This window comes from Taudactylus pleione, unplaced genomic scaffold (genome assembly GCF_031769625.1).
Source record: "Taudactylus pleione unplaced genomic scaffold, aTauple2 ptg000306l, whole genome shotgun sequence".
NCBI lineage: Eukaryota > Metazoa > Chordata > Amphibia > Anura > Myobatrachidae > Taudactylus > Taudactylus pleione.
The window spans coordinates 8,880,786-8,952,874 of record NW_028284707.1 but is presented as its reverse complement, the minus strand read 5'-3'; positions in this window follow the sequence as shown (position 1 = coordinate 8,952,874).

The following is a 72,089-nucleotide window of genomic DNA, read 5'->3' as shown; positions in this document are numbered from 1 at the left end:
CGTTCAAGCACATGGCAAGGCCCTAACACAGAACACATGGCAAGGCCCTAACACAGAACACATGGCAAGGCCCTAACACAGAACACATGGCAAGGCCCTAACACAGAACACATGGCAAGGCCCTAACACAGAACACATTGCAAGGCCCTAACACAGAACACATGGCAAGGCCCTAACACAGAACACATGGCATCTCAATCAACCAGCATCAATCATTTACAAATATTACAACAACTCCATAATCAATCCCTTTCCTGCATGCTGATAACAGACTATTGTACCCTACAGTGTAGATGAAGAGTACAGATTAGATAACATATCATCCACTGTATGCTAACACAGACTCATGAATATCCTTAGAAAACTACAAACCACACACCATGCTAAGCTAATAACAGATTAACACTAAACATAGCTACAGACACCCAAATAGGCTAAATATTGCACATTTTATACTTAGCTATAACCCAGAGGAACTGAGACCCATTCTTCCGTTGTCATGTCAGGGAGTGAACCTCTCTCTTCCTTCCAAAATCTGCAAGTGTGTCTGCTAAGCTGTGTTTTCTCAGGATGTGCATGCTATGTTCCCACCCCCTTTTACCTGTGAGGTCATCAGAAAGGGAGTATCCTTTTGATTACCTGAAACTACGGTTAATTAGGTTCTACTCCCAGTTAGCTAGCTCTATTGATTAGACTGGAATAACCAGTCCTTTGGACAAAAATCTAAACAGGCCTACACCATGTTATTGTCTTTTGGTAAAGGTTAGAAATCTGTTACAGGGCATTTATTGGACAATTCCAAATGGATACAAAAGGTTTCCAACCTCCTTTTGTATCCCCCACATGCAAATCTAAGCTGCTATGGAAAACAACATTTCAAATAGATATTCTCTCTAACATTCATATTTCATAGCCGCATGTTCTGATCTTCATATTGAGGTCACCGGAATGCTGTGGAAACAGGGTAGATCAGTACGGCTCCACACACAGTCCAATTGCCATTTACTAAGCCATAGTTACAGAAAACATTCATTTCTTTATATACTGACATTGCGTTTAAACCAAGTAATAATTATCCTTTTTGCATTACGGGACCATTGCTTTTAAATGTATGTATGCGGGGAAAACAGCACTGAATTGCATTGTGCGTCTGATTGCAAACAGATTCTGTCTTCGCCAATTATCCGGTTTTGACAGTCCACCCTTTGATAGCCAATCAAGCGCCATCACAACCTGTTCTGAATCTGTTTAGCCATGCATGAGAATATACCGTTCAATGTTATTATGGTATGACACAGTATGGTCATTTGAACCATTCAGATAATGCGTCTCCGGGAGGGACATGAAACTGTCCTTATACGCACACCGCGGATCCTTAAGGGATCATGGGAAAGATGTTGGGATGCACCTATCCTACAAGGAGAGCCTTGGAAGGGGTTGGGACTGCATTACCTAAGATGACTTAAAACAACATAAGCGTTATATCCATGCATGACCACTCAAACTCAGCCTACATTATTATACACTACATATTGGACCGGCACTCCCCTGGTTTGGTATAGCACTCCTCCTTTCGACTCCTCTGCATCAATGCCGACATCAGCTCCCATTGTCTGTATCAGTACCCCATCACCGAAACCAGGAATCCCCGAGCAACCCAGGATGGTGAAAACTCTGAAAAAGAATACAAAAATGAACACAGCGGACTGGTCCATTGCTGCAACACTGATCTGCAATTTCTTTAGCTCAGATAGCTCACAGTCACCTTTTAATCTTCCCGGCACAAGCTCGCGATCGACAGGTCCATGCTATCGGCCTCGTCTCCGCCTTGTATCTCCTCTGGTAGATTAATCCTCCCTGTATTTGGTGGAATGGACTCTGGTATCTTAGTCGGCCACCCTTTGAGGATGTAGAATTTTGTTAACACGTCGGATATGGTTCTATCCCCCGATCAATCAGGCAATCTGAACACAAGAAATTATTAGATCAAATGAATTTTTCTCCAGGTTTAACATTATTACAGTTTGCTTCAGGCATGTTAGTAAATAACACTTCAATTCCTGTTGTTCTTACACATTGTCATGAGAACCTGCACAGTAACCTCATAATATTTTCACATGAGGCTACCTGGCAAACAGTATCTCAACGAGAGATAGACAGGTGGTCTGGGATGATCTTGATACTAGTACCTATCACCTTACACATGTTGTAAAAGATATTACTTGTGAAATGAGTATTCCTTCCATCACTAATTCTAAGGATACTGTATTGATACAAAAATTCCTGCAATAAAAAAAATTCTGTTATAAATGTCTACGGTTCTATTGTTTCCTTGTCCCCTGGGTAGGGCAGTACTTCAAGTATTTAACCTTAGCCGGGTATGGCTGTCGTATGTCTTTGGCAGCCTTGCGTCCTGTATGTGAAAGATAAAGCACAACAGTTTAATATCATTTAAACATACGGGCAGAAAAGATTTTAAACAGTTCTATAAAGCTTTGACAAACAATACTGGGTTAGTCCCTGGGACCCTGAGGCTTTCGTGTCTATGTGCCGTGTACCTCTCCCTTATATGGAAGCAAGAGGGCACTGGTAGTGGGGGTATGGGAGGGGGAAAATAAACAGTAGTTAAGCTACCTCACTCTGGATCTCTCTTTTTTTTTTAGCTGAAGAGAGGGTATAAGTGGTTAGTTACATTTTTATGGGTTTTCACATTGACTGTACCTACACCCCCATCCGCATATGACGGTGGTGGTGCGCGTGAACCATCTGTACTACCTTCCACAACGCTACCGTGCCGCACGTGCGTGCTATTTCGCAGCTCGCACGCATTGCAATTCAACGCTGCGGGTTTATTCTCTGGTAATGTGCTCACGACGCTAGTTTGCGTCGTTTGCACATTGTTAAGCCACGCATCCCCTTCATGCTGCCATATTTTTTTTAAACATTCAAAATACTTCATCTTTTTCTCTCGGGATCGCACCATACTGATGTGATCCTGGACATTATCTAACACATTTTTATCAAAACTACCAAGTCTGGGAAACGGTCTAACACTCTTTCTCGTCATATTAAACCATATATAGTATGCATAATACGACGGGCTGATCCACCTCCATTAGCAGCACATCATTGCCTAACATTTCTACTGTTTGCGTTACTCCCATTTTGAGACAACTCCTACCCTTTTCAATAAAGATTTAAGCCGGTGAAAGACAATCAAGATACTTTCACTTACCTACGGACGAAATTTCTAGATGCGCCACGCTCACCTACGGACGTTATTTCTAGATGCGCCACGCTCACCTACGGACGTTATTTCTAGATGTGCCACGCTCACCTACGGACGAAATTTCTAGATGCGCCACGCTCACCTACGGACGTTATTTCTAGATGCGCCACGCTCGCCTACGGACGTTATTTCTAGATGTGCCACGCTCACCTACGGACGTTATTTCTAGATGCGCCACGCTCACCTATTATCTCTCAGCTCACAATCACACCTAGTGCGGCTCAACTACAATGCTCAAATTTTATTGAACACTGCAGTCACACTGAGAGCCGGTCCCTAACAAAAATAACAAACCATACACCTGCTCTGTGTACTGAACGGCAAGCTGCTTACCGAGCGGCTAGGCTAACCCTTGCACCTAGCCCTTAAGGATCATATGATACCCTTAACTGTCCAACACATACTCACTGTTACACACTTTTTCTCTGCGCAGAAAATAAACGTTTAACCCAGATATTGGTAGATATAAAAAAAATGTAAACCTTAATGGCTTTGTTCAAACATGTGGCAGCAGAACCGGAAGTGCGTATACGCTATTGTGCCCAGCCGCATACACATGAATGCGACTACCACACAACCGTATAATGATTTATTTTTTTAACTGCGTACGCAAAAATGCATCTCAGCCGCATACTCAATACTGCGGCACCCCTCTAAACTAGGGATGTGCAGGCTCGGTTCTACTCGGTTCCGTTCGGTTCTTTTTACCGGATCTTATTGGCTATCCAAAACTCGTGACAGCTGAAACCCAATAAGATCTGGTAAAAAGAACCGAACGGAACCGAGTAGAACCGAGCCTGCACATCCCTACTCTAAACGTAAGGTTCTATCAACAGAGAAAAAAAACTTTTTTTTTTTTTTTTCCTCTCTTGTCCCTGGATTCTGATCAGCGCTTCCTCTACACAATAACCGGCAGTATGCTCTCAGCAACACTGTGGTAATGAGAGACTAATGCGTCTCTCAAAAGGCGCCTCCACCCTTTTGCTGAGAGAGAGACTGACGGAGTGTTACCGTGTATCAGATAGGTTTATCACACTATGAGCCCCCACTGTTAAATTCGTAAATAAACCTTTTAATACATTCCTGCCTATAAACCTCTAAGATTCACCTGCCTGTACCTTCTAAAACCACAAGATGTCGCTATTACACCATTAATGAAATACTGAGACAGTTGAATAGCGGTTCAAAGCGCTAAAGATTATTATTCAGGTAAAAGTACAGATGTTACAATGCTATGATCTAATAATGAGCGCAAATAAATTGTACAAAAATTAGGTCATAAGGTACAGTTAAAATACATGAAACGGTTATTAAAGATCAAAATACAATGAGCAAAATGAGACAGAGAGAGAGAAAAAGAGACACATTAAAATACAATGAGAGATATATCAATGTCTGCTGAGAGCACATGTTCAAGATGGCTGGTGATGGTGTGTGTGTGTGTTTGTGTGTGAGGGGGGGTTGGGAATGCTTCCTGCCCTATTGTCCAAACCGCATGGTCTACAAACAAACTCCATTATGAAGCTACCTCATTGAAATCTCCCATAATGCCATAGTTAATTAAATATGCACGCTGGATATCATATGCCAAAACATCAGGCAAACACTGCACCATTTAATATTCCAACATATACAACACAAGCTGATTCCAATATACAACAATACCATCCTACCACAGACCTCATCCAGTAGTCACTAGACCGTGGGGAGGGGGAAGGGCCGAAGCACATGTTTTTCCTTTGTTTGCAAGCCTCATGATCCCTAGGCAAACTTCACCCTGCACCAAGCTGCAACTCCGCAAATCATACATCCATCGATGACCACAACCACAACAAAGACAATATACCTATCTGGCCCACACAACACCACAACTGGGCAGAATCACAATTTCCCTTGTTCACCCCACATGGAGGCAAGCCATCTCCAACAAACCGCAGACAACATACCCATCTGACTCACACAACACCACACGGCAACCACCCATGACCATTCAAAGCTGCCATCAATTCAACCTCCGCGATACAACACTGACACCACCCTATGATCACATTCATGAGTATACAACACACACCAAGCCCATCTCTCCCAAGCAGAGATACCGTTCAAGCACATGGCAAGGCCCTAACACAGAACACATGGCAAGGCCCTAACACAGAACACATGGCAAGGCCCTAACACAGAACACATGGCAAGGCTCTAACACAGAACACATGGCAAGGCCCTAACACAGAACACATGGCAAGGCCCTAACACAGAACACATTGCAAGGCCCTAACACAGAACACATGGCAAGGCCCTAACACAGAACACATGGCATCTCAATCAACCAGCATCAATCATTTACAAATATTACAACAACTCCATAATCAATCCCTTTCCTGCATGCTGATAACAGACTATTGTACCCTGCAGTGTAGATGAAGAGTACAGATTAGATAACATATCATCCACTGTATGCTAACACAGACTCATGAATATCCTTAGAAAACTACAAACCACACACCATGCTAAGCTAATAACAGATTAACACTAAACATAGCTACAGACACCCAAATAGGCTAAATATTGCACATTTTATACTCAGCTATAACCCAGAGGAACTGAGACCCATTCTTCCGTTGTCTTGTCAGTGAGTGAACCTCTCTCTTCCTTCCAAAATCTGCAAGTGTGTCTGCTAAGCTGTGTTTTCTCAGGATGTGCATGCTATGTTCCTGCCCCCTTTTACCTGTGAGGTCATCAGAAAGGGAGTATCCTTTTGATTACCTGAAACTATGGTTAATTAGGTTCTACTCCCAGTTAGCTAGCTCAATTGATTAGACTGGAATAACCAGTCCTTTGGACAAAAATCTAAACAGGCCTACACCATGTTATTGTCTTTTGGTAAAGGTTAGAAATCTGTTACAGGGCATTTATTGGACAATTCCAAATGGATACAAAAGGTCTCCAACCTCCTTTTGTATCCCCCACATGCAAATCTAAGCTGCTATGGAAAACAACATTTCAAATAGATATTCTCTCTAACATTCATATTTCATAGCCGCATGTTCTGATCTTCATATTGAGGTCACCGGAACGCTGTGGAAACAGGATAGATCAGTACGGCTCCACACACAGTCCAATTGCCATTTACTAAGCCATAGTTACAGAAAACATTCATTTCTTTATATACTGACATTGCGTTTAAACCAAGTAATAGTTATCCTTTTTGCGTTATGGGACCATTGCTTTTAAATGTATGTATGCGGGGAAAACAGCACTGAATTGCATTGTGCGTCTGATTGCAAACAGATTCTGTCTTTGCCAATTATCCGGTTTTGACAACTATTAACTCGATATTCAAAACATATTACAAACACCTTTACGATATTTCTGAGCATTCCCCTCTACCCTCTCCAGCCGACACTTCAGTTACAGATTACCTAGCCTCTTGTAATCTTCCTTACATAACTACTACGACTTCCACTGCTCTTGACGACCCCATCTCCGTGGATGAAATCCTCTTGGCCCTTACAACGCAAAAACCCTCTAAAGCCCCAGGTCCCGATGGACTTCCAATGTCCTACTATAAAACCTTCCAATCCTCATTGATACCTCACTTAACTGCAGTCTTTAACCAAGTCCTAGAAGGAACTCCATTTCACCCAGATACGACCAGGGCTACTATTAACGTCATTCCAAAACCCAATAAGGACCCATTATTAACGTCTAATTACCGCCCCATTTCACTGCTCAATACCGACTTAAAACTTTTCGCCAAAGTACTCGCAAATAGGTTAAACCCACTACTTCCCACTCTGATTCACACGGATCAAGTGGGCTTTGTCCCGTCCAGGAAGGCGCTAAACAATACCAGACGCACCATTGATGTAATTCATTATATCAATGCCCACAAGCTTTCTTCTCTGGTGCTTGCCTTGGACACGGAGAAGGCCTTTAACAGGGTCTCTTGGCCGTTTATGTTCAAAACACTGCGCAGTTTTGGGTTTCACGGGAAGTTTTTGCAGGCCACCCAAGCCCTCTATTACAACCCATCCGCCTCAGTCTCTGCAGGTGGTTTATCATCAGACTCATTTTCTATCACCAATGGGACTAGACAGGGTTGTCCCTTATCACCCCTGACATTTGCCCTCATCATAGAACCACTCGCTACTCGTATAAGGGAAAACCCTAACATTGCAGGTGTCAAAATCAAACAATCCCAATATACCCTCTCCTTATTCGCTGATGATATACTCCTCACGCTCACAAGACTACTCACGTCACTTCCCAATCTGTTTCAGGAACTCTCTCTCTCTATGGATCGCTATCAGGCTACACAATCAATCATGACAAATCTGAGGCCCTTCCTCTCCATTTCCCTGGAGACACGAGAAGGCTGTTACAGTCAAATTTTAATTTCTTTTGGAAGAGGGATTTCCTGAAGTACCTTGGTGTCTCCATAACAAAATCCTATGACTCACTCTATAAAACCAATTATCCCCCCTTTATCAGATCAATCTATAACGACTTACAACAATGACGAACGTATTTTCTCTCATGGATAGGACATATTAATGCCGTGAAAATTAATATTCTTCCCAAACTGCTATATCTTTTTCAGACCCTCCCGGTACCTATCCCCTCCCACACCCTAGACTCTCTCCAAACCATGCTCGGCAAATTCATATGGGATAATAAAAAAAAAACATATTCGTCGAGATATTCTTTTCAAACGCACATGGGAGGGAGAGGTCTGGGTCTACCCAATCTACAACGTTATTATAATGCTACCCGAATGAATCAGTTGGTCTCATGGCATTCTCCTCAACATATCAAGCATTGGGTCGACCTGGAGAGTGACCTTGTGGATATCCACTCAATCTCATTCTTGTCGTGGCTGCCTAGTAAACACAGACCCAAGTCCTCATTTCTATCTCCCACTATCATCTTGACACTTAGTAACTTGGATTTTACTAACAAAAAACTAAATCTTTCCTCGCACCCTTCCCCTTTAACACCCATCTGGAATAACCCTGCATTTCCCTTAGGCCTCTCCAGTGGCATGGCTCACCCCTGGATCTCGGCGGGCATTACAAGGTTCCACCATATCATTGGGGCATTTTCCCTTCAGTCCTTCGCAGATATTCAACAAAAACACGGAATCCCTAATACCCTACACTACCAATATTTACAAATCTGTCATTTTGTGATTTCATCTTACTCTGCTCGCCCCACACTCAGGACCTCATTCAGAGTCGGTCATTGCAGCCGCATGGTCGTACGCCACTGATGTTCGCTAAACTGCGCTTGCGTAAAATTCGCAATGTGCATGCGCAAACTAGCTATTACGATCAGAAATTGCTCTCTCCTTCAACTTGGCCAGGTCGTTAGTTTGAGTGACAGGATGAGGCGTTTCTGGGTGGTAACAGGGGAAGGTGCTTGAGAACGGGGGAGTGGAGATCCGAACGCAGGCGTGCCTAACTATGCAAACAGCATTTTATGGGAGTGCATAATTAACTAAGTAGTGTCATGGCACATGTGACATAGGAGGTTTTTACACTGACTTGATCGTAGTGCTTAAGAGAGGGTATGGTCAACCTTAAGCTCTACGAACAGCTCCGATGGTTCCCAATGGTCTCGATTAATCCTTATATGCCCGGAGATGACATGTAATGGGAACGAGAAGGGGGTGTATTTTTAGTCTTACGGCCGCATCCTCCCCTCGCTCGTCCAGCCAACGATCCCATCTTAACAACGCAACTTGCGAGCGCTTCAGTTGCACATCCGGCCCCTTTTACCTTACGACCGTGCGGCCGCAACGACCGACTCTGAATGAGGTCCTTAATCCCTCACCCTTTGAAAGACTATGCATTTATAAATTTAACAACAAAGGAGCTATTTCATTTATATACCACTCTATTTTGGAGTTGGCGTCTCCGCCGCTTGAAGTACATGAACGGGCATGGGAATCAGATCTAGGTCTATCCCTAGGAGAGGAGACCTGGGTTAATATTCGCTTAGCTATCTCAAAGTGTTCCATCAGCGTAGCCATTAGAGAGAACTCATAAGGTGTTCACAAAGTGGCACTTAGTACCAGAACGTCTTCACCAGATGTATCCCAACTCTTCCAACTTATGTTGGAGAGGTTGCGGTCATATAGGTACATTTTTCCACACATGGTGGACCTGCCCCCTGATCGTCCCATTTTGGAACATGGCTCGCACCCTACTCGCTCAACTCCTCAGACCCCCTATTTCCCCCACTCCTGTTAATCTTCTACTTTGCGCCCCGATCGATAATGTTCCCAATACTTCCAATAAACTAGTTCTTCACATATTTTCAGCTGCCAGATATCAAATAGCCCATAATTGGAAGATTCCGAGCACTCCCAGCGACAAGAACTCATGAACAGAATTTGGTTTGTAGCAAAAATGGAATACACTACTAGTCTGAGGAAAAATACTGTCCAGAAATTCCAATCTACATGGAGTCCTTGGTACTCTTATCAAAATGTACCCCTTCCCGGTCTTGGCTAAAGCCGAAGTGATCACTACCACTGTAATGTGTAATTTTTTAAATACAAATTCCCCTCCAACTCGCTCCCCACCCTCACCTTCCCCTCCCACCTTTCTCACCCCTACTTTCAATTATTCCCACTCAGGTTAATTCTGCTAGCCATTTCCAATTATACTGTATACAATTGTTTACAGCTTCTTTTTTTGCTGATTTGGATTGTTTTATAACGATTTCATATTACCGCCTATTGTATTTTTTCAATGTATTCTCAATCTCATCCAATAAACAATTACAAAAAAACCCTTCCCTTATTACATGTATAAAAACAGGGATTTCTAATCAATGATAAAACTTATACGTAGTATATACATCCTCAAAAAAAAATCACATTTACAAACTTCTAAAAACATAAAAGGTAAATAAAAAATCGTGTCTGTACCAGAAGTGCGTCAGCACAGCTTCTGGTTGGTGTTTAAAATAGATATACGCTGTATCAGAGTCAACTTTGAGAGAGCTATTCATCAATTAGGGTCCTTTATAAACAGGATTAGTTTTTCTATATAGGGGGGACCCGACGATCAAATTTCCCCAATGAAAAAACAGGGCACTTCCTGTATTTGGAGCGCATCCACTTCTGGTTAAGGTGGCCATCTTGTAGAGGTGATTGCAACGTGGCTCAGGAATCTTGGCGGAAATATTGCGGAGGTTACAATGACTCATTTCCTGTATATGGAACGCATAATGCTGCGCATCTTCTTTCGGTTTTGATGGCCATCTTGGATAAGAGAATTATGCCATGGATCATAATTAAAGCGGCCATGTTGTTTAAGATTGTAATTAGTCCCTTTCTAAAGCGGCATGGCGGCCATCTTGAGGAGGTCATATTGCCATAAAACGAAGAATTTGATGACCATAATTCAAAGCTTTAAATTCATAATCTTTTCACCCCTTTTTTCTTCATAAGTCCCCAATAATTAATCCACTATCTCTCACAAAGTGGATTCAATTCCCGTAGGGACAAAAAGAGATAATATAAACAGTAGATGGTAATATTATAATCAAGAAAATGAAAAAGGTGACTATTACTACTAATATTCCAAACAGACTATAATGATATTAGGAATAGATAAAAAAAATCACAATAAAAATCATAAAAACCATTTGTTCAAAGTCTATATTAAAGGCCCCTTAGATGTAAGGTTTTCAAGTTAAAAATCCAATTCATCTCCCTTTTGGCCAGACGTGTCTCTGCATCTCTATTTTTCCAGGTGTTTCTCACATTTTTTATAGCCATGAAATGCAGAATATCTTTAGTCGAGCTATTGTGTACTTTTAAGAAGTGATTAGAAAGCGAATGTGTGGTAACTCCTTTCTTTATGTTTCGTAAATGCTCGCAAAGTCAGGTTTTCAAGGCTCTTCAGGTTCTTCCAATGTAGATCAAATTACAGCTGCATTCTATATAATACACTACATTGGTTGTATGGCAGGTCATGAAATTATGTAATTCGTACTTTTTTTTTAAAATTTATTTCAAACTCTGTATATTTAGTTTCTTAACATTAACCTCTTTGCAGGCCATACAACTTCCACATCTGTAGAAGCCTTTATTTCTAATGGGATGTGATGGTTTTAATGTAAGGGCACTCTTAGTGAGTTTGTTCTTCAAATTGGGCGCTCTTCTGTAGATGAATTTTGGTTGATCAGAAATGACATTTCTCAATGATGGATCTTTAAGGAGTAGATGCCATTTTGTTGTATTGACCTGTAAACTCAGTAATAAAAGCACTTTGGAATAATTTATTTTCATTGGATTTCTTTTCCTTTTCTTGAATCAGAATTTCCCTATTTTCTTCCAAAACTTTCAATTTACACTGGTTTAGCATTCCTTCATCATATCCTTTTTCTAAGAAACTTTTCTGCATATCCATGAATTGTTCAGTACAGATATCTTTTTTGCTACAATTACTCCTCAATCTAAGAAATTGGCTCTAAGGTACGCTTCTTAGCCAATTCTTTTGGTGCTTAATAGTACTTGAGATAAAATTATTGGCATCGGTGGGTTTTCTATAACATTTCGTTTCGATGCAATTATTCTCAATGTAAATAGTCAGGTCTAAAAAGTTAATTTGATTTTGACTTGACTGAAAACTCAAATGTATATTAAAATTGTTATTGTTCAGATAGAGATAAAAAGCTTCTAAATTTTCAAGTGTGTCCTCCCAAATAAAAATAATATCATCAATATAGCGGTACCACCATTTTAGCCCTTAATGATGGTTCTTTTCAATAAATAACTCCTCCCAGTATGCCATGAAAAGATTGACGTAACTGGGAGCAAATTTTGTGCCCATCGCGGTTCCAACGGATTGTAAAACATAATCACCATTAAAGTAAAAATAATTATTATGAAGAATATAGGTAATTCCTTTGATGATAAAAGCCTTTTTCACTTCTTCCATTTCTGTTCTATTCAAAAAACATTTTATAGCCTCTATCATGTGGAATGTTAGTATATAATGCTGTTACATAAGCCATGACTAGGGTCATATTGCTATTCCATTTTATTTCTTTAATTTTGTGAAGAGTGTCAGTCATGTCTTTCAGATTAAATTTTGTTTCACATACCAATGGTTGCAGATGAGCATTGATGAATTCAGACAAATTGGTAGTTAGTCCTCTCACTCCTGCAATGATTGGTCTCCCTGGGGGTTCAGAGCATCCTTATGTACCTTGGGTAAGGTATAAATGGTGGGTATCGTGGGATTCTCCACCATTAGAAATTCATATTCTTTTTAGAGATTGTATTATCACTTAGAGATTCCACTAGAAATTTTTGGTAATTAGTCTTGATTTTATAATGTGGGATCATTCTTTAGCTTTTGGTACATGACTCCATCTTTCAACTGTCTTTCTATTTCTAATATGTAGCCCTGTTTATTAAGAATTGCCACCCCCCCCCCTTTATCACATGGCTTGATTATGATCGTACCATCTTTATGAAGAGTTTTCAATGCCATATTTTCTATTCTGGTTAAATTCGATTTTCTCTTATGGATTTTTTCAAGTTTCTCCATATCATTCAGAACAGATTTCTGGAAACTGTCCAATAAACTACCTTTAAAGTGTTGGGGTAAAATGTGGATTTTTTTCTAAACTTATCAGCTTGGGCTTTATCTTCCTGATTTTCTTCATGTTCTTTTTCGTTAAAGAACTTTTTTATAGTAAATTTTCTGACAAACTTTTCCACATCTATAAAGGTGTTAAATTGGTCTATTTCCTTACTAGGTGCAAATTTAAGCCCTCTTAGTAAAAGATTCTCTTCTGACTTAGTTAGTGGTCTTGTATTTAAATTAAATATTTTTCCTTGGCTCTAATCTTCTTTGGAATTTTCTTTATTAGGTCCTTCGTTATCTTCTATTATTCCACAATCCTTTTCTTTTCCTCTTTTTTCTTCTTATTTCCCCCCTCTTTTCTACCTTGTTTTTTTCTTATTATTTAGTTCCTCCTTTTGAAGGTGTAGCCCCAATCTAAAAAAACAGGGGTTTCTTGAGTATGGGGTATACTCTCTCCTTCTTACATTGGACATCTCAAGGTCCTCTTGTCTGGGGTATATGGGTCCAGAGTGCACAGCGGAACTGATCTTGATGTTTTGCATCCTTGAATTTTTTCCGTAATACGGTTTTGTATTATATTTTCTGTTTTCTTCATCCCTTCTACTTGGGGTTCGTTGTTCTCTATAGTCATTCTGACCTCTAAAGTCATCTCTATAGTTTACGTGTCGGGTCCTTAATTTGATGTCTTGTGTCCTTTTTTTCTGAGAATCTTTGACTGTTTCTTTCTTTTTGATATCTATAAGGATTCCTATTTCTTTCATTCCGATTGTTCCTGAGTCAATCTTTTTTAATGGTGAAGTTCTTATTTCAGATAATTTCATATGTCTATGGCCAAATTTAATTTTCTCCTCTATAGGCTTAGTTTCTCTTGGGATTTCAGTTACATAGTCTTCTTCTATGGTGTTTTCCGTGGAATATATAAAACCGTCATTTATTGCTTCTTTGAAAAGGTCCCCTTTTCCTTCTTTATAATAAGTATGGTCTCTCTTCAGTTTCTTCTGTTTTTTCTTCATGATCTCTTTGGTGTTTTTAGTAATTTTATATTCGATATCTTTCTCCGCTTGGATATATTCAGAAAGTTCATGGAAAGGTTCAACTAAAGTTTGTAGAATGTCGATCTCATCTTTTATATCCTTAAGTCTCTCTCTCCTTTCTTTCAGAATCAGATCCATAAGGGAAAAGGAACATGTTTCCAATGTACGTATCAATTCGTCCCTAAAAGAATCACTTGTATCCTCAAAGGATGGGAGTTTTTTTTTATCTTAGGCCCTTTGGTATGATTTGGTCACTACCTCCCACCATAGACAATTTTCTTTTAATAACAGATATTCTAATTTTTTGATTGCTGTTTCAAGATCATCATCACTCAAAGATGATCTCTCTTCACAGAAATTTCTTTTACTCTTTCTTCTCTATTAGAAAAATGTTTAAACATTCTAAAGCAGAAATAACTTAATATATGTGCAGTCTGGGTGTATGTGCAAATGGGGTAGGTGAATCAAATGGGTTTAAAATTATGCCAACACCTGGGCACAATGGTCACTATAACAGCTGCAGCTGGGTGGTCTGATGTGTCACCCTATAACACCACAACAAAAACAAAAATATCAAATAGGTGACAACCCAATAGCGCTAGTGACACCACAATATAACAGTTCACAAATCAAAATAGAATAGAGAAAAGGGGATACTTCACTTCCCTTCGATAAATGAAGAACTGGCGATGGCTGTAAAACTTTTTCTTTAGGCAGAAACGTCACTTATGTCATATAAGAAAAATGATAAATGTCAACCATCCCTCAGACTCCACGGGGGAAGATGGAAGGGACTGGGAAAGATTATAGAGGGACCTACAGAATCCTTTAAATTCTTCTGCCATTATCTTGCCATTATCTCATTTTTTTAGAATACAGCATATCAATCATACCTAAGGCCCATTTTTGCCTAAGTTTATTCGCAAGCATAGTATAAATTTTATCAGCTTTGTCATAAAAGCGTGGGTGAAGTTTTTCAAGAGTGATCGCTGCCCTGCGAGAGAGGGGAGAGTTTTCAATTGCCCCCATATGCTCTCAATCTGAGAAAGGAGGGAGGTAGATGGAGATTGTTTATGCATAGCAAGGAGAGGAGATAATTGTGATTCTAGTGAAAGGATTTCTTGTGCCGCTTTCTTCTTATCAGCAGAAGCTGCACTGATGAGGCAGCCCCTAATGTTAGCCCAATGGGCTTCCCATAGGATGCCAGGAGAGATGTCGGGAGAGGCATTATCTGCGAAATAATGGTGAATAGCCCACTGAATATTAGAGAAAGTGGGAGGATGTATGAAAAGGGAATCATCTAATCGCCATCTACGTTCGCCACCCGGGGTCTTGTACAAATCTAAAAGGACGTATACACCTGCGTGGTCTGTCCAAGACAAAGGGGTACTGCCTGCATCAGTGACAACTGGGGCACGGGAGAGCAATATATGAATCATGTCAATAAGGGAATAACATTGGTGAGGAGCAGAATAATGATTGTAATCTCAGAAGAATGTCCTAAGCACCAGGAGCCATATTCAATTAGAGGCGAAGTTTTCGCCTGTCCGACTGTTCGCTTCATTCGCCTGTTTCAGAGGCGAATTTATTCCGTGCTCGTCCCCGCTTTTCGCCTAATTCAATTGCAAAACAGGCGAACACGGAAATAGGCGAATACGGAACAGGTGAAAAGTACTGAAAGAATTGGGGAAATCAGTCTGTACCCCAGAAAAAGATGCTCTAACATAGGGAATCAATATAGATGTGTACTAATAGCCCTAATAAAACTATTTTGCGTACTTAAGTTGTGTAAATTGCTTGCTATTAGCATTTTTGTAAAAGTGGTGAAGAATGGCATAAAGCTGTATTTTTTGGTGAAAATAAGTAGTCCTGTCAAATTTGGGGTGCTTGAAAATGGGTTCTAGCATATTTTTATGTCTCTAAAGTGAACTTTTAAAAACCGTGAAAAATCCACCTGCTGCATGCACCTGCAATCCCAAAAACACCTGACCCATACTTGTGGACCCCCAAGAAGTCTTTTTCGCTACTTTTAATGTTATCCCCCCACTTTTTAAATTTACACCCCAAAAATGACATGTCTTTTTTGGGGTGTTCTTAGGTTTTAGTTTCTGTTTTTTTTTGCGTATTTGTCCTTTGGGGGGCTGTCCCAAGGGGTCTGAGTTGTTTCCCCACGTTTGCACCCCAAAATAAAGCTTTTGCATTTCTTTTCACCAGCTATTGATTGGAGAATCATTTTTGGAGAATTGTTTCCACTTAGGCGAAATTGTCCTGGAATTGAATTTGGCGAATTTTTTTTAGGCAAATTTTTCACAAAAAAACAGGCGAATATGGCTAATTGAATTCCCCTCCAGGTGTCACCCAGGTTATGTTGTTTAAGAATATCAGAGAGAACCAGGGAGGCCTTGGAGGGGGCAGAGTCTTAAAGGAACCGATCTATCCAATGAAGGGTCAATAATCGTGTTGAAGTCCTCACCTAGGATTATGTGGCCTGGACAACTGGTGTTAGATGCTGAAATAATTATTTAAAGAACTGGGATTGGTTTTGTTTAGGTGCGTAGGCAGAGACCAGAGTAACAGTCTCAGAGCCGAGGGTGCCAATTACAATTAAATAGCATCCATCAGGGTCGGCCACAGTTCTAATATGAGAAAATGGAATGTTTCAACGAATCAGGATCGCAACGCTCCTTTTTGTTTTACAATTAGCTGAAGCAAAGAAGGATTGGGTGAATTGCTTACCTTGAAGTTGAGAGTGAACACCGGTGAAATTAGGTTCTCATTTAGGTAAACAATATCTGCCTTTTCCCTCCTACAGGCCTCCAGAACCACAGTACGCTTTTTAGGAGAATTCAATCCATTAACATTAATAAATAGAAGATTTAAAGCCATAGAAGAAACAAGGGGTGGTGGAAGCTATAATAAAATAGGATTGTCCTCCAGCTGCCTAAAAGAAAAAAAATTGGAAATCCATTTTAGAGAAAGGAGAAAAAAAGGAGTAAAGAGAAAGAAGCCACATGAAAAAGGAAAAGAGAAAGAAAGTAAGAGGAAAGAAAAGCCCAACAAGGCGATAATCCTGTAAAGGAGGGCCCTTAAATAGGACCGCTACAAATAAAACAAGACATATAACATTTAGCAGTCTATAAGGGAGGTCACTGTAAATGTAGGTAGACAGTGTACCTGGTTCCCAGTAGCACAGCCTAATCCGTGGTGAGTGAAAAGCCCACAGAGGGGGAAAAAATGTGTCATTCATGAGGAGCATGAGAGTGAATAGGGGAGACGGGGAGGGTAGAGGAAGCCGGGAGGGGAGCATGGGGGGGGGGGGGGGGGGGAGGGAATGAGAGAAGAGGGACAAGGGGGAAAGGGAAAGCAGCACATAATAAATCAAAGGCAAACATGACAAAAACAGAAAAAGAGAACAAGTACTGTGGTTTTTTTTTTTTTTTTAGCATGATTGTTGTTTGTTATCTTTAAAAATCAAATGTAAAGCACTATCAATTCTATCAGATTGTATTATTAACATTAATATTATTATCATTCTCCAACCACTCCTTTTTTCCCTTTAACAAAGTACCACACAAGAGCATAATATGCCAGGATACAATTTATAACTATACTAGCTGTTGTCCGCGGCTTCGCCCATGGTGAAATCACTTCTGCCAATATTTTCTAATTTATTTGTGGTGTTCTAGTTGTAATGCTTGGCATAAGGGCCCTGTCGCGGAAGTGGCCCACGTGACCAGCAGCGCTATACAGACTGGTGGCAGCAACACCTTCACCCACCAGTCGCACCAATGTCACTGTGTGCCCTGTGCACAGACTGCTATGTAACCTCTCCTATTCACCTACCACTCACACCAATGTCACTGTGTGCCCTGTGCACAGACTGCTATGTATCCTATCCTATTCCTCCACCTATCACACCAATCTCACTGTGTGCCCTGTGCACATACTACTATGTAACCTCTCCTATTCCCCCACCTCTCACACCAATGTCACTGTGTGCCCTGTGCATAGACTGCTATGTAACCTCTCCTATTCACCCACCACTCACACCAATATCACTGTGTGCACTGTGCACAGACTGCTATGTATCCTATCCTATTTACCCACCGCTCACACCTATGTCACTGTGTGCCCTGTGCACAGACTGCTATGTAACCTATCCTATTCACCCATCGCTCACACCAATGTCACTGTGTGACCTGTGCACAGACTGCTGTGTAACCTCTCCTATTCACCCAGCACTCACACCAATATCAATGTGTGCCCTGTGCACAGATTGCTATGTAGCCTCTCCTATTCACCCACCTCTCACACCAATGTCACTGTGTGCCCTGTGCACAGACTGCTATGTAACCTATCCTATTCACCCACCGCTCACACCAATGTCACTGTGTGCACTGTGCACAGACTGCTATGTATCCTATCCTATTTACCCACCACTCACACCTATGTCACTGTGTGCCCTGTGCACAGACTGCTATGTAACCTATCCTATTCACCCACCGCTCACACCAATGTCACTGTGTGCACTGTGCACAGACTGCTATGTATCCTATCCTATTTACCCACCACTCACACCTATGTCACTGTGTGCCCTGTGCACAGACTGCTATGTAACCTATCCTATTCACCCACCGCTCACACCAATGTCACTGTGTGCCCTGTGCACAGACTGCTATGTAACCTCTCCTATTCACCTACCACTCACACCAATGTCACTGTGTGCCCTGTGCACAGACTGCTATGTATCCTATCCTATTTACCCACCACTCACACCAATGTCACTGTGTGCCCTGTGCACAGACTGCTATGTATCCTATCCTATTCCTCCACCTATCACACCAATCTCACTGTGTGCCCTGTGCACATACTACTATGTAACCTCTCCTATTCCCCCACCTCTCACACCAATGTCACTGTATGCCCTGTGCATAGACTGCTATGTAACCTCTCCTATTCACCCACCACTCACACCAATATCACTGTGTGCACTGTGCACAGACTGCTATGTATCCTATCCTATTTACCCACCGCTCACACCTATGTCACTGTGTGCCCTGTGCACAGACTGCTATGTAAACTATCCTATTCACCCACCACTCACAACAATGTCACTGTGTGCCCTGTGCACAGACTGCTATGTAACCTATCCTATTCACCCACCGCTCACACCAATGTCACTGTGTGCCCTGTGCACAGACTGCTATGTAACCTCTCCTATTCACCCACCACTCACACCAATGTCACTGTGTTCCCTGTACACAGACTGCTATGTAACCTTATCCTATTCACCCACCACTCACACCTATGTCACTGTGTGCCCTATGCACAGACTGCTATGTATTCTCTCCTATTCACCCACCACTAACACCTATGTCACTGTGTGCCCTGTGCACAGACTGCTATGTTACCTCTCCTATTCATCCACCACTCACACCAATGTCACTGTGTGCCCTGTGCACAAACTGCTATGTAACCTCTCCTATTCACCCACCCCTCACACCAATGTCACTGTGTGCCCTGTGCACAGACTGCTTTGTAACCTCTCCTATTCATCCACCACTCACACCAATGTCATTGTGTGCTCTGTGCACAGACTGTTATGTAACCTATCCTATTCACCCACCTCACACCAATGTCACTGTGTGCCCTGTGCACAGACTGCTATGTAGCCTATCCTATTCACCCAGCACTCACACCAATGTCACTGTGTGCCCTGTGCACAGACTGCTATGTAACCTCTCCTATTCACCCACCTCTCACACCAATGTCACTGTGTACCCTGTGCACAGACTGCAATGTAACCTCTCCTATTCATCCACCACTCACACCTATGTCACTGTGTGCCCTGTGCACAGACTGCTATGTAGCATATCCTATTCACCCACCTCTCACACCAATGTCACTGTGTACCCTGTGCACAGACTGCTATGTAGCCTATCCTATTCACCCACCTCTCACACCAATGTTACTGTGTACCCTGTGCACAGAATGCTATGTAGCCTCTCCTATTCACCCACCTCTCACACCAATGTCACTGTGTACCCTGTGCACAGACTGCTATGTAACCTATCCTATTCACCCACCTCTCACACTAATGTCACTGTGTACCCTGTGCACATACTGCTATGTAGCCTCTCCTATTCACCCACCTATCACACTAATGTCACTGTGTGACCTGTGCACAGACTATGTAACCTCTTGTATTCACCCTCCACTCACACCAATGTCACTGTGTGCCCTGTGCACAGGCTGCTATGTAACCTCTGCTATTCACCCACCCCTCACACCAATGTCACTGTGTGCCCTGTGCACAGACTGCTATGTATCTTATCCTATTTGCCCACCACCCACACCTATGTCACTATGTGCCCTGTGCATAGACTGCTATGTATTCTCTCCTATTCACCCACCACTAACACCTATGTCACTGTGTGCCCTGTGCACAGACTGCTATGTAGCCTCTCCTATTCACCCACCACTCACACCAATGTCACTGTGTGCCCTGTGCACAGACTGCTATGTAACCTATCCTATTCACCCACGTCTCACACCAATGTCACTGTGTGCTCTCTGCACAGACTGTTATGTAACCTATCCTATTCACCCACCTCACACCAATGTCACTGTGTGCCCTGTGCACAGACTGCTATTTAGCCTATCCTATTCACCCAGCACTCACACTAATGTCACTGTGTGCCCTGTGCACAGACTGCTATGTAACCTATCCTATTCACCCACCACTCACACCAATGTCACTGTGTTCCCTGTGCACAGACTGCTATGTAACCTTATCCTATTCACCCACCACTCACACCTATGTCACTGTGAGCCCTATGCACAGACTGCTATGTATTCTCTCCTATTCACCCACCACTAACACCTATGTCACTGTGTGCCCTGTCCACAGACTGCTATGTAACCTCTACTATTCATCCACCACTCACACCTATGTCACTGTGTGCCCTGTGCACAGACTGCTATGTAACCTCTCCTATTAATCCACCACTCACACCAATGTCACTGTGTGCCCTGTGCACAGACTGCTATGTAACCGCTCCTATTCACCCACCCCTCACACCAATGTCACTGTGTGCCCTGTGCACAGACTGCTTTGTAACCTCTCCTATTCATCCACCACTCACACTAATGTCACTGTGTGCTCTGTGCACAGACTGTTATGTAACCTATCCTATTCACCCACCTCACACCAATGTCACTGTGTGCCCTGTGCACAGACTGCTATGTAGCCTATCCTATTCACCCAGCACTCACACCAATGTCACTGTGTGCCCTGTGCACAGACTGCTATGTAGCATATCCTATTCACCCACCTCTCACACCAATGTCACTGTGTACCCTGTGCACAGACTGCTATGTAGCCTATCCTATTCACCCACCTCTCACACCAATGTTACTGTGTGCCCTGTGCACAGACTGCTATGTAGCCTCTCCTATTCACCCACCTCTCACACTAATGTCACTGTGTGCCCTGTGCACAGACTGCTATGTAACCTCTCCTATTCACCCACCCCTCACACCAATGTCACTGTGTGCCCTGTGCACAGACTGCTTTGTAACCTCTCCTATTCATCCACCACTCACACCAATGTCACTGTGTGCTCTCTGCACAGACTGTTATGTAACCTATCCTATTCACCCACCTCACACCAATGTCACTGTGTGCCCTGTGCACAGACTGCTATGTAGCCTATCCTATTCACCAAGCACTCACACCAATTTCACTGTGTGCCCTGTGCACAGACTGCTATGTAACCTCTCCTATTCACCCACCTCTCACACCAATGTCACTGTGTACCCTGTGCACAGACTGCTATGTAGCCTCTCCTATTCATCCACCACTCACACCTATGTCACTGTGTGCCCTGTGCACAGACTGCTATGTAGCATATCCTATTCACCCACCTCTCACACCAATGTCACTGTGTACCCTGTGCACAGACTGCTATGTAGCCTATCCTTTTCACCCACCTCTCACACCAATGTTACTGTGTACCCTGTGCACAGACTGCTATGTAGCCTCTCCTATTCACCCACCTCTCACACTAATGTCACTGTGTGCCCTGTGCACAGATTGCTATGTAACCTCTTGTATTCACCCACCACTCACACCAATGTCACTGTGTGCCCTGTGCACAGGCTGATATGTAACCTCTCCTATTCACCCACCCCCTCACACCAATGTCACTGTGTGCCCTGTGCACAGACTGCTATGTATCTTATCCTATTTACCCACCTCTCACACCTATGTCACTGTGTGCCCTGTGCATAGACTGCTATGTAGCCTCTCCTATTCACCCACCACTCACACCAATGTCACTGTGTGCCCTGTGCACAGACTGCTATGTAACCTATCCTATTCACCCACGTCTCACACCAATGTCACTGTGTGCTCTCTGCACAGACTGTTATGTAACCTATCCTATTCACACACCTCACACCAATGTCACTGTGTGCCATGTGCACAGACTGCTATGTAGCCTATCCTATTCACCAAGCACTCACACCAATTTCACTGTGTGCCCTGTGCACAGACTGCTATGTAACCTCTCCTATTCACCCACCTCTCACACCAATGTCACTGTGTACCCTGTGCACAGACTGCTATGTAGCCTCTCCTATTCATCCACCACTCACACCTATGTCACTGTGTGCCCTGTGCACAGACTGCTATGTAGCATATCCTATTCACCCACCTCTCACACCAATGTCACTGTGTACCCTGTGCACAGACTGCTATGTAGCCTATCCTTTTCACCCACCTCTCACACCAATGTTACTGTGTACCCTGTGCACAGACTGCTATGTAGCCTCTCCTATTCACCCACCTCTCACACCAATGTCACTGTGTACCCTGTGCACAGACTGCTATGTAACCTATCCTATTCACCCACCTCTCACACCAATGTCACTGTGTACCCTGTGCACAGACTGCTATGTAGCCTCTCCTATTCACCCACCTCTCACACTAATGTCACTGTGTGCCCTGTGCACAGATTGCTATGTAACCTCTTGTATTCACCCACCACTCACACCAATGTCACTGTGTGCCCTGTGCACAGGCTGATATGTAACCTCTCCTATTCACCCACCCCCTCACACCAATGTCACTGTGTGCCCTGTGCACAGACTGCTATGTATCTTATCCTATTTACCCACCTCTCACACCTATGTCACTGTGTGCCCTGTGCATAGACTGCTATGTAGCCTCTCCTATTCACCCACCACTCACACCAATGTCACTGTGTGCCCTGTGCACAGACTGCTATGTAACCTATCCTATTCACCCACGTCTCACACCAATGTCACTGTGTGCTCTCTGCACAGACTGTTATGTAACCTATCCTATTCACACACCTCACACCAATGTCACTGTGTGCCATGTGCACAGACTGCTATGTAGCCTATCCTATTCACCCAGCACTCACACCAATGTCACTGTGTGCCCTGTGCACAGACTGCTATGTAACCTATCCTATTCACCCACCACTCACACCAATGTCACTGTGTTCCCTGTGCACAGACTGCTATGTAACCTTATCCTATTCACCCACCACTCACACCTATGTCACTGTGTGCCCTATGCACAGACTGCTATGTATTCTCTCCTATTCACCCACCACTAACACCTATGTCACTGTGTGCCCTGTCCACAGACTGCTATGTAACCTCTACTATTCATCCACCACTCACACCTATGTCACTGTGTGCCCTGTGCACAGACTGCTATGTAACCTCTCCTATTCATTCCCCACTCACACATATGTGACTGTGTGCCCTGTGCACAGACTGCTATGTAACCTCTCCTATTCACCCACCCCTCACACCAATGTCACTGTGTGCCCTGTGCACAGACTGCTATGTAGCCTCTCCTATTCACCCACCTCTCACACCAATGTCACTGTGTACCCTGTGCACAGACTGCTATGTAACCTATCCTATTCACCCACCTCTCACACCAATGTCACTGTGTACCCTGTGCACAGACTGCTTTGTAGCCTCACCTATTCACCCACCTCTCACACTAATGTCACTGTGTGCCCTGTGCACAGACTGCTATGTGACCTCTTGTATTCACCCACCACTCACACCAATGTCACTGTGTGCCCTGTGCACAGGCTGCTATGTAACCTCTCCTATTCACCCACCCCTCACACCAATGTCACTGTGTGCCCTGTGCACAGACTGCTATGTAACCTTTCCTATTCACCTACCACTCACACCAATGTCACTGTGTGCCCTGTGCACAGACTGCTATGTATCCTATCCTATTTACCCACCACTCACACCAATGTCACTGTGTGCCCTGTGCACAGACTGCTATGTATCCTATCCTATTCCTCCACCTATCACACCAATCTCACTGTGTGCCCTGTGCACATACTACTATGTAACCTCTCCTATTCCCCCACCTCTCACACCAATGTCACTGTATGCCCTGTGCATAGACTGCTATGTAACCTCTCCTATTCACCCACCACTCACACCAATATCACTGTGTGCACTGTGCACAGACTGCTATGTATCCTATCCTATTTACCCACCGCTCACACCTATGTCACTGTGTGCCCTGTGCACAGACTGCTATGTAACCTATCCTATTCACCCACCGCTCACAACAATGTCACTGTGTGCCCTGTGCACAGACTGCTATGTAACCTATCCTATTCACCCACCGCTCACACCAATGTCACTGTGTGCCCTGTGCACAGACTGCTATGTAACCTCTCCTATTCACCCACCACTCACACCAATGTCACTGTGTTCCCTGTACACAGACTGCTATGTAACCTTATCCTATTCACCCACCACTCACACCTATGTCACTGTGTGCCCTATGCACAGACTGCTATGTATTCTCTCCTATTCACCCACCACTAACACCTATGTCACTGTGTGCCCTGTGCACAGACTGCTATGTTACCTCTCCTATTCATCCACCACTCACACCAATGTCACTGTGTGCCCTGTGCACAAACTGCTATGTAACCTCTCCTATTCACCCACCCCTCACACCAATGTCACTGTGTGCCCTGTGCACAGACTGCTTTGTAACCTCTCCTATTCATCCACCACTCACACCAATGTCATTGTGTGCTCTGTGCACAGACTGTTATGTAACCTATCCTATTCACCCACCTCACACCAATGTCACTGTGTGCCCTGTGCACAGACTGCTATGTAGCCTATCCTATTCACCCAGCACTCACACCAATGTCACTGTGTGCCCTGTGCACAGACTGCTATGTAACCTCTCCTATTCACCCACCTCTCACACCAATGTCACTGTGTACCCTGTGCACAGACTGCAATGTAACCTCTCCTATTCATCCACCACTCACACCTATGTCACTGTGTGCCCTGTGCACAGACTGCTATGTAGCATATCCTATTCACCCACCTCTCACACCAATGTCACTGTGTACCCTGTGCACAGACTGCTATGTAGCCTATCCTATTCACCCACCTCTCACACCAATGTTACTGTGTACCCTGTGCACAGAATGCTATGTAGCCTCTCCTATTCACCCACCTCTCACACCAATGTCACTGTGTACCCTGTGCACAGACTGCTATGTAACCTATCCTATTCACCCACCTCTCACACTAATGTCACTGTGTACCCTGTGCACATACTGCTATGTAGCCTCTCCTATTCACCCACCTATCACACTAATGTCACTGTGTGACCTGTGCACAGACTATGTAACCTCTTGTATTCACCCTCCACTCACACCAATGTCACTGTGTGCCCTGTGCACAGGCTGCTATGTAACCTCTGCTATTCACCCACCCCTCACACCAATGTCACTGTGTGCCCTGTGCACAGACTGCTATGTATCTTATCCTATTTGCCCACCACCCACACCTATGTCACTATGTGCCCTGTGCATAGACTGCTATGTATTCTCTCCTATTCACCCACCACTAACACCTATGTCACTGTGTGCCCTGTGCACAGACTGCTATGTAGCCTCTCCTATTCACCCACCACTCACACCAATGTCACTGTGTGCCCTGTGCACAGACTGCTATGTAACCTATCCTATTCACCCACGTCTCACACCAATGTCACTGTGTGCTCTCTGCACAGACTGTTATGTAACCTAGCCTATTCACCCACCTCACACCAATGTCACTGTGTGCCCTGTGCACAGACTGCTATTTAGCCTATCCTATTCACCCAGCACTCACACCAATGTCACTGTGTGCCCTGTGCACAGACTGCTATGTAACCTATCCTATTCACCCACCACTCACACCAATGTCACTGTGTTCCCTGTGCACAGACTGCTATGTAACCTTATCCTATTCACCCACCACTCACACCTATGTCACTGTGTGCCCTATGCACAGACTGCTATGTATTCTCTCCTATTCACCCACCACTAACACCTATGTCACTGTGTGCCCTGTCCACAGACTGCTATGTAACCTCTACTATTCATCCACCACTCACACCTATGTCACTGTGTGCCCTGTGCACAGACTGCTATGTAACCTCTCCTATTAATCCACCACTCACACCAATGTCACTGTGTGCCCTGTGCACAGACTGCTATGTAACCGCTCCTATTCACCCACCCCTCACACCAATGTCACTGTGTGCCCTGTGCACAGACTGCTTTGTAACCTCTCCTATTCATCCACCACTCACACTAATGTCACTGTGTGCTCTGTGCACAGACTGTTATGTAACCTATCCTATTCACCCACCTCACACCAATGTCACTGTGTGCCCTGTGCACAGACTGCTATGTAGCCTATCCTATTCACCCAGCACTCACACCAATGTCACTGTGTGCCCTGTGCACAGACTGCTATGTAGCATATCCTATTCACCCACCTCTCACACCAATGTCACTGTGTACCCTGTGCACAGACTGCTATGTAGCCTATCCTATTCACCCACCTCTCACACCAATGTTACTGTGTGCCCTGTGCACAGACTGCTATGTAGCCTCTCCTATTCACCCACCTCTCACACTAATGTCACTGTGTGCCCTGTGCACAGACTGCTATGTAACCTCTCCTATTCACCCACCCCTCACACCAATGTCACTGTGTGCCCTGTGCAGAGACTGCTTTGTAACCTCTCCTATTCATCCACCACTCACACCAATGTCACTGTGTGCTCTCTGCACAGACTGTTATGTAACCTATCCTATTCACCCACCTCACACCAATGTCACTGTGTGCCCTGTGCACAGACTGCTATGTAGCCTATCCTATTCACCAAGCACTCACACCAATTTCACTGTGTGCCCTGTGCACAGACTGCTATGTAACCTCTCCTATTCACCCACCTCTCACACCAATGTCACTGTGTACCCTGTGCACAGACTGCTATGTAGCCTCTCCTATTCATCCACCACTCACACCTATGTCACTGTGTGCCCTGTGCACAGACTGCTATGTAGCATATCCTATTCACCCACCTCTCACACCAATGTCACTGTGTACCCTGTGCACAGACTGCTATGTAGCCTATCCTTTTCACCCACCTCTCACACCAATGTTACTGTGTACCCTGTGCACAGACTGCTATGTAGCCTCTCCTATTCACCCACCTCTCACACCAATGTCACTGTGTACCCTGTGCACAGACTGCTATGTAACCTATCCTATTCACCCACCTCTCACACCAATGTCACTGTGTACCCTGTGCACAGACTGCTATGTAGCCTCTCCTATTCACCCACCTCTCACACTAATGTCACTGTGTGCCCTGTGCACAGACTGCTATGTAACCTCTTGTATTCACCAACCACTCACACCAATGTCACTGTGTGCCCTGTGCACAGGCTGATATGTAACCTCTCCTATTCACCCACCCCTCACACCAATGTCACTGTGTGCCCTGTGCACAGACTGCTATGTATCTTATCCTATTTACCCACCTCTCACACCTATGTCACTGTGTGCCCTGTGCATAGACTGCTATGTAGCCTCTCCTATTCACCCACCACTCACACCAATGTCACTGTGTGCCCTGTGCACAGACTGCTATGTAACCTATCCTATTCACCCACGTCTCACACCAATGTCACTGTGTGCTCTCTGCACAGACTGTTATGTAACCTATCCTATTCACACACCTCACACCAACGTCACTGTGTGCCATGTGCACAGACTGCTATGTAGCCTATCCTATTCACCCAGCACTCACACCAATGTCACTGTGTGCCCTGTGCACAGACTGCTATGTAACCTATCCTATTCACCCACCACTCACACCAATGTCACTGTGTTCCCTGTGCACAGACTGCTATGTAACCTTATCCTATTCACCCACCACTCACACCTATGTCACTGTGTGCCCTATGCACAGACTGCTATGTATTCTCTCCTATTCACCCACCACTAACACCTATGTCACTGTGTGCCCTGTCCACAGACTGCTATGTAACCTCTACTATTCATCCACCACTCACACCTATGTCACTGTGTGCCCTGTGCACAGACTGCTATGTAACCTCTCCTATTCATTCCCCACTCACACATATGTCACTGTGTGCCCTGTGCACAGACTGCTATGTAACCTCTCCTATTCACCCACCCCTCACACCAATGTCACTGTGTGCCCTGTGCACAGACTGCTATGTAGCCTCTCCTATTCACCCACCTCTCACACCAATGTCACTGTGTACCCTGTGCACAGACTGCTATGTAACCTATCCTATTCACCCACCTCTCACACCAATGTCACTGTGTACCCTGTGCACAGACTGCTTTGTAGCCTCACCTATTCACCCACCTCTCACACTAATGTCACTGTGTGCCCTGTGCACAGACTGCTATGTAACCTCTTGTATTCACCCACCACTCACACCAATGTCACTGTGTGCCCTGTGCACAGGCTGCTATGTAACCTCTCCTATTCACCCACCCCTCACACCAATGTCACTGTGTGCCCTGTGCACAGACTGCTATGTATCTTATCCTATTTACCCACCACTCACACCTATGTCACTGTGTGCCCTGTGCATAGACTGCTATGTAGCCTCTCCTATTCACCCACCACTCACACCAATGTCACTGTGTGCCCTGTGCACAGACTGCTATGTAACCTATCCTATTCACCCACGTCTCACACCAATGTCACTGTGTGCTCTGTGCACAAACTGCTATGTAACCTCTCCTATTCATCCACCACTCACACCAATGTCACTGTGTGCCCTGTGCACAAACTGCTATGTAACCTCTCCTATTCACCCACCCCTCACACCAATGTCACTGTGTGCTCTGTGCACAGACTGCTTTGTAACCTCTCCTATTCATCCACCACTCACACCAATGTCATTGTGTGCTCTGTGCACAGACTGTTATGTAACCTATCCTATTCACCCACCTCACACCAATGTCACTGTGTGCCCTGTGCACAGACTGCTATGTAGCCTATCCTATTCACCCAGCACTCACACCAATGTCACTGTGTGCCCTGTGCACAGACTGCTATGTAACCTCTCCTATTCACCCACCTCTCACACCAATGTCACTGTGTACCCTGTGCACAGACTGCAATGTAACCTCTCCTATTCATCCACCACTCACACCTATGTCACTGTGTGCCCTGTGCACAGACTGCTATGTAGCATATCCTATTCACCCACCTCTCACACCAATGTCACTGTGTACCCTGTGCACAGACTGCTATGTAGCCTATCCTATTCACCCACCTCTCACACCAATGTTACTGTGTACCCTGTGCACAGAATGCTATGTAGCCTCTCCTATTCACCCACCTCTCACACCAATGTCACTGTGTACCCTGTGCACAGACTGCTATGTAACCTATCCTATTCACCCACCTCTCACACTAATGTCACTGTGTACCCTGTGCACATACTGCTATGTAGCCTCTCCTATTCACCCACCTATCACACTAATGTCACTGTGTGACCTGTGCACAGACTGCTATGTAACCTCTTGTATTCACCCTCCACTCACACCAATGTCACTGTGTGCCCTGTGCACAGGCTGCTATGTAACCTCTCCTATTCACCCACCCCTCACACCAATGTCACTGTGTGCCCTGTGCACAGACTGCTATGTATCTTATCCTATTTGCCCACCTCCCACACCTATGTCACTATGTGCCCTGTGCATAGACTACTATGTATTCTCTCCTATTCACCCACCACTAACACCTATGTCACTGTGTGCCCTGTGCACAGACTGCTATGTAGCCTCTCCTATTCACCCACCACTCACACCAATGTCACTGTGTGCCCTGTGCACAGACTGCTATGTAACCTATCCTATTCACCCACGTCTCACACCAATGTCACTGTGTGCTCTCTGCACAGACTGTTATGTAACCTATCCTATTCACCCACCTCACACCAATGTCACTGTGTGCCCTGTGCACAGACTGCTATTTAGCCTATCCTATTCACCCAGCACTCACACCAATGTCACTGTGTGCCCTGTGCACAGACTGCTATGTAACCTATCCTATTCACCCACCACTCACACCAATGTCACTGTGTTCCCTGTGCACAGACTGCTATGTAACCTTATCCTATTCACCCACCACTCACACCTATGTCACTGTGTGCCCTATGCACAGACTGCTATGTATTCTCTCCTATTCACCCACCACTAACACCTATGTCACTGTGTGCCCTGTCCACAGACTGCTATGTAACCTCTACTATTCATCCACCACTCACACCTATGTCACTGTGTGCCCTGTGCACAGACTGCTATGTAACCTCTCCTATTCATCCACCACTCACACCAATGTCACTGTGCCCTGTGCACAGACTGCTATGTAACCGCTCCTATTCACCCACCCCTCACACCAATGTCACTGTGTGCCCTGTGCACAGACTGCTTTGTAACCTCTCCTATTCATCCACCACTCACACTAATGTCACTGTGTGCCCTGTGCACAGACTGCTATGTAGCCTCTCCTATTCACCCACCTCTCACACTAATGTCACTGTGTGCCCTGTGCACAGACTGCTATGTAACCTCTCCTATTCACCCACCCCTCACACCAATGTCACTGTGTGCCCTGTGCACAGACTGCTTTGTAACCTCTCCTATTCATCCACCACTCACACCAATGTCACTGTGTGCTCTCTGCACAGACTGTTATGTAACCTATCCTATTCACCCACCTCACACCAATGTCACTGTGTGCCCTGTGCACAGACTGCTATGTAGCCTATCCTATTCACCAAGCACTCACACCAATTTCACTGTGTGCCCTGTGCACAGACTGCTATGTAACCTCTCCTATTCACCCACCTCTCACACCAATGTCACTGTGTACCCTGTGCACAGACTGCTATGTAGCCTCTCCTATTCATCCACCACTCACACCTATGTCACTGTGTGCCCTGTGCACAGACTGCTATGTAGCATATCCTATTCACCCACCTCTCACACCAATGTCACTGTGTACCCTGTGCACAGACTGCTATGTAGCCTATCCTTTTCACCCACCTCTCACACCAATGTTACTGTGTACCCTGTGCACAGACTGCTATGTAGCCTCTCCTATTCACCCACCTCTCCCACCAATGTCACTGTGTACCCTGTGCACAGACTGCTATGTAACCTATCCTATTCACCCACCTCTCACACCAATGTCACTGTGTACCCTGTGCACAGACTGCTATGTAGCCTCTCCTATTCACCCACCTCTCACACTAATGTCACTGTGTGCCCTGTGCACAGACTGCTATGTAACCTCTTGTATTCACCCACCACTCACACCAATGTCACTGTGTGCCCTGTGCACAGGCTGCTATGTAACCTCTCCTATTCACCCACCCCTCACACCAATGTCACTGTGTGCCCTGTGCACAGACTGCTATGTATCTTATCCTATTTACCCACCTCTCACACCTATGTCACTGTGTGCCCTGTGCATAGACTGCTATGTAGCCTCTCCTATTCACCCACCACTCACACCAATGTCACTGTGTGCCCTGTGCACAGACTGCTATGTAACCTATCCTATTCACCCACGTCTCACACCAATGTCACTGTGTGCTCTCTGCACAGACTGTTATGTAACCTATCCTATTCACCCACCTCACACCAATGTCACTGTGTGCCCTGTGCACAGACTGCTATGTAGCCTATCCTATTCACCCAGCACTCACACCAATGTCACTGTGTGCCCTGTGCACAGACTGCTATGTAACCTATCCTATTCACCCACCACTCACACCAATGTCACTGTGTTCCCTGTGCACAGACTGCTATGTAACCTTATCCTATTCACCCACCACTCACACCTATGTCACTGTGTGCCCTATGCACAGACTGCTATGTATTCTCTCCTATTCACCCACCACTAACACCTATGTCACTGTGTGCCCTGTCCACAGACTGCTATGTAACCTCTACTATTCATCCACCACTCACACCTATGTCACTGTGTGCCCTGTGCACAGACTGCTATGTAACCTCTCCTATTCATTCCCCACTCACACATATGTCACTGTGTGCCCTGTGCACAGACTGCTATGTAACCTCTCCTATTCACCCACCCCTCACACCAATGTCACTGTGTGCCCTGTGCACAGACTGCTATGTATTCTCTCCTATTCACCCACCACTAACACCTATGTCACTGTGTGCCCTGTCCACAGACTGCTATGTAACCTCTACTATTCATCCACCACTCACACCTATGTCACTGTGTGCCCTGTGCACAGACTGCTTTGTAACCTCTCCTATTCATCCACCACTCACACCAATGTCACTGTGTGCTCTGTGCACAGACTGTTATGTAACCTATCCTATTCACCCACCTCACACCAATGTCACTGTGTGCCCTGTGCACAGACTGCTATGTAGCCTATCCTATTCACCCAGCACTCACACCAATGTCACTGTGTGCCCTGTGAACAGACTGCTATGTAACCTCTCCTATTCACCCACCTCTCACACCAATGTCACTGTGTACCCTGTGCACAGACTGCTATGTAACCTCTCCTATTCATCCACCACTCACACCTATGTCACTGTGTGCCCTGTGCACAGACTGCTATGTAGCATATCCTATTCACCCACCTCTCACACCAATGTCACTGTGTACCCTATGCACAGACTGCTATGTAGCCTATCCTATTCACCCACCTCTCACACCAATGTTACTGTGTACCCTGTGCACAGACTGCTATGTAGCCTCTCCTATTCACCCACCTCTCACACCAATGTCACTGTGTACCCTGTGCACAGACTGCTATGTAACCTATCCTATTCACCCACCTCTCACACCAATGTCACTGTGTACCCTGTGCACAGACTGCTTTGTAGCCTCTCCTATTCACCCACCTCTCACACTAATGTCACTGTGTGCCCTGTGCACAGACTGCTATGTAACCTCTTGTATTCACCCACCACTCACACCAATGTCACTGTGTGCCCAGTGCACAGGCTGCTATGTAACCTCTACTATTCACCCACCCCTCACACCAATGTCACTGTGTGCCCTGTGCACAGACTGCTATGTATCTTATCCTATTTACCCACCACTCACACCTATGTCACTGTGTGCCCTGTGCATAGACTGCTATGTAGCCTCTCCTATTCACCCACCACTCACACCAATGTCACTGTGTGCCCTGTGCACAGACTGCTATGTAACCTATCCTATTCACCCACGTCTCACACCAATGTCACTGTGTGCTCTGTGCACAGACTGTTATGTAACCTATCCTATTCACCCACCTCACACCAATGTCACTGTGTGCCCTGTGCAGACTGCTATGTAGCCTATCCTATTCACCCAGCACTCACACCAATGTCACTGTGTGCCCTGTGCACAGACTGCTATGTAACCTCTCCTATTCACCCACCTCTCTCACCAATGTCACTGTGTACCCTGTGCACAGACTGCTATGTAACCTCTCCTATTCATCCACCACTCACACCTATGTCACTGTGTGCCCTGTGCACAGACTGCTATGTAGCATATCCTATTCACCCACCTCTCACAGCAATGTCACTGTGTACCCTGTGCACAGACTGCTATGTAGCCTATCCTATTCACCCACCTCTCACACCAATATTACTGTGTACCCTGTGCACAGACTGCTATGTAGCCTCTCCTATTCACCCACCTCTCACACCAATGTCACTGTGTACCCTGTGCACAGACTGCTATGTAACCTATCCTATTCACCCACCTCTCACACTAATGTCACTGTGTGCCCTGTGCACAGACTGCTATGTAGCCTCTCCTATTCACCCACCTCTCACACTAATGTCACTGTGTGCCCTGTGCACAGACTGCTATGTAACCTCTTGTATTCACCCACCACTCACACCAATGTCACTGTGTGCCCTGTGCACAGGCTGCTATGTAGCCTCTATTATTCACCCACCTCTCACACCAATGTCATGTGTGTCCCTTTTGCACAGTCTGCTATGTAACCTCTCCTATTCACCCACCTCTCACACCAATGTCACTGTGTGCCCTGTGCACAGACTGCTATATACTGTAACCAGCTTATTCAAGGGATCGTGGACCTAAATTACCTATATCCCTGCCCCTTACCGGCCTGCGGCCGCGCACATGCGGTCACACCCATCTCCTGCATTGATGATGGCAATACATTTTGTTGTTATTACTCAGCTTTAACCTGACGAATGGAGATAAAACAAAGTGCAGGTTATTTCTAGGAGTTTCTACTACAAAATGATACAGTTTCCATGGAAATCTTGGATGAAACAGACAGACACAACATTCTTATAATATTAGTATAGATAAATGCAGGGGCTTATCTATAATGGGTGCAGGGTGTGCGGCACCCATGAGACCCGGGTGAAGGGGGGCCCACATACTTGCCTACCTTCCTAAAAATTGGATGCCGCTCCCGAGAAGGCAGGCAATCCTCCCGGCTACCGCCCACCCCTCCTGTCCCCCCGCAATAACTCCTGCAACCCCCCCGGGGCAGGGGGCCGGTGACGTGATTTGGCCCCGCCCTTTGCTTTACAATGCCTATATTATCGTCAATGTGTAGCGGGGTCGGGGCCAAACTGACACGATCGCCCATAAGTGCCTGTCACCGCCCGGCTATTCCCCCTTGTCCCGGCCACACCCCCCCTCCCCCTTCCTGCCGATCTGGCTGCTCCCTCCTGGAAGGAGCAGCCAGAAAGTTGCCAGGTATGATATAGTTTCATACTTACCCATCCATAGTCACCAGCGTGCTGCTCCGCAAAAATGGCGGTGGCCGTTTTCCCGGTGACTCTGCGCATGCGCAGTACTGCTGTCCCCGGGAAAATGGCACCCATGCCGTTTTCCCGGAGACCCGCGCAAGAGCAGTAGATTCTGGCACAATCTACTGCTCCACCACACGCCGCGACACTGCACGAGAGAGCAGGGGGCCCGCATTGAGTCTGCACAGGGACCCCCTCCTCTCTTAGGGGTCTGTTTACTAAGCCTTGGGTGGAGATAAAGTCGATGGAAATAAGGTACCAGCCAATCAGCTCCTAACTGCCATGTCACATGCTGTGTGTTTGACAAATTACAGTTAAAGCTGATTGGTTGGGGCCTCATCTCCGTCTTCTTTCCAAGGCTTAGTAAATAGACCCCTTAAAACGCCCCTGGATAAATTAATGATATAACATTAAGCAGTGTGTGTATTTTTTTGTCTGTATTGTGTCTTAAATAAATGACACTATTGCTATGAATTTCACGCTTAACTTTTACATACTGTATGTTTTTGTAAATCAGCCCCATCCATTGTGCTTTTGTATCAAGAAGTCTATATAAGGCGGTCATTCTAGTTTTTTCCAAGAAACGTAAGGGCCATCCCCGATAGTTACACGGAGATTAATCCGCAATGCTGAGTGTGGCAGAGAGATAAAGAAATATACTGTACAACACATGGGAAAATACTTTTATTAGCATTATTATCAGCACCACACTACAGTGCATTACACCGATTTTAAACCATTGTATGCTCTTTTCTTTTATATATGTGCTCTGTAGGAGTTTGTGAAAGTAGTTATGGGCAGCACCCTTTCCGGGTATCATACAAAGGGAAGAGTATTTTCTTTTTATTCATGTTTGTATCGGTTTATTATTATATTATAATTATTATCATCATTTAGTTATATGGCGCCACAAGTGTTCTGCAGTGCCTTACAAAGTACATAAGCAAATTGTTGACCAGTGACTTACAGAGCAATACAATACAGGACCAAGCCATGGATAATATACATTGCTACATTAGCGACCATAACTCCCAGCTAAGCAACAGAGCATAAGCAACCAAGTGTTAGGTGCCCTAGTGGCGAGTAAGAAGTAGATGAAACTAAAGTAGGGAGAAGCACAAGAGGGTAGAGGGCCCTGCTAGTAAGAGCTTACATTCTACAAGTGGGGGGCAGACAAACAGGTTTGACACAGATGGGGTAGACGGTGGGAGGAAGGAGCATGTAGCAGCGAGGTAGGATGATAGCTGGAAGGCTTCCATGAAGTAGTGGGTCTTGAGAGCTCATTTGAAGGATTGCAACGAGGTGGAGAGTCTGATGGGGAGTGGAAGAGAGTTCCAAATGTGGGGAGCAGTGCGGGAAAAATCTTGGAGGCGGGAGTGGGAGGACGTAATCAATTGGCATGAAAGGCGGCGTGCATTAGTTGAACAAAGAGCGGACAGGAGAGTGAAGGGAGATGAGGGCTTTGTAAGTGAGCATGAGAACCTTAAATTGGATTCTGAAAGGGAAAGGGAGCCAGTGGAGGGCTTGTAGGAGAGGGGAGGTAGATGTAGAGCGTTTGGAGAGGAAGATAAGCCATGCAGCAGCTAAGGACAGACTGGAAAGGAGAGAGATGGGATTTGGGGAGGCCAGATAGGAGGATGTTATAGTAGTCCAATCTGGAGATCACCAGTGAGTGTATGAGGGTTTTAGTAGCATCCTGGGTGAGATAGGGTCTGATCTTGGAAATATTTTTGAGATGGAAACAACAGGACTGCAAAAGGTTCTGGATATGTGGTTTGAAGGAGAGGTATGAGGCCAGGATTACTCCAAGAAAGCGCACTTTGGGGCTAGATGAGATAGTTATGCCATCAATTGATAAAGAAATAGTGGGAAGTGAGGTTATGTGGGAGGGTGGGAAGATGATCAGCTCTGTGTTAGACATATTAAGTTTTAGAAATCGCTGGGACATCCAGGAAGAGATAGCAGACAGACAAGTCAGAAGAGAGGAGGAGAGATCAGGGGAGGAAAGGTAGATTTGAGTATCATCACCTAGAGAGGAAATATAGAGGGAGAATAGGAGAGGTCCAAGAACAGAACCTTAGGGAACACCTACTGTAAGAGGCTGTGGGGGGGGAAGAGAAGTCATGAGAGGAAACTGAGAAAGATCGGTCAGAGAGATAGGAGGACAGCCAGGAGAGGGCGGTGTCATGTAGACCAAGGGAGTGAAGGATATGCAGCAGGAGAGGGTGGTCCACAGTGTCAAAAGCAGCAGAGAGATCAAGGAGAATGAGCAGAGAGTAGTGGCCTTTGGATATGGCAGCAAGGAGGTCATTGCGGACTTTCATGAGGACAGTTTCAGTGGAGTGGAGAGAATGGAAGCCAAACTGAAAAGGGTCAAGGAGGGAGTGGAAGGAAAGAAAAGTGGTAAGGCGGTTGTAGACAATCCGCTCAAGGAGTTTGGAGGCAAAAGGAAGGAGAGAGATGGGTCGGTAGTTAGAGAGAAGGTTAGGATCAAGGGTAGGTTTTTTAAGAATGGGGGAGACAACGGTATGCTTGAATGCAGAAAGAACAGTGCCTGATGAGAGGGAGAGGTTAATGAGGTGGACAAAATGGGAGCAGGCAGAAGGAGAGAGTTAGCGGAGGAGGCGGGAGGGGTTGGATCAATGGGGGAGGTGGAAGGGGGGGAGGACCGGATGAGGGCCATGACTTCCTCTCCAGATAAAGGGGAGAAGGATGTTAGAGTTGGTAAAGTTGATGGGGAGGGGTGATCTGGGAAAGGAGGAGGTGGAGAGCTGGGGTACTGGTTGGATATGATGTCCTGACGTATGGAATCAATTTTAGATGTAAAGTATTTAGCAAAGTCAAGGGCAGAGAGCAAGGAGGGGAGACGAGGAGGGGGTGGGCGAAGGAGGGAGTTGAAAGTGGTGAAGAGACACTGGGGATTAGAGGATTGAGAGGAGATGAGGTTCTTGAAATATCACTGTTTAGAGAGGGAGAGAGCAGCACTATAGGATGACAGCATCAATTTGAAATTGAGAAAACCTGTCTTAGAGTGTGATCTTCTCCACTGTCGCTCAGCGGTTCATGATCACTTTTGCAGGTAGCTGGTGCATATGAAATGCTAGGGTTGAGGAGTAGATCTGCGAGTGTGAGTAGTGATCGCCGGAGCAACAGAGTCCAGAGCAGAAGTAAGGGAGGTATGTATAGGGAAGTGGCTTGTTCAAGGCAGGAGAGAGAGCGATAGGGGAGAGAAGCAAGTCAAGCAGGGAAGAAAAGGAAACTGTATCAATAGCCTCAATGTTGCACTTCGTGAAGGTGGCTTTTGGAAGTAGAGGAGGGGAAGAAGAGAGGGACAGGTTTAAAGAGAGTTGGTGATGGTCAGAAATGGGGAATTGGAGTAATCAGAAATATTGCAACGGTAAGTGAAGACCAGATCGAGCAAATGGCCACATGGGAGGGTGAGGAGGTCCATTGGGAGAGGCCAAATGAAGATGTGAGGTTTAGGAGTTTGGAGGCAGAGGATTCTGTGGGGATATCAATTGGAATATTGAAGTCACCTAGGATAATGAAGGGAAGGTCTGAGGAGAGAAAGTGAGGGAGCCAGGAAGCAAAGTTGTCAAGGCACTTGGAGGGAGGGCCAGGGGGACGGTAAATGACAGCTACTGAAAGAGGCGTATAGCATGGACTTCAAATGTAGAGAATGTAAGGGATGGTTCAGAGGGTATGGGTTGATACGAGTAACCGGGGATAGAAGGACCCCAACACCACCACCATGGCGACCCCCAGGTCGGGGTGTGTGGGAAAAGATGAGGCCCCCAAGAGGAGAGAGTTTCAGGAGATGTGGTGTCAGAGGGTAAAATCCAGGCTTCAGTAATGGCTAGGAGATTCAGGGAGTTGGAGATGAAAAGGTCATGGGTGGGGACCGGTTTATAACAGACTGACCTGGCATTCCAGAGTGCACAGGATAGAGGGACAAAGTTTGTTAGAGAGATTTGAATGAGATTACCAGGGTTGCTGTAGTGTGGAGGTGAGATTAATTTGGGGGACTGAGATGAATAGAGTGTAGTGATGGTGCGGTCTCCAGTGCTAGAAGTGGTGCCAGTAGAAGGTGGGCAGGGAGGGAGATTAATGATATGTGGATGGATGTGGGGTGAAGTGACATGTAGAGGGGGGTGGGAGGAGGGATTAGCAGTGAGGTAGCAGGACCCAAGTGGAGTATAAGAGAATGAAAGTGGAGTAATGGGAGAAGATGGAGAGGAAGGTAAACAGAGGAGAGGAGATAAGGGGAAGAGGAAGTGGAGGAGACAAGGGGGGAAAGGATAGAGATGGGAGCAAGGGGCAGAACAAAAGATTAGGTAGACACTGAGTGAAGGTGGGAGTTGAAGAAAACATGGTCATGGTAAGGATGAGGTAAATAGGGGAAGGAAAAGTTGAAAGTAGGAATGAAGAAAGAATGTAGGAGAAAGAGTAGATTTCCAGAAATGTAAGAGTACAGTGTGGGAGAAAGTGTCTGTACAACAAAAGTTTATTATTGAGTATAATAAAAGTGGACATTTGGTGGGAGCAGAAATGAAATAATATAATAGACAGTGGTTGGAGCTAGATGATATAAGACAGAAAGAGAGCTAAGGTAAAATGACATAATTATAGAGGTAAACTGACATCATCTATCTCTATGTGATCAAGGACATGTATATAGCAAAACTCCCAGTGTAGCACCTATACAGACATGGTCCTTTCGTGAAGTAGTACATAGCGGTCATGATACAATATGTAATAATACATAGAAATTCATGAAAAATAAAGTTGTTTACTGTTTCTTCATTGCAAAGTTCATACTTACTTGTCTGTGGGCGTGATTCAGAGATAGACTGTAATGCAAGCAACACCGTCCAACTAAATGCAAATGCAACAGGAGGTGTCTGTGGGAATCAGACACCCCTACATGCATCTGCGATCCGAGTGCAGCGTCCGTACGTCGCCATGTTTGTTGCTTTGGCCAGGCTGTGTAAGCCGAGACTCGCTCAGCCTAGCTGACGGGACTGGACAGCCGGTTTTAGGAAGTCTGCGTGTGACGGTGCAGACCCTGGGCTCGGAGCGCCTCCAAATGGTCATGGATTGCACTCGGATCGCAGATGCATGTAGGAGGTGTCTGTTTCCACATACGTTGTTTTCAATTCTATGATAATGTCAAAATATTGACCCGGGACCAGTGCTAGAAGTGTGCCAGTATGCAGTGACGTACGGTGAGGGCAATGACTGGGGAGGCACAAATGGAAATGGGTCTGAGTGCTGGGAGCCTGTCTCACCCCCCAACTCACTGTAACTCTCCCCTCACTACACTAAGCTTCAGTCTCTATTGAATCTCCTACCTGCATCACTGTGTCTTCTCTTGCTGCTACCAACTTGAGCTCCGATCTCTAAACACTGGAGTGCACTTCCTGATCACATGACACATCCAAAGTGTTCATCAGTGCTCAAGGCATGCCCCCATACTCAGAGGCATGCCTCTATTAGCTCTCTTACTGTGCAGCTTACTGCCTGTGGTGTGGCCCCGCCCCCAGCTCTGCAAGCAGCGCCTGACTATACAAAAGCGAGGCTGAGCTGTTGCTGCCTCATTTCTCATCTCCCTGCCATCCCAGGGATCTTCCATAAAGCTGGTGAGTGTTAACTATAAAAAGGATTACAATAAACTAGGGGTGTGCACCGGCCACTTTTCGTGTTTTGGATCTGGATCTTTCTTCGTGTTTTGGATCTGGATTGGTTTTGCCAAAACCACCCTTCCGTGTTTTGGGTTCTGGGTTTTGTGTTTTGGATCTGTATTTTTTTGAAAAAAAGCATAAAAACAGCTAAAATCACAGAATTTGTAGGTTTTTCTGCTCCTATGCTATTATTAACCTCAATAACCTTAATTTCCACTCATTTCCAGTCTATTCTGAACACCTCACAATAGTGTTTTTATGTCCAAAAGGTTGCACCGAGGTAGCTGGATGACTATGCTAAGCGACACGAGTGGGCGGCACAAACACGTGACCCATCTAGGAGTGACACTGCAGTGGCAGACAGGATGGCAGTTAGAAAAACTAGGCCCCAAACTGTACATAATGCTAAGAAAAAAAAGAGGTGCAAGATGGAATTGTCCTTGGGCCCTCCCACCCACCCTTATGTTGTATAAACAGGACACTTTAACAAATCAATCATTTCAGCGCCAGGGTCTGCCACACAACTGTGGCTGAAATGATTGGTTCGTTTGGGCCCCCACAAAACAAGCTGGCAATTAATGTGTCCCTGCACAAACTGGCTCTACGGAGGCAAGATGTCATCCTCATCCTCCTCATCCACCGATTCCTCACCCTCTTCAGTGTGTACATCCTCATCCTCACAAAGTATTAACTCGTCCCCACTTGAATCCACCACCACAGGTCCCTCTGTACCTTCTGGAGGCTGGTCTCCCTGGAAGAGCTGATAATTCATTTTGATGAACATCATCTTCTCCACATTCTGTGGAAGCAACCTCCTACGCCTTTCGCTGACAAGGTTCCCGGCTGCACTAAACACTCTTTCGGAGTACACACTGGAGGGGGGGCAACTCAGGTAAAATAGAGCCAGTTTGTACAGGGGCCTCCAAATTGCCTCTTTTTCCTGCCAGTACAGGTATGGACTGTCTGACATGCCTACTTGGATGCTGTCACCAATGTAATCCTCCACCATTCTGTCAATGGTGACAGTATCATATGCAGTGACAGTAGACATGTCAGAAATTGTTGCCAGGTCCTTCAGTCCGGACCAGATGTCCAAACTTGGTCCTGCCTGCCCTGCATCACCGCCAGCGGGTTGCTTAGGATACCTAAGTTTTTTCCTGGCAGCCCCAGTTGCGGGAGAAAATGAAGAAGGAGCCGTTGACGTGTCATGTTCCGCTTCAGCTGACAGTGTGTTCACCAGCAGGTCTTTGCACCTCTGCAGGCTTGTGTCGGCCGGAAAGAGAGACACTACATAGGCTTTAAACCTAGGATCGAGCACGGTGGCCAAAACGTAGTGGTCTGATTTCAACAGATTGACCACCCTGGAATCCTGGCAAAGCGAATGAAGGGCTTCATCCACAAGTCCCACATGCCGAGCGGAATCGCTCCGTCTTAGCTCCTCCTTCACTTTCTCCAGCTGCTTCTGCAAAAGCCTGATGAGGGGAATGACCTGACTCAAGCTGGCAGTGTCTGAACTGACTTCACGTGTGGCAAGTTCGAAGGGCTGGAGAACCTTGCACAACACGGAAATCATTCTCCACTGCGCTTGAGTCAGGTGCATACCCCCTCCTTTGCCTATGTCATAGGTGGATGTATAGGCTTGTATGGCCTTTTGCTGCTCCTCCATCCTCTGAAGCATATAGAGGGTTGAGTTCCACCGCGTCACAACCTCTTGCTTCAGGTGATGGCGGGGCAGGTTCAAGAGTGTTTGCTGGCGCTCCAGTCTTCGGCACGCAGTCGCTGAATGGCGAAAGTGGCCAGAAATTTTTCGGGCCACCCAAAGCGTCTCCTGCACACCCCTGTCGCTTTTCAGAAAATTCTGCACCACCAAGTTTATTGTGTGAGCAAAACATGGGACGTGCTGGAATTTGCCCAGATGTAATGCCCGCACAATATTGGTGGCGTTGTCAGATATCACAAATCCCCAGGAGAGTCTAAGTGGGGTAAGCCACTGGGCGATGATTTCCCTCAGTTTCTCTAAGAGGTTGTCGGCGGTGTGCCTCTTACTGAAACCGGTGATACACAGCGTAGCCTGCCTTGTAACGAGCTGGCATTTCTGAGATGCTGCTACTGGTGACGCTGCTGCTGTTGCTGCGTAAGGTGATACATCTACCCAGTGGGCTGTCACAGTCATATAGTCCTTAGTCTGCCCTGTTCCACTTGTCCACATGTCCGTGGTTAAGTGGACATTGTGTACAACGGCATTTTTCAGGACACTGAGGACACTTTTTCTGACGTTTCTGTACAGTCTCGGTATCGCCTGCCTAGTGAAGTGGAATCTAGACGGGATTTGGAACCGGGGACACACTACCTCCATCAATTGTCTAAATCCCGCTGCACTAATGGCGGATACCGGACGCACGTCTAACACCAACATAGCAGTCAAGGCCTCAGTTATACGTTTTGCTTCAGGATGACTGCTGTCGTACTTCATCCTCCTCGCTAAGGACTGTTGGAGGGTCAATTGTTTAGTAAAAGTAGTGGTGTTCCTACTTCCTCTCTGGGATGATGAACGACTCCCAGCAGCAGCAACAGCAGCAGCGGCAGCAGTAGGCGTAGCAATGCAGGATCCTCCAGAGGAATCCCGGATAGGAGAGTCAGTCATGCCAGTGACATGGCCTGCAGGACTACTTCCGATCCTGACTAAGGAGGAAATTGACGAGGAGGGAGTTGACGGTGTGGTTTGCAGGTGCTTGGATACAACAGGACAACGGGATTTAGGTGTCCCTGGACTGCTTACGGTCTTAGCCAAAGTTTCTGAACTTGACAGTAACTTTTTATGAACGCGCTGCAGGTGCCGTATAAGGGAGGATGTTCCTAGGTGGTTGACGTCCCTACCCCTACTTATTTCACCTTTACATATGGTACATATGGCAAGACAGTTGTTGTCCGGATTTGGATAGAAATATTGCCAGACCAAAGAGGTGGAATGTTTGGTCTTCTGCCCAGGCATGACCGTGATGGGCTTTTTCATCCCACGGACAACAACTGTCTCCCCCGGAGCCTGATTTAAACAAACCACATCACCATCAGAATCCTCCTCGCCAACTTCCTCCTCAGCGCCAGCTACACCAGTATCCTCATCCTGTTGTACTTCAACAGTGACATCTTCAATTTGCATATCAGCAAGTGGACTGTGGGTGCTCCTTTCAGCACTTGCAGGGGGCGTGCAAATGGTGGAAAGAGCCACCTCTTCCCGTCCAGTGCTGGGAAGGTCAGGCATCGCAACCACCACCACACTTGGACTCTCCTTGGGGATTTGTGATATCTTCTTAGAAAGCACAGTTCTTCGCTGTACTTTTGCCAGCTTAACTCTTTTGATTTTTTTAGTGGGAGGAGGGCTTCCATCGTCATGTGAAGCTGAACCACTAGTCATGAACATACTAGGGATCGACCTTAGCCGTTCCTTGCCACTCCGTGTCGTAAATGGCATATTGGCAAGTTTACGTTTCTCTTCAGCTGATTTAAATGTCTTTTTCAAGGTCATTTTCCTGAACTTTGCCATTTGGGATTGTATGTGCCCTCTACTATGACATTGGGCATCGGCCTTGGCAGACGACGTTGATGGCATGTTATCGTCTATGTCATGACTAGTGGCAGCAGCTTCAGCACTAGGAGGAAGTGGTTCTTGATCTTTCTCTATTTTATTTTTATCGGAGAAAGTTTGGTCCTCCATTTATGTTATATCGATTTGATATATACGTGCGGCTAAACACAGAAAATAATTTTTTTTTTGGTTTGGACTGGAGTGTACTTTGTGGGTTACAGCACCCTTTAACGGTCAAGCCAGCCAGCCCTTTACTTATGACACAGGCGCACGCTTGGCACTACTTTGTTGATGCACGTGCGGCTACTGCGCACACAATTCACAAACACAGAAAATAATTTTTTTTTGGTTTGGACTGGAGTGTACTTTCGGGGGTTACAGCACCCTTTAACGGTCAAGCCAGCCGGCCCTTTACTTATGACACAGGCGCACGCTTGGCACTACTTTGTTGATGCACGTGCGGCTACTGCGCACACAATTCACAAACACAGAAAATAATTTTTTTTTTGTTTGGACTGGAGTGTACTTTCGGGGGTTACAGCACCCTTAACGGTCAAGCCAGCCGGCCCTTTACTTATGACACAGGCGCACGCTTGGCACTACTTTGTTGATGCACGTGCGGCTACTGCGCACACAATTCACAAACACAGAAAATAATTTTTTTTTTGGTTTGGACTGGAGTGTACTTTCGGGGGTTACAGCACCCTTAACGGTCAAGCCAGCCGGCCCTTTACTTATGACACAGGCGCACGCTTGGCACTACTTTGTTGATGCACGTGCGGCTACTGCGCACACAATTCACAAACACAGAAAATAATTTTTTTTTTGGTTTGGACTGGAGTGTACTTTCGGGGGTTACAGCACCCTTAACGGTCAAGCCAGCCGGCCCTTTACTTATGACACAGGCGCACGCTTGGCACTACTTTGTTGATGCACGTGCGGCTACTGCGCACACAATTCACAAACACAGAAAATATATTATTTTTTTAGCACTTGGGGGGAGCACCCCTGATGGACAGAGCACCCCCTGGACAACACTGCAGCACTCCTTTAGGACTGGGACACTGCACAGGACTTTGGAGTGGACACAGCCCCTATGGAGAACTGACTGCACAACACAGTCCAGCCAGCCCCTATGGACTTTGAAGTAGTGGACACAGCCCCTATTAACAACAGCAGCACAGCACAACACAGCCAGCCCCTATGGACTTTGAAGTAGTGGACAACAGCAGCACTACACTACACTACACTACACAGCCCTAACTCCCACCCTCCCTCTTCACTGTCCACAGCCGAGTGAGAAAATGGCGCCGACGTGGGTACCTTATATAGGATCCAAAACCCGCGAGACTCGGAAGGCGGGATGATGACGTTTTGCCTCGATTTCAGATCCGAGTCAGGCGGGAAAAGTCGAGCCTGATTCGGATCGGACTCGGATCGGGGGGGCTCGGGGGGGTTCGGATTTCAGAAATCCGAACCCGCTCACCCCTACAATAAACAAAGATGATGTTTTTAAGTTATAAATATCTCCTTTGTATTATTCTAAAAATGTTTATATCAAATCTCAGGAGTATAACAGGGGAGGCTCTGCCTCCAGTGGCATAATTAGGGTATTTGGAGCCCAGGGCAAATGTAAAGTTGGAGCCCCCAACCCCCCTATGTGCGTGCGCCGAAGGCGCGCGCGTAAAAAAATGGGCATGGCCACTTAAAAATGGGGCGTGTCAACATGACACACCCCTTTATCATCACTCTGAACATTCCTTTCCATATTCACCTTAACCCCAGTAGTGTCCCTTATACAGTACCCCCAGTATGCAATGTCCCCAGTTGTGGTCCCTCTTATGCAGGCCCTATAGTAGTGCCCCTTATTCAGTACCCCCAATAGTGGTCCCCCTTAGGCAGCCCCCAAATAGTTCCCCTTATACAGTAACCGCAGTATGCAATGCCCCCAGTAGTGGTCCCCCTTATGCAGCCCCTCATTAGTTCCCCTTATTCAGTACCCCAGGAGTGGTCTCCCTTATGCAGTGCCCCCCCTATGAAGTGCCCCCACTAGTGGTCCCCCTTATGCAGTGCTCCTTTATATAGTGCTCCCAGCAGTAGTCCCCCCCTTATGCAGGTCCCCAGAAGTGATCCCCCCTATCCAGTGCCCCTTATACAGTGCCCCCTGTAGTTGTCCTCCCTATTTAGTGCCCCCAATGGTCCCCCCAATGCAGTGCCCCTAGTAGTAAGCCCCTTATATAGTGACCCTCAGCAATAGTTCCCCCCCCTTATGCAGTGCCCCCAGTAGTAGGCCCCCAGCAGTGATCCCCCCTATCCAGTGCCCCTTATACAGTGCCCCCTGTAGTTTTCTTCCCTATTTAGTGCCCCCAATAGTAGTCCCCTAGTAGTAAACCCCTTATATAGTGCCCCCAGTAGTAGTCCCCCCCCCTTCCTCCCGATGCAGTGCCCCCAATAGTAGTTCCCAGTAGTGCCCCACCCCCAGTAGTGGTCTCCCCCAGTATTGGTGCCCCCAGTAGTGGTCTCCCCAGTAATGGTGCCCCCAGTAGTGCTCCCCCCCTGTAATGGTGCCCCCAGTAGTGCTCCCACCCTGTAATGGTGCCCCCAGTAGTGCTCCCACCCTGTAATGGTGCCCCCAGTAGTGCTCCCACCTTGTAATGGTGCCCCCAGTAGTGCTCCCACCTTGTAATGGTGCCCCCAGTAGTGCTCCCCCCCGATGTGCAAACACACAACACAAGTAAAAAAAAATAAAAAAAATACACTTACCTGAATCCACGCTCCGGCTCCAGCCACTGCTCCCGGCGCCGCACATCAGTCCTCCCGGGCTGGCGTGCTCTGCATTATGGGAGAGATGTCATGACATCATGACGTCTCTCCCATTACCCACTGCAGGAGCCGGTTCTTGCAGTGGGAGCTCAGCAGTCAATGAGAGTCTGTCTGACTCTCATTGGCTGCTGATTAAGACACACATCGCTGCCGCACTGGTGGCGATGTGTGTGTTACTGCACAGCCTGAGACTGCCCACCTCCCACCCTCCTCCTGGCGCTATTGGGTAAGCGCTCAGGAGGAGGGAAGGTCTTGGCTGTGCAGCAAAGGACCGGCGCTGGGCACAGGGAAGCCTGGCGCCGGTCCTTTGTAAATGTGTAGCGCTGACCACACACACTGCGGTCGGCGCCCAGGGCACACACCCTGCTCGACCCCCCTTAGTTATGCCACTGTCTGCCTCCCCTGCCTACCCTGACTGCATGTCCCTGGCGGTATGAAACAGTATGGCATGCTGGCACTCGGCTCTGGGACTATCACTGTCCCAGTGACGTCTGTTTAAATTTGTCATGGCGGTGACAGTCAATTAGGGGAGACCGGAAGCATTTAGAATTTTGCGCCGACCGGGAACCAATCAAGGCTCATGGACCGGCAGCCAATCAGTGGCAGCTGCATGACTGCCCCTGATCGGCTGTCGGTCCTCACAGCCGGCACCAAATTCAAAATACTGCCGGGGATCCTGAGGGGGAGGGAGCATTGCGCATGGTGCGAGGTAAGTGCTGCGGAGGGGAGGTGAGTGCTGCGGAGGGGAGGTGCACACTGCGGCGGTTAGGGGAATGCTGCGGAGGTGAGTCCTGCGGAGGGATGGAGAGTGCTGCGGAGGGGAGGAAAGGCGAGTGCTGGGGAAGGGAGAGGTGAGTGCTACAGTGAGGGGGATGAGGAGAGGTGAGTGCTGTGGGGAGGGGAGGGGAGAGGTGAGTGCTGCAGGGAGGTGAGGTGTGAGCAGGGCCGACCCTAGCCCAAATTTTTTGGTAAGCGAGTATATTTTTTGGCGCCCCCCCTTTGCAGTGCCCCTTATATAGTGCCCCCAGTAGTAGTCCCCCCATGTATTGCCCCCAGTAGTAGTACCCCCTATGCAGTGCCCTTTATATAATGCCCCCAGTAGTAGTCCCCCCTGTGCAGTGCCCCTTGTGTCCCCAGTAGTAAGCCCCTTATATAGTGCCCCCAGTAGTAGTCCCCCCATGCAGTGCCCCCAATAGTTGTACCCTTTATGCAGTGCCCTTTAAACAGTGGCCCCAGTTGTAGTTCCCCACTATGCAGTACCCCCAGTATTGCCCTTTATATAGTGCCCCCAGTAGTGGTCCCCCCCTTGTAGTGCCCCTAGTAGTAGTCCCCCTCTTGTAGTGCCCCTAGTAGTAGTCCCCTTTGTAGTAGTCCCCCCAGTGGAGATTCCCCCCCATGCAGTGCCCCCAGTAGTAGCCCCCCCTTGTAGTGCCCCCAGTAGTAGCCCCCCCTTGTAGTGCCCCCAGTAGTAGTCCCCACTTGTAGTGCCACCAGTAGTAGTCCCCCCCTTGTAATGCCCCCAGTAGTAATCCCCCCATGTATTGCACCCAGTAGTAGCCCCCCCTTGTAGTTACCCCAGTAGTAATCACCCCTTGTAGTAGCCCCCGTTGTATTTCCCCCAGTAGTAGCCCCCCTTGTAGTGTAAGCGGGGCCATCGGTGCAGGACCGGCAGGCGTCGGCGTTCCGGGCGGCATGGTGTGGTGGCCAGAGACGGGGCTGGACGAGCTTGCATCTGAAAAGATTCAAGCTCGTCCAATCAAAGATGTGGCTTTTGAAATTGGCGCCGTTTGCGAGCCAGTAATGGCTCACGTGTGGACAGCCAATCCGTTTCTGACACGGCGAGCCCTCTCGTGGCTCTATATATTAGGTGCTGCTGAGCGGGGCGAGTCAGTCCGTCAGCAGAGATCAGGCCATGAAGACTGTCTGCGGAGAGGAAGAGCTCCAGAGGCGCCGGAAAACACCGGAAGACGCCGTGCTCAACCCCAGAAGACGGAGACGCTTTTGCTGAAGCAGGAAGATGGCGGCGGGCGGCGGGCAGCGGAGCCGAAGCTGAGGACCGGAGAGCTCTGTAGTGGAGGGAAGTTAAAGAGCTTATCGAAGTTCCTCACTGCAGACTCTCCCAACGGAAAGGGTAGGCGGCCGTGGGCCACCTTTACTTATAATTAATTCCTCTTAGGTCACCTGTTGTCGGGCCTAAGGCCCGTGGGCATATTCAGGCATTAGGCCTGTGGCCATATAGGGGGGACATCAGTGGGCATTAGGCCCCATAGGGAATCTTTGCCCTCAGGTGTCAGCGACCTGGGTACTAGACCCAGGTCGTTAGGGCTTAAGTAGGCGGGCACTAGGCCCGTGCCACCAGCCAGGCCTAAGGCCTGTAAACAACAGAGGAGGCCCCACATATAAAGTGGTCTGGGCATTAGGCCCAGATCACTAAACGATCACCAGAGGCGGCCCCGCATATAAAAGTGGTCTGGGCATTAGGCCCAGACCACTAGACTCACCAGATGCGACCCTGCATCAAAGCGGTCTGGGCGTTAGGCCCAGATCCCTAGGGATCGGCCAAAAGAAGGTGGGCCTGAACTGAAAGGTGTTCTGACAACCGGCCAGAACACAAGAGACCGTCCACAAGTCGGTGGGCCTGCGTAATTTATTTATTTATTATTTATTTATTACCAGTTATTTATATAGCGCACCCATATTCCGCAGCGCTTTACAGAGAATATTTGGCCATTCACATCAGTCCAGTGGAGCTTACAATCTATGGCCCTCATTCAGAGCCGCTCGTTAGCGGCAGTACGCTCGTTCCGAGCGATGTTTGCACATCTGCGCATGCGTACGGTTTTTAGTACGCATGCGCGAACCAGTCAGTGCGGCCGAAAATCGTTGGTACGCAATATAGCGAGTGCCTGCTATTTTGAGTGACAGAATGAGGCGTATGTGGGTGGTAACAGGGGAAGGTGCTTGAAAATGGGGAGTGGAGATCCGAACGCAGGCGTGCTTAAAGGTCAAAACGGGCGTTTTATGGGTGTGCATATTTAAAACAGCAGCGTCAGTGACCACGTCACTGGGTTATTTTATAGCCAGAACTGCTCGCAAATTTGTGGTAGCAAACACCAACCACAAGAATAGCGAGCAGTTCATACGCTGGTCGATGTACTCGATTAATCTAATAAATAGCGGACATGACGTAGGATGCGAGCGGCCAGGGGGCGTTTTTAACAAATAAACGAGCGTATGTTTTGCTCGCTCGTTCAGACTTAGAGGTGTGAACAGACTGCAATGTGCGTACGGAGCATTTGAATAGCCACCCCTTGTTTTTAAACGAGCGACCACAAATAGCGAACGGCTCTGAATGAGGGCCTATGTTCCCTATCACATGCACACACACATACACACTAGGGTTAATTTTTTTTGTTGGGAGCCAATTAACCTACCAGTATATTTTTGGAGTGTGGGAGGAAACCGGAGTACCCGGAGGAAACCCACGCAAGCACAGGGAGAATATACAAACTCCACACAGTTAGGGCCGTGGTGGGAATTGAACCCACAACCTCAGTGCTGTGAGGCAGTAATGCTAACCATTACACCATCTGTGCTGCGTAATAGAGTGACCTGGGCTTTAGGCCCAAATCACTGGGTACCGAGTGGTGGCAGGTGGCTTGTGGAATAAAGTAATCTGAGTATTAGACTCAGATCACCTGTGTTAGCCCCAGCTTGGTGGGACTGAGTAAGTTTCCCTCGGGAGTCAGTACAAGGGGTTGTCCGGCCCCGGTGCTGAACCCCTATAGTGGGAACTCTGAAGATCCAGCCTAGAGGGTCAAGGCAGTGGTGTTTTCTCAGAAGGGCACAGACAGGGCCGGCTGGCCGTGAAGAGAGAGAGAGGGACAGCTGTACTGAGAGTGTCTCGGCTAGATATTATTGACGCTAAGCCTAGTTTTATAGAGTGTAATTGGATGTTTATCTGTTGGCTGTATTGATTCTTCTCATTATCACAGCGGAGAGTTGGTGAAGCTGCGTACTTCACTTACCCACGTAGTTTCCGGGAGTGATGTTTACGCTTCCGGGCATGCAATCAGGTAACCCAGTTGGTACAGTATTGTATGTGTGATTTGTCTGTGAAGGAAGGGCAGGGAATTGTTCTGTTTGATTCTTAGGGGCTGGCGGACGACCCGTCAAGGTGACAAGAGATTCAGAGTGAGTATCTCTCAGTATTGGTCTGTCCCACACCTGAGCGTCAGATAGGACAACGGTGGGAGATCCAAAAAATCGATACCTCTCTTCTCTGTCCATCTTTTCTTGAGCACCGGTTAGGGGATCTCGCACAACGGTGAGAGATCCAAAGTGCACCTGAGTGTGTGTGAGCACTCTATAGGTGAGAATTGGGTAGCTGAGGCTTCATGCCAATGATGACCATTCACTCAACCGGTGAAGGTCGTGGTCAATCCTAACGCTCATAAGAAGTTACCAAGGACGGGAGGATTACTATTGATTACCCGGTTTTCCTTACAGCACCCGGCTTGTTTGACTCCGAGACCTACTTGGTGAAGAGGATCCGGACTATAGGGCGAGCAGTGATTTGGGTACGAAGACTCCAGGCCTCTGTCGTGGAAAGTGGTGAGTGTTGGCTAACGAGCTTTTCGCTACCCTCCCACAGTAGTCCCCCCCTTGTAGTGCTCCCTGTAGTAGCCCCCTTGTAGTGTCCCAAGTAGTAATCCCCCCTTGTAGTGCCGCCAGCAGTAGTCCCCCCCCCCGCAGTAGAGACGTAATAAAAATAAAAAAAAACAACTTACTTGAAACCACGCTCCTGCTCCTGGTCCCGCCGCTATCAGCTCCTCCGTCCGTCCTCCCGGGCCGGGCCGCTTTGCATCCTGAGAGAGACGTCATGACGTCTCTCCAATTAGCCACTGCGGGAGCCGGAAGATGCCCGGCTCCGGCAGTGGGAGCAGCAGCCGACGAGAGCCTGTGTGACTATCATCAGCTGCTAAAGCAAACACACAGCTGCCGGCGGCTGTGTGTTTGTGCTGTGTAGTGCTGACCGAACTCCGTCCGGTCAGCGCTACACATGCGGTGCAGCTGTGTCACAGAGACACAGTCTGCCAGCGGCCCGCATGGTACGCAGCTGAGGCGCCCTCCACTATGTTGCGCCCTACGCAGCTATGTACCATGTGTAATGGGAGAACCGGCCCTGGGTGTGAGGAGAGATGAGTGCTACAGTGAGGTGTGAGGAGAGATGAGTGCTGGGTGAGGGGAGGTAGGTGTGAGAAGAGGAGTGTTGCTGTGAGGGGAGGGAAGGTGTGCAGAGAGGTGTGCTGCTTTGAGGGGAGGGGAAAAGAAGGAAGAGCCGACCACGTAAGGATGGGCCAGCAGCAAGAAGCTGAGAAGCTGGGGACTGGAGAGTGTTACAGTGGTGATAAGAAAAAGATCTAAATGAAGTTCCTCACTGCAGCATCTTCCAGCACCATGGTGTGAGGCTTCCGCCACCTTCACTTATTTAACCCTCCTTAGACCACCAGGGCTGTTGGGCACTAGGCCCGTAGGTGCAATCAAGCCTCCGGCCTGCAGTTCTTATTAGGCGGACAGAGAGCTTATGCCCCTGGTAAGTGACCCTGGGTATTAGGCCCAGGTCACTCATTATTTTGAAGTGGAGGTATGGAAATATCAGTATTTGGGCATGTGACCGGACGCCTTTTGCCTAGGCCAGCCCTGGTCACGGGTTAGCGCTTTTGGACTCCCACTCACCGTCAGTGACCGCCTGTCACTGACTCCGCCCACTGCGCCATGGGCATTTAACGATGCTGCCACCACCAAACTACCATCGGCATTTGGAACCGCTTATTAGGTACACTCAGGCTCCTCCCTTTGCACCTGGAACCGCTTCTGCTTGCATATGCGTTTGACTAACTGCGGCGACACCCCCTGATTGGTGTCGGCTGATTCCTCCTGATCCCTCGCAATGGACCAGGTCTGCACGGTAGCTTGGCAGAGGGCTTGGACTTGGAGACGCAGAGCTCTTACCCAGAACAGCCGGAGAACGGAATAGCGTTTGGCGCAATTCTTTTGGTCGCAGGATTGAGGCAATTGAAATCAGGCAAGATGTTTATTGCTCAAAGTCTTGAGGAAGACTCATCCTTCCGGATGAAGGGGTACATCGCATACAAGAAATCTTATCAAGCAATTCTTCTCCTCAAAGAAGTTACAGGGTTGTACACATACAGGGCTCACAGTCCCTCTTTTTATGTAATTCTTACACACAACATCACAGGGGGAAAACCCGCCCTGTATTCCTCTCAACCAATCATGATTCCTCAGAAAATATAATTTAACCACATATTAAATTTCAAAGGAGTCACCCAAACCTAAACAAAACTGATTTATCATACAGTATAACTGTATAACATGTTGATATAACATTTCACAGGAAATAGTAAATGACATTCGTTTGGCTATATGACACTAGTCACACCTTTACACAGAGAACTTCCAGTCAAGCCTATTCATCAGACCTCCTGCTAAGGGAATGACAATTAGCATCTAGTTTCCTGCAATAATCATGAAAAAAAACACACTTTTTCCCCAGAAGTGCACACACACAGGAGATAGTCTCAGGCCATTTGACTTAAATGTTACAGCCTTCTAAAACAAAACAACTTATACATTCCTTATAAGTGCATTTTCTCTACAAAATATACATTTAAACCATATAGTGCATAGCTTATTAAATATACGTTGCTTCATGCACTAATGTATTGCAGATCAGCTGCAGTGCATTACAGCAATACATATATACTTTAATACAGTTTATTATAAACCATGTGCAGTGTGCTTTTACACTGTCCTTTTAAAAATGGCGCAATGGCATGAGGGTTAATCCCCTCAATGCCTTGGCAGCCATTTTAATCACGTGTGGTCGGCCTCCGGACACAGGGCATGCCTAAGTAAATCGCCCCTGATATTTCCATACCCCTACTTCAACATTTCCACTTCGACCACTGCCCAAGACGTTAAATCGACCCATGAGCAGAACCACTAAAGATTTGTAAAGTTTTGTAGGTGTAAAGGTAACATTGCTGACATAAATTAGCATTATTTCCACTAGAGGGCAGCATAAGCAAACTAATTGATAAGGAAATTGTTTCTACTGTGTCATTAGATATATGGTCCCACTAACATATTGGCTCTTGAGTCCTAAGCGAAATATATTTTGAGATAGTCATGAATAATATTAATGGACAATCGTAGCGCAATCTACATTCCATTGAAAATAATGTCCAGATGATTTAGTGGGATGAGAGCAAAAACACTCCTGGAGTCGGTATTTTAGTTTATTAAGATTGCCTCTATAAAATTGTCAGAGAGCGGCCGATGTATTTACCACTGTAAATTAATTATGTAAAAGCCTCTGAGTGAAGATAGCTTTATTTCACAGCCCCAATTTAGCAGAAATGAAAATAGTTTCCTGTAAATGTAAATCTTTGCAAATAAGAGCCATGAATCTGCTGCCTGTGGGATCTTCTCCTGGGTAATCATGTTTCCATTTTTCTGTAACTAGACTCAGATTCTCATTTAAACTTGATATCAACCAGCTTTCAACATCCTTTTAAATTTTACATATAATATATATATGCGCGTCAGAAAGATTTTATGTGGGGGGGCAATATATAGTTTAATTTTGCCCCTCCCCTCTCTGCTTCCCTCCCTACCTCACCCACCCACTCACCCCCTCCCTTTAAGTTACCAAGTTACCTGTTGCTGGCATAGGCACTGAAGCAGCAGGTGGTAGGGACTATAGGGACAGCCGTGGTCAGTCAGGGGCCGTGCATTATAGCAAATGGCTGCAGGCCTCTGCAATGCACAGAGGAGGAGGAGTAATGTGCGGTCTTTTAACTTAGAAGCTGGCCCACTCTACCTCTCTATATATATTACTATAACAATTAGCTTGGGTGGAGGCACTAAACACAAATACCCAGTATAGATAGGGTTACATATTAGAACTTGAGCTCACGTATCAACAAAATATCCTGAAATCAAATATTTAACAATTGAAAGTTATACCTCTTTTCCACCAAAAACCCAGGTCCGACCTGGGTTTTTGGACATGGTTCCAACCCAGGTCAGACCCCATTTACACTACACCTTCGATCTGGGTTACTCCCAGGTCATCTCTGTTCACACTGTGAACTCAGGTCTGGCCTGCTAAACTTGTGAGAACATAACAAGTGGGAAGTGACTGCTCCACAACCACTAATCAGCTCATTTTAGGCATGACCCAGGTCGGATAACCCGGGTCGCACCGTTTACACTGCATCATTACCTGGGTCCATCCCTGGTAGCAACTGGGTTGGATTGCTGGGTCACTTGACTCGGGTTATTTTTCAAGGACCCTTTCACATTGAACTGCCACTCGGGAAGACGCAGCAAAAACCCAGGTTTTTGCTCTGGTGTAAAAGGGGTATAACTCTCATTTACTTAAAAAAAACGTTAGTGACACCACCAAGGAATACTGTATTAAAATTCTGCAGAACCCAAGTTCTTACCCACGTGAGAACAGCGTCAAATCATGCAAACCAGGTTCCGCTCTAGGGTACGAATTACACTGAAGGCCCCCATACATCAGCAATTGATTACAGCAATCGAGCAATTTGCAATCGATTGTGTATAAAAATCTTTCCCTTTTGCAATTGATTGTGGCAATTCTGCAATCGATTGAAAAAGGGAAAGATTTTTATACACAATCGATTGCAAATTGCACGATTGCTGCAATCAATTGCTGATGTATGGGGGCCTTAACCCAGAGTTTCCCAAACTCTGCCAATAAAGTCCATGCTTGAGCACAGGTGACTTAATTATACCTCTTTTCCACCAAAAACCCAGGTCCGACCTGGGTTTTTGGACATGCTTCCAACCCTGGTCAGACCCATTTACACTGCACCTTTCATCTGGGTTACTCCCAGGTCAGCCCTGTTCACACTGAACTCAGGTCTGCCCTGCTAAACCTGTGAGGTCATTAAAAGTGGGAGGTGACTGCTCCACAGCCACCAATCAGCTCATTTTAAGCATGATCCAGGTCAGATAACCCGGGTTGCACCGTTTACACTGCACCATTACCCGGGTCCAACCCTGGTAGCTACCTGGGTTGGATTGCAGGGTCACTTGACCCAGGTTATTTTTCAGGGACCCATTTACACTGAGCTGAGACCTGGGTAGACCCAGCAAAAACCCAGGTTTTTGCTCTGGTGTAAAAGGGGTATAATTACCTCAGTCAGTTTGTTTTAATCATCTGGGCTCAAGCATGGATATCTTTCAAACCTGGACTGTAATGAAGAATTTGGGAAACTCTGCCCTAACCCCTTCTCCTGTTTTGTCTTTTTTTGATAAATGGAAGAAGGAGACGGGGGAAAATATTGCTATCTTGCCTACCGCTGCTTGGGTTCCTAATTTGGCTTCACAGCTGGACTGGGACTAAAGATTGTCCCTGGCATTTAAAGCACACAGACCCACTTTGGCAATGGTGTCTGGCTCCTGGTATCACCTTTTTGGCTGCTCGAGTGGCTTCCAGTGTCCCCCAGTATGCACGACATGCCATCACGTTGTGACTTCCATGCATTCCATCGAGCCGAGTGCCGTGTTAGAGCTGCTAGTCCTCTGAATGATTCAGCCTCTGACTGAAGACCCGGAGCGGATCTAGACTTTTTAATTAGGATGTGGCGTTTTAACAATTTATATAGACTCCTGCCTTTTCTATTTCTGACTCCTCGTGCTCCTCAGTCTATGCCATTGGTTCTCAACTCCAGTCCTCAAGTCCCCACCGGCCATATTTTGTAGATCTCTTTAATCATGCACAGGTTGAGTTAATCTGTTTGCTGGGTCAGTATTTATCCAAACTGCTTCTACAGACACAAATCCTCAAAACATGACATGTTGAGGTTGAGAACCCCTGCTCCATACTCTTATACAAAATGAAATGATACAGATCACAGCTCATCCTGCAGGGGATACAAACTTAAGACCCCTTGTGTCATAGTCAGACATTTAACAGGATAGCTACCTGCAATTATGTAGTGAATGACTGAACCTATGGTAATTATGGCCTCCACTGAATTAATTTCGACTCAATTAAAATGCAAAACACTCCATGCAAGGGATTTGAACACCATACCCCATGTATATAAAACACAAACTGCACAGCATGCCATATTTGAACTTACACCCTCATATACTGTGGTCACACACTTAACACATGAGCTAGTTGCTCTTGTGTAGTCAGCCTTGTAATTCTGACTATTCTAAACTCTCATCCTATTACATTTGGCCCTATATGTAAGATAGGGGGGATTTCAATTAGACCCAATTTTTGGGGGGCAAATAAAACGTGATTTTAACGCTTGAACTGCCTTCGGGCAAGTCAACTAGATCCCGAAAAGAAATGCCCGATAAGCAGCTGACAGCAGCTCAGCACACGCTGCCCTCCCCCAGGATCCGTAATTGGGGTAGTGCGACTGATGGAGGGCTCTGTGGGTGGCACTGTCAGCCCTTGCCCTTGGCTGGCAGGGTACCTTGAACAGCTCTCTGCAGCCAGGATCACTGCTGCTGCGCCCCAGAGCATCGTTTAGATGCTCCAGACAGGCACTCTACAGTCTGTGCCGCTGATTAGAGTGTCCTCAGGATGCTCCAATCAGTGCTGTTCTTCTCGGTGCTGCTGGCCCCGCCCCCTCCACGTGATGTAAGGACGTCAGACGTTTGACGTCATGATGTCAGACGCTAAGAGGGCAGACTGGCACAGGGCACTACTTAGCCCAGTTACGGCGCTGGCCCCCCTAACTAGCCTGCTGCTGCACACTACATAGATCCACACCTCTCAACCCGCTTTTCCGGCACTGTCTCGCCATCCTACCTATGGGTTGCAGGGCAGTTGAGGAGCACTCACCACAGCTGTTCACAGTTACAATTACCCATCGTGCTGCACAGGAGCAATCAGCTCAGGTGTTACACGTCTGATGCCCGATGTTTGACCTCATGTGCATGTGTCAGAGATGCGTTGAGCATATGTGCCGATGTTTGCACTGACCCCTGCAGCCATGGTCACTCAGACATTCTGAGGTGCAATATCCGATGGTGCGCCGATAGTTTGTCAATAGGATGATCATCGCCCGCAGCATTAGCATAAAGACGTAGTAGCAAACGCAACAAAAGTTGCAGCCACTATTGCAACTGCTTCCACCTGTGAATCACCCCCTTAGTTTTGGATAGCATGAGGTGATATATGTTAATAAAAATGCCACTTGCCAGTACTCCCCTGAGTGGGGGATACTTTTTAAAGCTGTTAGGGGTATATTTACTAACTTTAGAAGTGGAGATGTTGCCCATAGCAACCAATCAGATTCTACTTAACATTTATCTAGAAGCTTATAGAAGATAATAGCTAGAATCTGATTGGTTGCTATGGGCAACATCTCCAAACCCGCACTTTAGTAAATATACTAGGCCCAACAGTTCAGGTTTTAGAGATATCCATGCTTGAGCATATATATACAGGGGCATAGGGAGGGCGGTCCCAGCAGAGCGCGAGCTCCAGGCGTCTTAGTTGCCAGAGGGCACCCTGAAGTCGGACTCCGGAAACAGCTGTCAAGTAGCTGACAGCCTGCTTGGTCTGTGTCCAGCCTGCCAGGTGCTGTGATACAGAGCAGCAGCACCAGCAGCGTCCTGTCCTGCCTTCCTGCTGCTCTAGTGAGAGACTCAGTGATCAGAGGAGCTTGTGCTGAGCCCTGATTGGTGGGAAAGGTACCCCAGTTATGTCTATCACCCTCCCTGCCCATAGGCAAACGCAGGGGGGGTTTCCATCTGCCTGGAAACCCCCCTCCCCAGCACACATCATGACCACAATAGAAATAGCAATATAATACAATGTTACTAGTGCTGCATGTTCTTCTCAGTATCACAAATGAAATGATTAGCAACACCTGTGGATCTTTTCAAATGTGTCAGCCAGTAATAAATATACCAGTGCTCCAACTAGGAGATGTGGAAAACATGCTCTGTTAGGGGTGCACTACTATAGACCATCAATAGGATTAATTATTATTACTGTATAATAATACACTATCCAGTACATAAGGAGACCAATATGTACATATATGTCCAGGGCAGTGCTAGGTTCTTCTGCTGCTTCCCCAGACTCCCAGACTTGCTCCAATGCTCTGGAATGTTGCCCACATCTGAAAAAAAAACATTCAGCTCACACAGGATGGATCTTATGCCGTATCTAATGCCATACTGTGATCGCTGGTCCTGTATATGCTGGCATGCTCACACAATATACTTTGTATGACGCATAGTAAAGCTGGGTAAGTGATAATTATCCCTCTTCATGGACTAGCAACACTCACTCTAAAACCAGGCATTTGGAAACCCCCCTCTAGAAATCCTGTGTGTACAACTGCTGCCTGTAGTTTACTTTCAGATTAATTTGCATGAATGGATAATGCTAAAAACATTTTTCTTACTAAGACTTGGCCCTCAAACAGGTGGAAACCCTCACACTATACAGAGATTTGCTTCTTCTGACGTTGATAATACCAAAGAATTCAGATCCAAAGACCCAAATGTCCTAGGCACCGATTTGCTGGTCTCAGCGCGATACTGGTGAGAAAGCCACTAGATCAAAAGTTTTAAGGGAAAATCAGGTTGCTTTTGTCTTAAAACTAATTGTCACTTTAAATCAAGTGGTTATCTTGCCATAATTGGGCTGGAAGCAGTAAATCAGAGCATGTTACATTTGGGCCAAAATGGACTATATTAGTATATAATATAAGTATTGGTTGGCTAGATCCAGTCCTTACACTGTCATTGTTAGACTGACAATGCTATTTCCACCTTTCAGGGCTGTCATTAGAAATGTAGCCACATGTGGGAGGTGTGGTCACAACGCATTGAGGTGTCTGGGCCCCATCTGGTTGGGACTATCACTGAAGGGGGTGTGGCCACACTATATTGGGGGTGTGGTTTCCTTCATCGGAAGCCCTGGACAGTCCTCCCTATCCCAGCGAGATGTTTTTTAAGAATGCATTTTTGTGGTGGCATTATTATTCTATGCATGCTGAAAATTGAACTATATAAAAATAATACAGAGAATATAACGACATAATGTCACTGGTTTGTACTGCTCACACAATGACAGGAAACAGCTGATTAGATAAACCTTTTAAAGAAAATTTCAAATGGCACCAGGTGAAAATAAATAAATAAATAAATACATTTTAATGAAATAGACTCGACTCCATAAAACTCTTCATCGCCACTTTATTAATGTAAACAAGGAATATTTATCCTACATTGAGCCTGATTCAGACCCGGCCGCTAAGCTGCGCTCGCTCGCTAGGGGCGTATGCTTCAAAGTACGCATGTGCGAACCAATCACTGCGGCTGGGAATCGTGCGCTTGTAGTACACAGACTGGACGCTAATTTGAGTGACAGACAGCGCCATTTGTGGGTGGTAACGGGGGAAGGTGCTTGTGAATGGGGGAGTAATGCTGCAAACGCAGGCGTGTCGGTGCGTCAAAACTGAGTTTTATGGGTGCGCATAATTAGCATGGAGGCGTCATTGTACACGTCACTTGGTTGTATTTCAGCCTGCAGTGATCGCAGTGCTTGCGGCGGGATAGGGGCTACCTCAAGGGCTGCGAGCTGCTCCGCTGGCTCTCGATGTTACCGATTATTCATACACTTCCTGTGTTAAGAAAGAAAAGTGGCGTCTTTATACACCAGCATACGCTCACTGCGTCGCTCTCTAAGGCATAGAGGGCGTCCTTACGCCACACAATGCGATCGCGAAATTTGCATACCCGGCCCCCTTTGGCAGCGAGCGAGCGCAGCTTAGCGACCGGGTCTGAATCAGGCCCATTGTTTTAATTGGAAAAAGGATCCACATTAAAAAATGACACCAGATTTCCCTCCCCGTCCCTCAAATATATATTCATTACCGGTTATTCTCCAGTCTAGAGCTTTAACGCTTTCTCTTTTGCCTTTGGAATGGTGACCCCCCCTCCCCCTTCCCTGTCATTATAACTCTTCTTCTACACCCACCCTACTTTCTTCTGTTTATAAGCAGCTTATCTTTAAACCTTCTATCGGATGAGGTGTTGTCATGTGTGCAAACCACTTCTCATACTAACATAAAATAAAGACACTGAGACGTGGATTTGGCAGATAACTTGATGGCGATTTATTGGAGAAATTAATATTATTTATTAATTCTTAAATTAATTAAGGATGTATGGTGGCAAAGAAAGGACGGCCAGAAATCAACCAGATCTGCTATGCCCACACACAAACAACAAAAGACATAGCAGGCGTAGATCGCCCAGAGTGCATACACATAACCATGTAAACCATGTCAAACACAAAAGGTAACGCTCACCCTCTAACTTGACTACCCACCCGTTTAGGTGATGATACTGCCCCCCGTTAGGTTGGTACAGCCAACTACCAGTCAACGAAGGGAGCGCCCTTAAATCATAATTGCACCTGGACTGGTGAACTGCCGTTCTTTCCCGCCACTACATAATTAACTACAACAACCTGCCAATAATTGCAAAGGGAAGGGAGGGTGGGCAATCTGGAACCAAGAGGCTTTGGCCCTCACTTCTAGCCCCTTATATAATGTCTCTATTGAAAACCCGCCCCTGCTAACGATAGGCTAACTCTAAACAGTAATTTGCATACATGCCGGCCCCCATCCTAGAGGTTTAACACACCTCTTTTCTTATGCAATCTTTCGGTTTCACTAAACCTTCTATCGGATGAGGTGTTGTCATGTGTGCAAACCACTTATCATACTAACATAAAATAAAGACACTGAGACGTGGATTTGGCAGATAACTTGATGGCGATTTATTGGAGAAATTAATATTATTTATTAATTCTTAAATTAATTAAGGATGTATGGTGGCAAAGAAAGGACGGCCAGAAATCAGCCAGATCTGCTATGCCCACACACAAACAACAAAAGACATAGCAGGCGTAGATCGCCCAGAGTGCATACACATAACCATGTAAACCATGTCAAACACAAAAGGTAACGCTCACCCTCTAACTTGACTACCCACCCGTTTAGGTGATGATACTGCCCCCCGTTAGGTTGGTACAGCCAACTACCAGTCAACGAAGGGAGCGCCCTTAAATCATAATTGCACCTGGACTGGTGAACTGCCGTTCTTTCCCGCCACAGCTAGGTTCAGCTTATAGAACCGCCGCACCGCCACCATACCAAGTACTACCCCAATAACGCCAACTCCTCAAAAAGATCCCCAATAAACAATGACACACCCTCCTCTGTTAAATGAACTCCATCAGGTCTATACATATAACTAAATCGAAATTGAATGTTATTATGGTAAATGAAACGGCCATAATTGGCCATCACAAATTTGGCAACTGCGAAATTAAGTTTCTTCCTAGCTTCGTCATTAGCAGGAAAACTCCTAACCCCACGCCAGACCTGTCGAGGTACAATGCAAGACCAAATTAATTTACACAAGGGCCAGGCCGATAGCACCCTCGCCAAATCGTTGACAATATCAACTCGTAATTCTACAGTGGACCTCTGCCCTAAGTCGTTGCCTCCTAAATAAGCCACCAAAATACGTGGCCTACCAAAAAGCCTTGCATACTCTAACAGTTTAGGACAAAAGGAATGCCATCTCATACCTCTGGAACCTATCCAACGGACCCTAGCTGAATATTCAAAAATTGGAGCTTGATTTGAACTCAAACCTAGCAGCCCAGAAAATATATGAGTGGCCTATAACCCAAATGTCCTGCGTGTCAAAGAGCAATCCTAAAGGTGGAGGAAAGCAGTAAATAAAAAATGAGTAATTGTCATAAAACAATAAAATTTTATGGTGTATTAGTGGGATCTGATAGAACATAAGTGAGTATCTGCCAAAAAGAAAAATTTTCTATTGGTCGCCGACTTTACTATTTGAAGTGGCTGAGACAAACAGAAGACACAAAGGGGAAGAATGGGTGGGGGGGAATTGGGAAAAAACAGGTGAACTCGGCAAGAGGTAAAATAAAAACCTGCTGAGGGATGGACTATGGCCTAATTAAATGATTGAGAATAGCCGAATTGAATCCGTCAGTTCAGGTAAAAATTGTAAAATCCCTCAAGACTCCCATTGCCAGCAATGGCGAGTAGCTAATCCCGAGTAGGACGGACAGGGGTAACAGACAAGACAGGACAGTACATGAGACAAGACAAAAACCAGGCAAGCATAAAATATAAACGTAACCGGAACAGACTGTGAAATGACTTTAAACAAAGGGCCTTCATGCCTAGGTCGAATGTAACCTTTATAACTATCCGATTTCCAATGTCCTAGGGCCTTAATTTCTGATGCCGAGAAACCCGCAGCTGCCGCCGAAGTTGCGGCTCCGATCAGAAACGAGTGTGTACCAAAATCTTGAGGCGGGAGGCCTAAAACTGATACACACCTCTTCAAAAACCAACCAAACTGGCATTTGGTAAGCGGAGTCCTGTCCATATGCATGAGTCATGAACCAGGAACATCCAGCCGCAATAACTCATACCGCATAGCTAGTGCCACGGGGCAGATCTGTTCGTCCCTAGATGGACCCAACGAGATCCACCTACCCCTACCAGTCTGGTCGGTCTTCGACTGCCGAATCCTACAGAGAACAGACCTCTCACTGACCAGGATATCCGAGAGGAGCATGGCGGCATCAACCCATTTGGATGATGCCACCAGCTCCGATACCCTCAAGGTGCCGTGAAAAGCCTCCGAAAACACCACTTGAATCAGGACCGCCTCATACGCAGTAAGAGCCACTCCGAGAACCGCCCCTAATACTGCCGGAAGCAGATGAGCGTCCACAGGTCTCCTACGGTCAGCTACTGGCCGGGAGACCCGTGCCCAACCCTTTAAAGCCTTCACTATCAGAAAACTTTTAGTAAAGTCAGGTTGGCCCTTCAATTTACAATAAAATGCAATGCCCCCCAAAGAGCGCGCAACAGAAGCCCTGGATCTGCCAGCCAAACGGAGACTCCAAATAAAAGAAAGCATCGAACGATGCTGACTCTTACCTGCCTGTTTGCTGCTACGGGAATAATCTTCCCATTCATTCCATGCCTGCCGATATGCTCGCAACGTGGAGGGGGCTAAAGACTGTTCTGCTTAGCCCTCCATGCCGGCTCGATCACCTGCCAAACATAAGAGGGGCAAAGCACAACGTCAGCACCAGGGCCACAGATCGGGACCTAGCCCACTGGAAACGTGATAACGCATCGTCTATCTCATTCTCCACCCCAGGAACGTGTCTTGCCTTAAACATGATGTTACAGCGCAAACATGTGAGCACAGCTGCACTAGCAAGCGCAAAACCAGCAGGGAAGCCGCATGTTGCTGATTGTATCGCATGGACCATGCCCAGGTTGTCACACCTGATAATGATGCTGCGATTGCGTAACCATTCCCCCCAGATTTCCAAGGAAACCATTATGGGAAAGAGTCTGAGAAGGAGTAAGTCCTTAGTCAAACCCTTTCCCACCCATTCTTCCAGCCAACGGCCAACGCACCAGGAGCCATCAAGGTAACATCCGAACCCCGTGGTGCCTGCTGCGTCGGTGAACAGCTGCAGCTGCAAATTGTCAGCGGCTGGAGACATCCACAACCGAACGCCATTAAAATCCCGAAGAAACGAGACCCAGACAGAGAGGTCCTGCTTAATCTCTGAGGATAAACGTAGCAAATGTCTCGGTTAGTGACACCAGCCGTGGCCCTTTCCAATTTACGTGAAAAAGCTCTGCCCATTGGAATTACTTTACAGGCCCAGGAGGGATTGCGCCTGCCGCAGGGTAATTCTACTGGAAGCCGTGCATTCCGCTATGGCATTACTTGACAGGCTTATCGAGAGGAATGCGACAAGAACCCACCGAGGTACAGATCTCGATACCCAGGAATGACAAGGGGAAGGGCCCTCCGTTTTGTCCACAGCAACGGGAACTCCAAATGAAAAAACAGCGCTCGTAAAGAAAACAAAAGATAACTGCATCTGCCTGAACCGGAAGGGCCGACACACAGAAAGTCATCGAGATAGTGGGCTATTCCATGACTACCGCAAAAATTAAATAAATAAATTCCGCGCACCAGTGTAGGAAGGTGCTAAAATGCTCGAAAAACGCACAGGACACAGAACACCCCATAGGCAAGCATTTGTCTATGCAATATCCGTTGTCCAAGCTAAAAACCCATAAACTGGAATGACTCTGGGTGCAAAGGAAGTAGACGAAAAGCTGACTCAACATCTATCTTAGCCATCAGTGCGCCCGGACCATAACACCTAATGACGTCCAAAGCATCGTCAAAAGACTGGTACACCACCGAGGAAACCTCAACTGGTATGGCATAATTTACTGACGAGCCTGGCGGATAAGACAGATGTTGCATGAGCCCTTATTTTCCTGGAATTTTCTTGTGAACCACTCCCACCGGGGAATTCACAAGATCCTTAATGGGGGTTCTGCAAAAGGCCCAGCAATGCGCCTGCGCTAACCTCGCCAGCCACTTTTTCCCTAAGAATGTGAGGCAATTCAAAGGCAGACTTCAAATTTCTAGGCGAATATGTGTCGACATCCCTACAAATAGGTAAACGAAAACCAAAACTGAAGCCTTTTAACGAAAATTCTGCGTCCTGCAGAACCGGGTACCAACTCAACCATTTTGCTATCGCTGTGACACGGACAGGGGATGGAACTTTACTTAGCACTTGTGCCTTTTGCTGGCTGTGCAGGCTGCTGCTGGGCACCCCCCTTGAAACACTTGGCAACTGGGTGATTGCCACCACATCGCAAGCAGAGGTGACGAAAACGACATTTTAATGTGGAATTATTAAAGGCGAAGCATTTTCCCCAGACGCCTGCTGTTAGCCCTGACGAACTGAACTAGCTGCTTTGCACGCGTTGTACCCCTCATAGGCAGGACGCGAAGGCTGCGTGACCTCCAGCAATGTATATTTGTCGAAGTAGGAGCATAGCTGAGAATGGAGCTTCCCGGTGATAGCTGCTTGGGGCAGTGATTGCAATAATAAGCTGTGCACCCTGTAGAAATTCACTGTAGCACATGTATTCTGTCTATTTTGTAAGTTAAATGCTCAGAATACAGTATATAATACAATCTCCTCTATTGGCTGATAATAATGATTCAAAGGAGATAAAAGCTAGATCTTAGGTGCTATAGATAAATAAAGCAGTGTCAAAGCCATTACCCCTTACTGTCAGATAACGCATCACTAAAGCATTCTATTCCCCCAATGATACCTCAATGCCCAGCATAATACTGACACTGTTTGCTGCAACTGTTTTCTACCATTAAGAGGGCATAATCAGCACTTAGACCATCTATAAAATACATCATACGAATGTACTGAATGATATAATTCTGGCATATACAGGACCAGCAAACACAGTAAGTAATTATATGTAGAAGTAGAGCCATCCTGTCTGAGCTGAATCTTTTTATTTCATGTGCCGGCTCCTTTACAGATCATATGAGCAAGTTGGGGAATCTGGGAGAGGGCAGAAAAAGAAACCATGCACTGTCCTGGAAACAGATGCACAGATCGGTCCCCCTATGTACTGGATGGTGTATTATCCAGTATTAATAATTGATCCAATAGGTGATCCATATCAGTGCACCCCGTACAGTGCATGTTTTCCAGATCTAGTTGGTGCACAACAATATTCATTACTGGCTTTTTAACTTTTTCTACTGGCTGACACATTTAAAAGATCAACAGGGACTGTAGTGCTAGTTATTTCATTTGTGACACTGAGGGGATCCTAAAAAACATGCAACTTTAGTATTATATGCTATTTCTATTGTAGTCATCATGGTGTGGGCTGAGGAGGGGTTCAGGCAAGGCACTCATAAACCCCTCCTGCATTTGCCTATGGTGCTGGCCATTGCAGCCACAAAGATAATATTGACCAGGGGCATTAAGGACTAAAGGGAAGCACCCCTCCCCCACACTGGCACACCTTCCACAAAGCTGCTGCAGCCTGAGGGGGGATAGAACTATCAATAGGGGAACCACACCTGCAGCTCCTAATAACATGGGGACACTGTGGAGCCAGGGACCAGGGTCTGGGGAGGCTCATTACTAGGCAGGACATAGCTACACCCACCCCCAGCAGAACAAGAAATCAGAAAAGACAGTGATTGAGGACAGAAAGGAAAAGTAAAAGCAATGATATGAAGTAAATGAAAAGAGACTAAATACAATAAGGAAAAGGAGGAGAGAAGAAGAGAAGAAGGAGGAGAAGCACTAAGAGAGTTTTATTAAGGAAAATGACAACTGACAAAATGCACTTCCCTGTCCTGGAGCAATCTGGAACCAAGAGGCTTTGGCCCTCACTTCTAGCCCCTTATATAATGTCTCTATTGAAAACCCGCCCCTGCTAACGATAGGCTAACTCTAAACAGTAATTTGCATACATGCCGGCCCCCATCCTAGAGGTTTAACACACCTCTTTTCTTATGCAATCTTTCGGTTTCACTTATATCATTCTTTGCATATTTGAAAACTACAGGTTCTCTATGCCGTACCTGTACCTTTACATATGTTGGCGTTTTTGTATCCGGTTTCTTGTAAATTTAAAAAGAAGAAATCATTTTTAAAAAAACCAATGACTCTGGTACACAGCTGCAAACTGGCCACGGGCCAGCAAGTCACAAGCATTTTTATAGGCTGGCAGCATACGTTTTCCTAATCTGACCACCCAATCCCATTAATTATGGCCATGGCAACCAGAATGCTGTACTAGGAATGTCGCTATGTCATAGAGCACTGGCATTGACACTAATGAGATATATGGTCAGTCGCTTGACATATGATGTATATACGGGCTGCATGGTGATTTACATTAATGACCAATTGCTGTGTAGGAGTATCTGTGCACAGACACTGATTTTAGGCTTATGGATTTGCATTATTATCACTGTATTTCTGATTCTATGTAAGGTCTAGAGATAGGAATTCCATGTTTGTTAACCATTGGCTTTTGGAGTATATGCAGTAGCACACTATCCAAAGGTTTGCAGAGTTGCGTAAGAGTTTCAGTGGATGCTATAAATGACTTTGGGCAGCTTTTCAATTTGTTTCCAACCAGGCTAGTACATCCTAATGCAAATACATAGATCTAAGACAGTGTTGGTGCACTTGTTGTGTGACCAAGTCGAAATGCTCCGTCCCCCTCATCCACCTGTAAGAGAAGACATTGTCTACCGTGGATGTAAGTGGATATATTATGCCTGAGTGTAATAACACGGCCCGTTCTCCCCTCCCCCTCCCCCTCCCCCCATACAATGGGTCACTGCTGAAATTCTGTGTAGAGCTCATTCTGTGGCTAGTTATCAATACAGACCTTATTCCCTGGAGGCTAGTGCACAATGCAGATGTTATTCAGTAGTGGATAGTGTACAGTACTGACCCCATTCCCTTGAGGCCACTTCTACTGTATTCACCACTACGCTCCCAACAGTTCTCCGTTCTGCTCTCAGTGTCTGAATTGGGCAGTGGAATTCAGCTGTATTTGTTGTGGTCCGGCCCTGACCCATATAGAATGAAAAGAGGCATAAATCTAGAATACAGTATCACTGTGAATTTATGTTAATAAATACCTAATAACTATAAATTATTATTTTTTTTAAATAGTTTCCTGTTCCGTCTCTGATAAAGGACAAGGTATATAAATAGTATTTTTGCTAATGCAGTAGAAAGAGCCACTTCAGTCATCGATCTTAATTGCAGCATTATTGGCAGTATAGGACATAGGGCCGTTTGGCAATGTGTACTGTAAACAAAGCACCAACTTCAATCTCAGCTCCCACCATCTGGCATTTGCTTAAAGATTTACTTGAGTTTCCATATTTTCTATCTAATTATGAACACTGTACCTGTTTGAGGAAAACCTTCTCTCCATCTGCTGCACTTCGTGTTTTGTTTATATAAGGTCATGTTCGTACAATTACACTTGTGATGTATGTGTTAACGCACAGCGCGGTCGTCTTTCATTTAGAAATAGTTTTTAAATGATAATGTAAACAGGTACAGTTTGCCAATGGCAAAAAAACATGAATGTATCTGCAGTTTCGTATTTTGATCATAATTATTACAAATAGAATTCAAATGGGTTCTTCAAGTAAAAGATAAAACAATAGACATCTAATTGTCGCAATTTTCCCAGGAAAACTGTTTTTGGTGAAGATGACTTTTCCTCCCATCACAATAGAGAAAATCACTGCGGAAAAATATATTTAATGAAAAAATTATTACTTTTTAATCGTAGTTTTTTATTTATTATTATTATGCCACAATGAAATGAATTTTCAACAACTTGTTTATACAGAAACCATCCTGTTAAATATCCCCTGGTAGAATAATTTTAAAACTGTTTGATGAGTACATAAAGGACAGACAGACAAATTAACTGATTTCTACGGGTTTTACGTAGAGATGTGCGCGGTCCCTGTGTTTTGGTTTTGAATCTGGATTCATCTTGGTGTTTTGGTTTTGGTTTTGCAAAACCACCCTCATGTGTTTTGGTTTTGGAGTCGGATAAAAATCGATAAAAACAGCAAAAATGTCCGAATCCAAAACCCCAGTTTCGATATTTAAATCCGAGTTTCAAACCGGCAACAGATCCGAACCGGGACTCGGTTCGAACCGGGTCACAAAAGTGAATCCGAAGCATGACCCAGTTCTACTCAGAGCCCCTAATTTCGGGTGTGTTCGGATTTCAGAATTCTGGACCTGCACATATCTGGTTTTTAGCGAAGCAGTATGATTTGCCATACCATACGGGCTGCCGCTGTCGGGTTCAAATCCTGATAGCGGCAGCCCGGCAGGGGTGAAGATCCCGATTGTTGTTTCTGGTAAGTACAACTAACCTAAATCCCTACCCTAACCCTCCTTTAGTTGTGCCTAACCCTAACCTCCCCCCCAAGTGCCTAACCCTAACCCCACCCTTCCCCACAGCCTAACCCTAAGTCTCCGGGGGTGGGGGTGCCTAACCCTTACCTCCGCCCGGGGGTGCCTAATCCTAACCCCCCCTTGCCCAAAGCCTAAACCTAACACTCCCAGGGAATGCCTAACCTTAAGTCCCCCCCTGGAGCCCCTAACCTAACCCTCCCACGCGGCTGTCCGCGCCCGGCTTACCTTCAATCGGAATGCCAGGCGTCAGGCTCCTGGCGTAGATCTAATGACAGGCGTCAGGATTTCGACGCCTATCATTTGTGCCTTGCCGGGATTAGGCAGTCGGGATTAGGCAGTTGGTAAACCGGCGGTCGGGAATACGTCCGTCGGTTTCCCGACTGCTTCCCGATTTTAAGTGTGCTTGGCATTAAGTATAAATACAAAGAGGATGAGGAGTGGAGGATAGAATGACAAACTGCCTAATCTACACGTACAGGAGGCTGCCTAATCTACACGTATAGGAAGCTGTGTAATCTACATGTATAGGAAGCTGTGTAATCTACACGTATAGGAAGCTGTGTAATGTACACATGTAGGAAGCTGTGTAATCTACATGTATAGGAAGCTGTGTAATGTACACATGTACGAAGCTGTGTAATCTACACGTATAGGAAGCTGTGCAATCTACACGGGTAGGAAGCTGTGTAATCTACACGTATAGGAAGCTGTGTAATCTACACATGTAGGAAGCTGTGTAATCTACACATGTAGGAAGCTGTGTAATCTACATGTATAGAAAGCTGTGCAATCTACATGGGTAGGAAGCTGTGCAATCTACACGGGTAGGAAGCTGTGCAATCTACACGGGTAGGAAGCTGTGCAATCTACACGGGTAGGAAGCTGTGCAATCTACACGGGTAGGAAGCTGTGCAATCTACACGGGTAGGAAGCTGTGCAATCTACACGGGTAGGAAGCTGTGCAATCTACACGTATAGGAAGCTGTGTAATGTACACATGTAGGAAGCTGTGTAATCTACACGTATAGGAAACTGTGTAATGTACACATGTAGGAAGCTGTGTAATCTACACATATAGGAAGCGGTTGTTAGGATTTGAGGTATTGTCCTGAAGAGTAATGCTGCTTCTGCCTTTAGGGCAGGTAAAACTTGGCTTGTTGCGGCCGCGTAGCAGCCTTAAGGGCTGGTAACCTTGGCTGGTTGCGGCCTGTGGGCCATGAAACAAGATGCAGCCTCTGGGCCGTGTAGCAACCTTGAGGGCTGGTAACCTTGGCTGGTTGCAGCCTGTGGGCCATGGAACAAGATGCAGTCTTTGGGCCGTGCAGCAGCCTTGAGGGCTGGTATGACTTGGCTAGATGCAGCAGATGAATAAATAGTGCCACTGGAGAGACACAGGCATTGGTATGCAGGATTGCGTACTTTGGACGCTGTAGTGCGACCTGTTCTGCCGGAATAACACAAGCAGCTGACGCTGGAGTGAGGCCTGTGCCACCGGGTTGACACAAGCAGCGTACGCTAGAGTGTGGCCTGTGCCGCCGGATTGACACAAGCAGCGTACGCTAGAGTGTGGCCTGTGCCGCCGGATTGACACAAGCAGCGTACGCTAGAGTGTGGCCTGTGCCGCCGGATTGACACAAGCAGCGTACGCTAGAGTGTGGCCTGTGCCACCGGGTTGACACAAGCAGCGTACGCTAGAGTGTGGCCTGTGCCACCAGACTGACACAAGCAGTTGACGCTGAAGTGCGGCCTGTGCTGCCGAGTTGACACAAGCAGCGTACGCTAGAGTGCAGCCTATGCCACCTGGTTGACACAAACAGCGTACACAGGACTGCGCACTCTTGGACACAGAGTGC